We start from the raw sequence: 72,089 nt of genomic DNA on the forward strand, positions 1-72,089 counted from the left end.
AGAAAAAAGAGAGATCATGAGGAAAGGCTTAGGGAAATAAAAGATAGCCTAAGAAGGAAGAATTTACATATCATTGGGGTTCCAGAAGTGGCTAAGAGGGAGAGAGAACCACAAAGTATATTTGGACAAATCATAGCTGAAAACTTCCCTAATCTGGGGAAGGAAAGAGCCATTCAAATCCAAGAGATAGAGAGGACACCTCCCAAAAAAATTAATAAAAGCCATTCAACACTGTGACATTTAATAGTGAAACCTACAAATTCCAAAGGTAAAGAGAAAGTTCTTAAAGCAGTGAGAGACAAGAGATTCTTAATTTATATGGGGAGAAATTAACAGCAGACCTCTCCACAGAGACCTGGCAGGCCAGAAAGGACTGGCATGATATATTCAGGGTACTAAAAGAAAAGAACATGCAGCCAAGGACACTTTATCCAGCAAAGCTGTCGTTCAGAATAGATGGAAAGATAAAGAGCTTCCAGGATAGGCAGAAACTGAAAGACTATGTGACAAACAAACCAGCTCTGCAAGAAATATTAAGGAGGACCCTGTAAAAGAAAGAGGAATCCCAGAGAAACAATCCACAGAAACAGTGACTGAATAGGTAATATGATGACACTAAATTCATACCTTTCATGGTTACTCTGAACATGAATGGGCTAAATGATCCTATCAAAATGCAGGGTTTCAGACTGGATAAAAAAGTAAGACCCATCCATATGCTGTCTACAAGAGACTCATTTTAGACCTAAGGACACCTCCAGCCTGAGAATGAAAGGTTGGAGAACCATTTACCATTAAAATGGTCCTCAAAAGAAAGCAGGGGGAGCAATTTTCACATCAGATCAATTAACGTTTATACCAAAGACTGTAGTAAGAGATGAAAAGGGACGCTGTATTTTACTTAAAGTTCTATCCAACAAGAAGAGCTTACAATAATGAATATTTATCCCCCTAATGTGGGAGCTGCAAACTATATCAATCAACTAATAAAGTAAAGAGATACTTAGATAATAATACACTAATAGTAGGAGACTTCAACACGGCACTTTCAGCAAATGACAGATGTTCTAAGCAGAATATCACCAAAGAAACAAGAGCTTTAAATGATGTACTGGACCAGATGGCTTTCACAGATGTTTACAGAACTTTACATCCAAACGCAACTGAATACACATTCTTCTCAAGGGCACATGCAACTTTCTCCAGTGTAGACCACATAATGGGTCACAAATCAGGTCTCAACCAATACCAAAAGATTGGGATTGTCCCCTGCATATTTTCAGACCACAATGCGTTGAAACTAGAACTCAATCACAATAAGAAATTTGGAAGAAAGTCAAACACATAGAGGTTAAATACTATCCTACTAAAAGATAAATAGGTTAACCAGGAAATTAGAGAGGAATTAAAAAGATTCATAGAAACTAATGAAAATGAAGATACAACAGTTCAAAATCTTTGGTATATAGCAAAAGGAGTCCTAAGAGGGAAATACATTGCAATACAAGCCTCCCTCAAAAAATTGGAGAAAACTCAAATACACAAGCTAACCTCGCACCTAAAGGAACTGGAGAAAGAACAGCAAGTAAAGCCCACACCAAGCAGAATAAGAGCAATAATAAAGATTCTAGCAAAACTCAATGAAACACAGACCAGAAGAACTATAGTACAGATCAAGAAAACCAGGAGTTGGTTCTTCAAAAGAATAAATAAGATAAACCCCTAGCCAGCCTTGTGAAAAAAAAAAAGATAAAAGACTCAAATTAACAAAAATCACAAATGAAAGAGAGGAGAACACAATGAATAATAAGGACATACAAATGATTTTAAAAATATATTATGAGCAGATATATGCCAACAAATGAGGCAATCTAGAAGAAATGGATGCCTTCTTAGAAAACCACAAATTACCAAAACTGGAACAGGAGGAAATAAAAAACCTGAACAGGCCAATAACCTGGGAGGGAATTGAAGCAGTAATCAAAGTCTCCCAAGACACAAAAGTCGAGGGCCAGGTGGCTTCCCAGGGGAATCTATCAAATGTTTAAAGAAGAAATAATACCTATTGTACTAAAGCTGTTCAGAAGAATAGAAAGGGACAGAATACTTCCAAACTTGTTTTATGAGACCAGCATCACCTTGATTTCTAAACCAGACAAAGACTCCACCAAAAAGGAGAATTATAGACCAATATCCCTGATGAACACAGATGTAAAACTTCTCAACAAGATACTAACCAATAGGATCCACTGTACAGTAAAGATTATTCACCATGACCAAGTGGGATTTATCCCTGGGATGCAAGGCTGGTTCAACACTTGTAAAATAATCAACGTGACAGATCATATCAACAAGAGATAAAACAAGAACCATATGATTCTCTCAATAGATGCAGAGAAAGCATTTGACAAAATACAGCATCCATTCCTGATCAAAACTCTTCTGAGTGTAGGGATAGAGGGAACATTCCTCAGCATTTTAAAAGCCATTGGAAAAGCCCACAGGAAATATCATTCTCAATGGAGAAAAACTGAGAGCATTTACCCTAAGATCAGGAACATGACAGGGATGTCCTCTCCCACCACTGCTATTCAACATAGTCCTAGAAGTCCTAGCCTCAGCAATCAGACAACAAAAAAAATAAAAGGCATTCAAATTGGAAAGAAGAAGTCCAAATCTCCATCTTTGGAGATGACATGATACTGTACATAGAAAACCCAAAAGACTCCACCCCAAGATTGCTAGAACTCATACAGCAATTTGGTAGCATGGCAGGATACAAAATCAATGCCCAGAAATCAATGGCATTTCTATACACTAACATTGAGACTGAAGAAAGAGAAATTAAGGAATAAATTCCATTTACAATTGCACCCCAAAGCATAAGATACCTAGGAATAAACCTAACCAAAGAGGTAAAGGATCTATACCCATTAAAACTACAGAACACTTCTGAAAGAAATTGAGGAAGACACAAAGAGATGGAAAAATATTCCATGCTTACGGATTGGAAGAATTAATATTATGAAAATATCTATGCTACCCAGTGCAATTAAAATGTTCAATTCAATCCTGCTCAAAATACCATGAACTTTCTTCAGAGAGTTGGAACAAATCATCTTAAGATTTGTATGGAATCAGAAAAGACCCTAATATCCAGGGGAATTTTGAAAAAGACAACCAGAGCTGGGGGCATCACAATGCCAGATTTCAAGTTGTACTACAAAGCTGTGATCATCAAGACCATGTGGTACTGGCACCAAAACCGACACATAGATCAATGGAACAGAATAATGAACCCAGAAATGGGCCCTCAACTCTCTGGTCAACTAATACTCAACAAAGTAGGAAAGACCATCCACTGGAAAAAGGACAGTCTATTCAATAAATGATGTTGGGAAAATTGGACAGCCACATGCAGAAGAATGAAACTAGATCATTCTCTTACACCAGACACACAAAAAAACACGCAAAAAGTTTGAAAGATCTAAATGTGAGACAAGAATCCATCAATATCCTAGAGGAGAACATAGGCAACACCATTTTTGAACTTGGCCACAGCAACTTCTTGCAAGATACATCTATGAAGGCAAGGGAAACAAAAGATAAAATGAACTATGGGGACTTAATCAAGATAAAAAGCTCCTGTACAGCAAAAGAAACAGTCAACAAAACTAAAAGAATAACCTACAGGGCAGCCTCGGTGGCTCAGTGGTTTAGCACCACCTTCATCCCAAGGCCTGATCCTGGAGACTCAGGGTTGAGTCCCACGTCAGGCTCTCTGCATGGAACCTGCTTTTTCCTCTGCCTCTGTCTCTGCCTCTCTCTCTCTCTCTCTCTCTCTCTCTCTCTCTCTCTCTGTCTCTCATGAATAAATAATAAAACAAAATGTTTTAAAAAATTAAAAAAATAAAAAACCTACAAAATGGGAGAAGATATTTGAAAATGACATATCAGATGAAGGGTTAATATCCAATATTTATAAAGAACTTATCAAATTTCAAGAAAGAAACAATCCAATCATGAAATGAGCAAAAGACATGAACATAAATTTCAAAGAGGAAGACACAGACATGGCCAACAAGCACTTGAGAAAATGCTCTGCATAACTTGCCATCAGGGAAATACAAATCAAAACCACAATGTGATACCACCTCACACCAGTGAGAATGGTGAAAATTAACAAGACAGGAAACAACAAATGTTGGAGAGGATGTGGAGAAAGGGGAACCCTCTTGCACTGTTTGTAGGAATATGAACTTGTGCAGCCACTCTGGAAAACTGTGTGGAAGTTCCTCAAGAAGTTAAAAATAGAAATTCCCTACAACCCAGCAATTTTTAATGGGTATTTACCCCAAAGATACAGATGTAGTGAATCGCTAGGTCACCTGCACCCCAAAGTTCACAGGAGCTACATCCACAATAGCCAAACTGTGGAAGGAGCCTTGATGTCCTTTGACAGATGAATGGATAAAGAACATATGGTCTATATATACAATGGAATATTACTCAGCCATTAGAAAGGATGAATATCCCCCATTTGCTTCAACGTGGTTGGAACTGAGGTTAGTATTGAGTGAAGTAAGTCAATCAGAGAAGGACAATCATCATATCGTTTCATTCATATGGGGAATATAAGAAATAATGAAAGGGATCAAAGGGGAAAGGAGAGAAAATGAGTGGGAAAAATTAGAGAGGGAGACAAACCATGAGAGGCTCCTAACTCTGGGAAATGAACAAAGGGTTGCAGAAGGCGAGGTGGTGGGAGGATGCAGTAAGTGGGTGACAGGCACTGAGGAGGGCACTTGATGGGATGAGCACTGGGTGTTATACTATATGTTGCCAAATGGAACTTCAATTAAAAAAATAATAATAAAATAAAAATAGAAAAAAAATCCAAATCCCTATTTTTCCATTTGGAAAATATGCCTAATAGCATTAACTTCCAGAGGAAAATGAATGAGTTAATATATATATAAGAAGACATTCCATGAAACATACCAAGATAGCAAAATTTTAGCTAGTTTATTATTACTGATCAATCCCCAAATTTTCTTCCCTTGACCTTTATGACACCTTTTCTTGAAGATGTCTGGGTTACTCTCAGGTTTTCTTTCCTTGTCTTCCCAGACTCTTTTTGGACATGCTCAAAAATGTCATAGCTTCAATTCCATCTATATGCTAATGATTTTCAAATCAAGAATGCGCTCTGTTTCAATGGAGAAATAAAGAATTGAGAAACTGTTTTTTTCCAACATAGAGCATTTAACTGGTTGCCTAAGGTTGTATCTATATATTGAAGTGTGTAATACATTTTCTTTTTTTTAAATATTTTATTTATTTATTTATTTATTTATTTATTTATTTATTTATGAAAAATAGAGACAGAGAGAGAGGCAGAGACACAGGCAGAGGGAGAAGTAGGCTCCCTGCAGGGAGCCCAATGTAGGACTGGATCCCAGGACTCCGGGATCACATCCTGAGCCAAAGGCAGATGTTCAACTGCTGAGCCACCCAGGCGTCTCATAATACATTTTCATTTTGTATCCAAATAACACATATATCATTGGAATAGAAAAAGATGGAGCTTATAATAAAAGAAGAGCTATCCCTTTCTACTTCTGCCCAAGCCTGCCACTTCTGCTATTCCTCAATTCATCAATTTAAGTCATTATATATTGACTTCCTGCCCTGATGAATGAAGATTTAGCCATATAGGGCATCCCATTTCTTCTCATTCTGCCTCCTCATATAGAGTTTTGTAGTTACCATTAATTAAATAATCCATATTTACATCATCTTCACTATATAGATATTGTTTATAGTAACATCTAGTAGTGTTTTCTGACTACGTTCCTTACGATTATTTTGGTTGGGTTTGACAGCAGTTTGCTTATTGTCTGGCAGTTCTATTGAGGTATATTTATTGAGAGATATTGACATATCACACTATGTAAGGTTAAGGTGTACAACATAATGATATGGTATGCAATATATTGCAAAATGATTATGACAATAAGGTCAGTTAAGACATCTGTCAACTCACCTGGTTAGTTGCCTTTCATTGCCTGATCTTAGAACTTGTTTGAATTGTTCAGTGTCTCAAGAATAGTACAAAGTTTCCTGAGTCACATTTTTCCTGGATCTGTCTCTGCTAGAGCCACTTGTCTCCCTGCACTGTCCTGGACTAATTAATTGCTCTATTAGGCATACTGTACAGTCACCACTTTGGCATTTATGTTTATTTATTTTTAAAGATTTTACTTATTCATGTGAGACACAGAGAGAGGCAGAGACACAGGCAGAGGGCAAAGCAGGTTCCCTGCAGGGAGCCTGATGTGGGACTCCATCCCAGGACCCCAGGATCATGACCTGAGTCAAAGGCAGACACTCAACCACTGAGCACGGAGGTGCCAGGTGCCCCAGCATTTACATTTAAATATTTTAAAGTATGTTTAAATACTTCAGAAAGCCACAGTCTTAGCCTAGGAATTCCTTCCTCTCCACACTCCCCCCCTCTGCTCCTGCTCAGGATATATGATGCTTCTTTTTCATGGTATGTTCCTTCATTTTGTTGCAGTAACCTCCTAATAAAGATTGATGTAACATGCATTTTCCACATCCTCGTATGTCTGAAAATATTTTATTTTAAGGTTCTGCTCTTTTTTTTCCCTCACATCCAGTGTTGAGATTGAGACATGTAATGCCAACCTAATGCTATCTTCCATTGTTAAGAAGCCAGTCATTTCCCCCCTCTGGAAGCTTTTAATACATCCTTGGTGTTCTGAAATTTCACAATGATGTACAATAGTTCTGGGTATATATTTTTATTTTTCTTCTTCACATTGAAGATTTACTTAAATATCTTATAAGCCTTGATTTCCATTCATATGTTAAATGAGGTAATAACCCCTCAATGCCAAGATCATGGTTTCTGATACTATTCTCCAATAAAAGGTACCAGGGCTCCTTGGAGACCTGGCCTGACGAAGCTGGTACAGAGAACATACAAGATAAGCATCTTATAGTGCCAGGGAGTGAGGAAATGCTCAAAAAATAATCACAACAATGGGTGCCTGCCAAAGAGATGTAGGAGCCAACTGAAAGAACTCTCAGTGGCCCAAAGCTGAGCCATTTTGACATATCAATGGGACCATTTTGAGCAACAAAATAAAATAAGTCAGTAGTGGATTAAAACCTAAAATATAAAATAAATATCCATAAGTCTATACTGATATAAAATAAATGGATAGATGATAGATAGATGATAGATAGATAGATAGACAGACAGATTCATCTCTCATGTAGAATTCAAAATAATTCACATACCTGCTTTACCTCAAGGAATAGGGACACAACTCAACACCCTTGAGTGTGGGCTGTGCACGGTGACTTCTTCCAAAGAGGACAGTAAGAGGGGAAAAAAGAGTAACTTTATACTGGTGAAATCTGAGAGACACTACCTCAGCCATGTGATCGAGGTTAACATCATCACTGATAAGTCATGTCTATAGCATATATTCTTGGTATACTGTGATAAGAATGGCACGTTTTTGTGATCTTTCTCCAAACACACAACTTCAATCTAGTCACAAGAACCACATCTGAAAATCTCATTTGAAGAGCATTGTACAAATATTCAAACTGACAAAATAACCAGTATTGGATATTATCAAGGTCATTAAATGCAAGGAAAGTCTGAGAAACTGTCCCAGCCAGGATGAACCTAAGAAGACATGACAACTAAATGTAAGGTGGTAATCTGGGTACAATTCTGGAACACAAAAAGGACATTAGGTAAAAACTAAAGAATACGAATAAATGATGGACTTTAGTTAACAAGAATGTATAGATTTACAGATGTTGGTTTATTAGTTGTAACACATGCACCATACTAATGTAAGATGTTAATAAAAGAGGAAACTGGGTGTGGGATAAAAGGGATTTCCCTAGACTAACTGCTACTTTTTTTCCTAAAATAATACATATTGTAAAATAAAAAACAGGGTTTTTTTTAGAGGCAATATAAAGCAGTATTGAAACTATGTGTCCATGAACACAGCACATGGGGGATCTTTACTCCAGGGAGAGTGAACAAGGAAGTCTTTTTTGAAGGACCATTTAAAACCTTTTGAAAATACTTCTTCCACTTTTTGATTGAGGGCAGGCGTCAGTTTGTCAGTTTTCTTGAGTGATGATAAGGGAAAGTGATGGAAGGATGGGTGTTCTTTATATACATTTTCAAATATCATTCCTATTTCACACCAAACTTTCACAGTTATCTTTAACATTTTGAAGTTCAAAGCATCTCTGGGTTTCTGTGAGGAATATCAAGTCACACTTCTGCAATTTTCCTGATGGTGCTTACACAGGCTGTGAACTTCTCCAGCTTCTGTATTGCTTCTCTATCAGTTCTCTATCTTCTAGAGGTTTTATTATTTCTACATGCTTTACCTCCTGATGAATCTTCATCCTTTGTTGTGTGTATCTCCTTTCTCATTGTTTATTACTGTTTTAGAGGAGGAGGTGATGAACTTGGTGTTCTTTATTACACCTTGCCTCTACCTGACTTAGAGACCTGGAATTGTTTCTCTCAAATGGAGTACCTGTTTTCTTCAATAAATCTTATTGTTGTTGTCATTGCAAATTTATGATTACATCGGAAAGTCTTCACAGAAAAGGAAGCAGCTTTACACTGGGAATACTTCGTGATTTTCTCTGCTGTGGGTAATGGCCAAATTGACTGTTAATGTTGAGCATCAAGATACTCGCTCATTCTCACCCTAAAGAAAGAGGGTAGTCAGTTATGAGTTCTATATGCACCATTATTTGTCTACCCTTTAATCAATGGGCCCAGCCCCTTATCTAAATCCACTCACCTCCTTCAGGGGATAAATACAGCAAATATTGGCTTCTCACAGACATTTTCTAATTTTTCCCACTTTAGGGAATAGGAAGAGAAGTTGGCACACTTCTAGTTAGATAGATAAGGTTTCTGTTCTGCCAGCATGAATCAGGAAAGTTACTCTTTTGAAATTTACGTAATGAGTGAGGTTTTTTCTGCCCTTTATTTTAGAACATGGGTGATATGAGTCTAAGCATAGATAGTGATTCTTAATGAAGAGGTAGGCAGTTCTTCACCCCTACTTTCAAGAGGCTTCAAAACACTTGAATGACATTTATTAAATTACACATCTCTTTCACTGAAATGTTTATATATTTCCTTGAGAGTACATCTCTCTCTTCCTACCCTGGGAAATAATCACTTTCTTTTTGTGAGCCATGCTTACTGGTGGTGAATGGTATCCTTCAGATGATATACCCATGAGCAGTTGATGTACACAAGTTGCTCTAGAGTGATAATCACTGTGATTATATACCAAAAAATAGTACTATAACTATTATGTAAAATACTTATTTTCTTTTTCAGTAAAATAGGACTCATAATGTGTAATATAGGATTACTGTGTTAACCGATACACTGAATATAGAGTGTCTGGCATGTAAATGATCAATTCACATAAGCTACTATTACTAATTTTTTAAGGAAAAAAGATGGGAACCCACAAATATAAACAGAACATTGGGATGTATCATATATTTTAGTTCAATAAATTTTTACCAAGTAACATCCATATCTGAAGGATACAAGGTAAATAAGATATTTCTTTCTCAAAATCTTTGCAATCTGTGGAAGACAGCCTTGCATGGAAGGATGGTCATAATTTGGTATTACATAGTACATGGGTTGATAGATGGGTGCATAGGATGATTTAACAGCAAAGAATAGAGGAGAATAATTTAGCTGGGGGAGGACCGTGGGTTAAACGATTAAACGAAAGATTTCTTGTGGAGATAATGACTACATTTGGTGTCGCATGCAGATTGGGTGCTGAATACTGGGGGACAGAGTATGAACATAGCATTGAAATGAGACAAAATGGGCATGTACACACTACCATTGCATTGTTTTGTTTTGTTTTGTTTTAAACTTGTGAAAGACATGGAAGATCATATGAAGAACTATTTTAACTGGAGAAGGAAAAATCTGAGCTTCAAGAACCAAGTGTGATGGCTTTCTTAGTCTTTTTTTCACATTTAGTATCTTAAAAACATCAGTTTCTTAGACATTGAGTTATCATCCTCAGTCATTTAGGGGAAACTCCTTTGAGAAACTTAAATTTCAACACCTTTTGAATCTTTTGAAACTACTTATTCAAGTTATTGAATTATTCAAATTAGTGAATTTCCACTATTTCTTCTCTGAATTCATCTTTCTTTTTTTTTCTTTTTTTTTTAAATCTGTGCTTTCATCTTCCCCTCTCGATTCCATCCTAATATTGCCAGCCCAATAACCCCTGTTCCAATTTCATTTGTCTCTCTTCCTCCTCTGGATCGCATATGAGCTGTGTACTCACTGACAGTGTACAGCCCTCTACTCTGTAACACTGTTAATTTTCTCATTACTTCTCCACAACTTTCTACTGTGTATTCATTGCCAGTTATCAACCTTCTATAATATCTACTGCCTGTTTCCTTTGATGCTAGAAGTCAAGGCATTGATGGTCAAAGGGATTAAACTATCCATTAGGTTTGCCACAGATGCATTGTGTGTTCCATTATATTCTGGATATTTAGTCCTGCCCATGGTAAATTTTGACTTTTCTACTTATCCTATTTTCCTGAAGGTTATTGCTTTTTATTACTAGTTGGAAACCCAGCAAAATGTTTCTTAGTGAAAGCTGGCAAAATCATTGCATATATGTTCACTCTCTTAACTTTAAGCCTGTGTTAAATATACAGCCATTTTGTCTGGTTCTTCTCCACTTGCTGACCCTTATCCTTGACTACTTTCCACATGCATATATAAGTATGTTCAATATCTTTTATCTTGAACACAGACTACTGTATATCCCCCCATCATACTCAAACCTTCCCCAATTGTTTTGAATCTTCCAGCCTTTTCTCATGCTTCTCCTTTTTCTAGAAACACAATCTTCTTCCTCATCTGAATATTATTTTGTTAATCTTTAAAATAAACTCAAAGATGCTATTTCTTAGTGAAGAATATTTTTCTCCTTATTATTGTCAAAGTCAGATTTTTTTCATTAATTTCTCCCATAACTCATTGGTATTACTTCCATGTATCCTTCAGTCTCCAAGCTGCCCCTCAGCAAAACAGTGATTGCTATCCATCACTACATTCCCAGGAAATAAAACAGCCTGAGCCTTAGCATGTCTTCAGCATGGTGAAGGAGTGATTGAATGCATAAATTAATGAACCAGAAGGCTGCTTAAATGTGCGCTTTTTCCCCCAATCTAAGGACCTGTGTTGTCTATTGAAAGCCCCAGATGGTAGTACCAAGAGGAGCAGTCCTTTGGCATAGACTCTGGCGCAAATATTTCTCCAACAGAGGTTCTATCATTTTGACTGCTGTGGTTAGTCTCACATAGCCATCTTATTCTTAGCTCTGATCCATGACATATTAGCTACAGTTGATGTGGAAAACACAGAGTTGCTAAATCAGAAAAGACTTTCAATATGCTTAATTGCTACCAGTGATTTAAGAGAAGATTGCCTTCTTACCAGTAACTTATAGTTTTAATAATAACAAAAATTCATTTTATATGTTTGAGTGGTGCAAATCCATGGTTATTGTACATCAAGGTGGCTTTAGCTCTACCTTATAGCCATTTGGTGAGAGGATTAAAAGCCTTAATAATTAATTCTCAGATAATATCACAGTTGGGAGGCATTCACCTTCTTACCTAAGACCTCAGTGGCAAAGTGGACTTTGGTGAGATTGTATACTTTTCCAGGAAAAATGAAGTAATGCTTAACCTAGAAAAAACTGTATTCTAAAACACCTTGAGAATCAAAGTACCCAATAGGGATACTCACTAGAAGAGAGTATCTTGAGAAGCAGTTATGTTGCTTATAAAATAGAAAAGCCTGAATGACAGCATACAATAAGTTATAGAGTAAGCTTATAATTTTTAGGGCAATAAAAAGCTAATGTAATTTCAGTTTGCACATGCCCTTTGTTTCATAGATCAGTGAGGTAATATCATCTTACCACAAAGAATTAATAAGAACATGGCAAAAAAAGAAAAAAAAATCTACATCAGAGGACACTAGAGGTCCAGGGATCTATAACAAAAAGGGAGAGATGATTTGAAACAAGAATACAAATTAAAAAAGAAGAAAGCACAACTACATTGGGCAGTTAAATACTCAAGGCTTATGTAATTTTTTTTTCAGTATTTAGTGCCAGAAAAAATCTTCACAGAGATCAGTGGAGAATTTTAGCCATGAAAATTTATATATATATCATACAAAATCATAAAAATTATATATCTATATGTGTGTGTGTGTGTGTGTTTGTGTGTGTGTGTGTGTGTGTGTGTGTATTTACTTGATATAAGTCCTTCAGGCTTTTAAATAATGGGAATTAGTAATATAAGTAAGCAATGATACATTTCTAACCATTCTTTTATAATATATATTTTCTGGGGATATATATATATATTCAGAATATATATATATATATATTCTGGGTGGCAGAGCGGTTTGGCGCCTGCCTTTGGCCCAGGGCGCGATCCTGGAGATCCAGGATCGAATCCCACATTGGACTCCCGGTGCATGGAGCCTGCTTCTCCCTTTGCCTGTGTCTCTGCCTCTCTCTCTCTCTCTCTCTCTGTGACTATCATAAATAAATAAAAATTAAAAAAAATAAATATATATTTTCTGTTATTATATGAACAACATGCAGGAAAAAAAGAAAGTGAGAAATAAAGCAGTCATTTTGGGTATGACATAAGCTTGGAAGTCATCATTCCCTTCCTCACAGCAAAAGAAAGCTAAATTGAGAATCAACAACTCTTTTCAGATCTTTCATAAAATTGAGGACACAAGGTAGACAAGGTTTCTAGACACAAGGCTCCTAGAATGGGAGAGGCAGATAATCAAGGAGAATCCTAGCCTGTTGAAGTAGAAGCCCTCTGCTGGAGCCAGTACCAGGGGTGGAAAGAACTGATTGATGAGTTGCTGGGGACTCAATGTGAACAAGCTTGAGACTTAAAAACTCCAGGGGCCAGTCTTCTGGGAGCTCTCCCACTTCAGGAGTTCTCCTAGGTTTCAGTGAGGATTGGAGAAAAATTCCCTTGTACTTCAGGCCAGGAGTCATGGTGGGTGGCCATTTTGAAATAAGTCAAGGGAATTCTGTTCTCAGCAAGGCCTGAACTCAAAAGAAATTATTTCACCAAAGCCTGACTGAGTGGGGTTTTAATGGAGCCTAAACAAACTGGGGGAAAGGAAATAACCAACTATAGTCCACTTTAGCCTTTGATACAGGGATGAGAAATCCCAGATGTTCAGAGTGAGGACCAGAGAAAAATCTCCTTGTTCTTACAGTGAGGGTGGGGATAAAGGTTGGACTCATGAAGGGTCGAAGTTGGGGGAATATAGAAAATAACCATTTAAAAATGAACTCCACCATTGGGAAATACAAATCAGAACCACAATAAGATACTACCTCATACCGATCAAAATGGCTAAAATTAACAAGTTAGGAAACAAAAGATGTTGGCCAAGATGCAGAGAAAGGGGAACCCTCTTACCATGGCAAGCTGGTACAGCCACTCTGGAAAACAGTGTAGAGTTTCCTCAAAAAGTTAAAAATAGAGTTATTCTATGACCCAGCAATTGCACTTCTAGGTATTTATCCAAAGAACACAAAAATAGTGATCTGAAGGGGCACCTGCACCCCAATGTTTATAGCAGCAATGTCCACAAATGCCAAAATATATAGCAAGAGCCCAGATGTCCTTCAACAGATGACTGGATAAAGACAATGTGGATGTATATGATAGAATACTACTCAGCTATCAGAATAATGAAATTTTACATTTTGCAATGACCTGGATGGAACTAGAAGGTATTAGGCTAAGCAGAATAAGTTAAACAGAAAATCAATTATCATATGATTTCACTCATAGACAGAATTTAAGAAACAAAACAGAGGATCATAGGAGAAGGGAAGGGGAAATAAAATAAGACAAAATCAGAGAGAGAGACATACCATAAGATACTGAACTCTAGGAAACAAACTGAGGGTTGCTGGAGGGGAGGTGGGTGAGGGATGAGATAACTGGGGGTTGGGCCCTAAGGGGGGGGGGCACATGATGTGATGAACACTGGGTGTTATATAAGACTGATGAATCACTGAACTCTACCTCTGAAACTTAAAAAAAATATTTTAAAAAACCCAGTTCTGTTCTCCATAACAAAAATATGCCTTCAAAGGAAAAACATATTTTTCCAGAGCCTAACAACCTTGAGCTTTACCAGAGCCTAGCTGAACAGGGAAATACCCAAGATCAGTCACCCTTAGTCTTTTTGTCTCCTCAAGTAGGGGAGGGGTACTGAGGAGCACCAGTGAAAGTCACAGGGGAACAAGCTTACTGAAAGACTGAGACCAAATCATAGATTTATAGAATGCTTAGCCTCCCATTATAAACTCACCACCACCTCAGTAGGGCTCCTGTAAGTAACAGGAGATTTCAATCCAAAAACCAGCATTGCTCAGTCTTAGATGACGTCTCTAGGGAAAATCAAACACAACACAAGAGACAAAACAAGGACACCAAAAGAAAATGTAGCCTCTGACGCCTACAACTATAGCACATCATAAGCACAGCCTAAGTCCTAGCCAGATAAACATAAAGTCTCATTTTAAATGCCTATTCACCTCAGTTTCTTCTACCCAGTATGATATATCTGGCTTTAAAAAATTAGAAGGCATACTGCTATGATCTGAATGCCTGTGTTCTCCTCAAATTCCTATGTAGAAATCTTAATACCCAATTTGATGGAATTAGGTGGGGCCTTTGGGAGGTGATCTGATCATAAGTGTGGAGCCCTCATGAGTGGGATTAGGGCCCTTTTAAAAGAAACCCCACAGGGCTCCCCTGCCTTTTCTACCTTGTGAGGACACAGTGAGAAGTTGACAGTCCAAAATCCAGATGAGGGCATTTATTGGAATGTAACCATGCTGGTATCCGGATCTTGAGCTTCCTGTCTCCAGAACTGCAGAAGATAGTAATTTGCTGTTTCTAAGACTTCCAGTCTGTAGTATTTTGTGTGAGGCGAATGTGATAACCCTTACACTACGGAAACGCCTTAGTCTGTAGTATTTTGTTACAGCAGCCTGATGGACTGAGACACTTACAAAAGGCAGAGTGTGTTTGACATAGTTTGAAGATAAAACAAGCAGCAGAACTAGACTCAAATACAAGAGAGATATTGAAACTATAGAACTGAGAATTTAAAGTAAGTATAATTAATATGCTATGGGCTCCAACAGACAACTTGCAAAATCAGATTATACAGAGATGGAAATTCTAAGAAAGGATATTCTAAGAAAGAATAAAAGGAAATGGTAGCAATAGTAATAAATAGTAAATAAATAATAATTTTTAAGACTGTAACATAGAAGAGAATGCCTTTGATGGGCTAATAGGTAGTTGGGACACAGTCAAGGAAAGAATAAGTGAGCTTGAAGATATGTCAATAGAAACTTTCCAAAATGAAATGCAAAGAGAAAAAAAGAAAGAAGAAAACAAATAGAATACCCAAGAGAATGGCTGGGCAATGACAAAAGGCATAACATTTCCATAAAGGATATACCAGGAGGAAAAGAAAGAGAAAAGAACTGGGGATATATGAAAGGCACTGATGGCAGACTTTTCCAAAATTAATGACAGATTACAAAGCCACAGATCCAGGAAGCTCAGAGAAAACTAAATTAACACTATGCAACTACACCAGAGCATATCACATTCAAATTGTAGAATATCATACACAATGAGAAAATCTAGAAAGAAGCTGGGAGTGGTCAGGAAATGCCTTACCTACAGAGGATCAAGAATGAAAATTACATTGGGGGCCTTTTCATCAAAAGAGTGGGATAAAATAAACAAAAGCGATACTTCATTGCTGACTTATACACTATAAGAACTGTTAGTTTTCTTGGTGAATTTTATTATGTAACGCTGTGTTTTACCCTGGGTAATTTTCTTTTTCTGAATTCACCTTAGTTTGAAATGAATACTGACATGAATACTGAAATAACACTCCAGTGTTTTTTTTTTTTTTTTATTAGTGTTAGCACAGGAGATCTTTCTCCATTCCTTTATGGTAACCTATTTGAGTCTTTATATTTAAAGTGAGTTTTGGGAGGACACATACGATTAACTCATTTTTATCCACTCTGACAATTTCTGTCTTTTCACTGGAACATTTAGATCGCTGAGATTTAAAGTGATTATTGATGTAATAGAATTAGAATCTACTATACTTTAAAAGTTTTCAATTTGATGCATTGTTCTTTGTTTTGTTTTATTGCCTTCTTTCTTTGCCTTTTCTGGCTTTGATTAAACATGAATATTTTTCCATTTTATGTCTTTTAACATGCCTATTATACTTTTAAAAAATAGTTGTTGTCTTAGAGTTTCAAATATACATTATAAAGTAATCTATGTCTACCTGAAACAACACTATACCATTTTACTTGTAATACCAGTATCTTATAAGAGTATTTCCAATTTTCCCTCCCATCTCTTATCATATTATTGTCATTTTTCACTTATTAATATTCTATAATTACCAAATACATCATTTCTTTTATTACTTTGAAAAACTTCTCTTAACATTTCTTGCAGGGCAATCCCTTGGTTTTCATTCGGCAAAAAAGTATTTCTCCTTCAATTTTGAAGAATAATTATGTTTTTATAGAAATGTAAGAGATATTTTTAATATTAAAATATTTAAATTGAATATTTGATTGCATGTTTATCTTGCTTGCATGGTTCCTGATGGGAGGTCTGATCCTAGTCCACTATCAGTAAGAAGCTTTCTCTTCCTTCTTCAAGATTTTCTGTCTTTGGTTTTCTGCAGTTTGATAGGATATGCTCAGGTATAGCCTTTTTGGTATTTATCCTGCTCCTTTTGGTTTGAGTTTTCTGGATCTGTGGTTTAATGTCTGATGCTAAGTTAGGAAAATTATTTATTTTCTTTCTCTTAAAGTAGAGCTGACATACAATGTTATGTTACTTTCAAGTGTAAGGTTAGGACAAGTCTCCATTATTACTTTTGATATTTCATGTTCTCCATTCTCTCTCTTCTTTGTGGTATTCCAATTATGTGTATGCTGTACAACCACAGTTTTTGGGTGCTTTGTTCTGTTTTTATTCGTTCTCTTTTCCCTTTGCATCTCAGTTTGGAATGTTTCTTTTGACCCATCTTCAAGCTTACTGATGATTTCATCAGTTGTGTTCAGGCTAAATATTAAAGACAATCTTTAGAGGTGCCTGGGTGACTCAGTTGATTAAGTCTCTAACTCTTAATTTCAGTTTAGATTACTATCTCAGGATCCTGGGATTGGCCCCTAGTCAGGCCCTGTGCTCAACAGGGAGTCTGCTTGAGAATTCTCTCTCCCTCTCTCTCTCTCTCCACCCCACTTGCATATGCTGTCTCTTTAAAACAAATAAAAAAGTCTTAAAAAAAGAAAAAGACAGTCTCCATTTCTGCTGCAGCACCTTTTATTTTATTCAGCATTTCCTTTTTCTTCTTTTTTTTTTTTTTAAGAATGAGAGAGAGAGAAAGAGAATGGGGGGATTGGAAGGGGCAGTGGCAGAGGGAGAGGGAGTGAGAAAATCTTAAACAGGTTCCGCTCTCAGCCAGGAGTCAGAAGTAGGGCTTGATCTCACTACCCTGAGATCATGACCTGAGCTGAAACCGAGTTGGATGTTTAACTCACTGAGCCACAGAGGTGCACCTGATTCTCTTTCTAAATTTTATTCTTTCAGGATGCCTGGGTGGCTCAGTGGTTGAGCGTCTGCCTTTGTTCAAGGTATGATCCTGGAGTTCTGGGATTGAGTCCCACATCAGGCTCCCTGTATGGACCCTGCTTCTCCCTCTGCCTATGTCTCTGCCTCTTTCTTTCTGTGTCTCTCATGAATAAATAAATTTTTAAAAATCTCTAAAGAAATAAAAAAGAAAAATAAATAAAATTTCCTTCTCTTTACTTATATAATCCATCTATTTTACATGTTGCCTACATTTTCCATTAGAGTCCTTAATGTTTTAATCATAGTTATTTTAAATTTCCTGTATGGTAACTTCATGATTTTTTTCATATTTTGAGTCTGGTTCTGATCTTGTTTGTCTCTTCAGACTGTGCTTTTTCCTGACTTTTGGCATAATTTGTAATTTTTTGTCATTATTGAAAGCTAGGAATTATATATCAGGTAATAGAATCTTTAGTAAATAGGCCTCCGTTATGAGATTCAGTGTAAACCTGGCTAGCAGTTGCAGTAGCTCTGGGTGTCAGAGGCTTTATATTCTTCTAGTGTCCTTGTTTGTGTGTCCATGTTATCCTAGGTCTTTCCTAGGAAATCTTTCTTAATAAGGTCTGCATCTTGTAGCTCTTTCAGCTGCCATCTGCTATTAGTGTTTTTGAGTCCTGTTGTATGGAAAGAACATGTGGGAAATGAGAAGCATTTATAACTTTGTGGCTAAATCTCAGTTTTTAGTGGTCCTGCGACCTTTGCAAGTTTTTCTTAACCTTTTTTCTCCCTAGATCATACAGGATGTGTAAAGGGGGCTGGAATGAAGGAAATCTGTTTTCCAAGTGGAATGAGAAACTGTTAAGTTCTTTTCTCCTTGAGAATAGTTTTTATTATGGAGAATTCACTAATTTTATTTTGCAATATTGGAGAGATAAGAAGGAATCTGTCTTAACTATTCATTGTGAGAAATTTGATGTTTGGCTACACTATAAAATGATCAACATGGTAAGTCTACTTACAATTCATCACCATACAAATTTATGAAATTTTTTCTTGTGATGAGAACTTTTAAGATCTACTTTCTTGGCAACTTTTAAATATGCAGTAAAATAAATAAATAAATAAATAAATAAATAAATAAACAAGCAAGCAATAAAATATTATTGACTATAGTAACCATGCTGTACACTACATCCCCATTACTTATTTTATAAAGGGAAGTTTGTACTTCTTGATTTCCTTCATTCATTTTGCACAACACACAAACAGCCTTTCCGCTGGCAACCACCATTTTGTTCTCTGTATATGAGTTTTACTTTATTTTGTTTGTTCATTTGTTCTGTTTTTAGATTTCACATGCAAGTGAGATCATATGGTCTTTGTCTTTCTCTGTCTGACTTATTTCACTTAGTATAATACCTTCTAGGCCCATCCTTGTTGTCTCAAACTGCAAAATTTCATTCTTATGACTGAATAGTATTCCATTCATTGATAGATACTCAAGTTGTTTCCATATCTTGGTTATATATAATGTTGCAATGAATATAGGGATGCATATGTCTTTTTGAATTAGTGTTTTTGGCTGCATCAACTTATATTATCCCCAGTAGTGCATAAAGTTCCCTTTTCTCCACATCCTTTCCAACATTTATTTCTTGTCTTTTTAATAATAGCCATTCTGACATGTGTGAGGTGATATCTCATTTTGGTTTTGATTTGCATTTCCCTGATGATTAGTGACATTGAGCATCTCTTCATGTGTCTGTTGGCCATGTGTATGTCTTCTCTGGAAAACTGTCTATTCAGATCCTCTGCTCATTTTTTAAAAATATTTTTTCTTTATTTATTTATGATAGTCACACGCACAGAGAGAGAGAGAGGCAGAGACACAGGCAGAGGGAGAAGCAGGCTCCATGAACCGGGAGCCCGATGTGGGATTCGATCCCGGGTCTCCAGGATCGCGCCCTGGGCCAAAGGCAGGCGCCAAACCACTGAGCCACCCAGGGATCCCCTCCTCTGCTCATTTTTAAATATGTTTGTTTGCTTTTTTGCTATTGACTTATATGAATTCTTTACATATTTTAGATATTGAAACCTTATCAGAAATAAAATATGATTTGCAAATATTTTATCCCATTCAGTATGTTGCCTTCTAATTTTGTTAATGGTTTCCTTTGCTGAGCAGAAGCTTTCAGTATCATGTGGTCCCACTTGCTTATTTTTGCTTTTGTTGCCTTTGCTTTTGGTGTCAGATCCAAAAAATCATTGCTAAGACTAATGTCAAAGAGCCCACTGCCTGTGTTTTCTTCTGGGAGTCTAATGGTTTCAAGACTTACATTCAAGTCTTTAATCCATTTTGAGTTAATTTTTGTGCATGGTGTGAGATAGTACTCTATCTCACATGCGATTGTCCAGTTTTTCAAACACCACTTATTAGAGGCCGTCCCTTCTTCATTATATATTCTTGTCTAATCTGTTATAAATTAATTGACATATATATGTGGGTTTATTTTGGGACTTTCTATTCTTTTCATCGATCTGTGTCTGTTTTTTTTTCCCAATATAATACTACTGTTTTGATTACTATAACTTTGTAATATAGGTTGCAATGAAAACAAAACCTGACACTACCAAGAGCTTAGAAGATTGTGGAACTACAGGAACTCTCATTCACTGTTGCAGGGAATGTAAAATGATACAGTGACTTTGGAAAACACTGATGATTTCTTACAAAAGTGAATATACTCTTCTTACTATATAATACTGCAATGGCATTTCTTGGTATTTAGTCAAATGAGTCAAAAATTTCTGTCCATGCACATCTGTTCTGAACTTGAATGTTTATTGCAGCTTTATTCATAATTGGCAAAAACTGGAAGGCTACATACTACACACTAACTATATGACATCTGGAAAAGAGAAAGCTATAGAGACAATAAAAAGTTCAGTGATTGCCAGGGTTTGGGGAAGGAGAGCAGGAGGAAAATATAGAGTGAAGGGTATTTTTAGGACAGTGAAATTGTTCTGTATGATACTGTAAATGACAGACTATTATTATGCATTTGCCAACACCCACAGAACATAAAACATAAAGAGTGAACTCCAATGTAAACTATGGACCTAATTAAAAGGGTATCAATATTTATTCATAAATTGGAACAAAGTATCTCATGAATGGAAAAATATTAAAAATAGGGGAGTTGTATGCAAATGCATGAGTATAAATGAAATTTTTTGTTTACTTTTGTAAGTGAAAGAAACTCTACAGTAGCCTTACTGTAGTTTGAATGATTGTGAAAGCATCACATAACTTGCAAGTCTTTGATACTGACTGAGAAAACTAGAATGTGTCCCTGTAAAGATTTTAAATTATTGTTATTGGTATATTTTTCTGAAAATGTTCAACAGTAATGTCATTTTTCACATCAAAAAAGGGTCTTATTAAAACAGACAAACAAACAAACAAACTACTCTGGGAGAACCTGAACTGGGAAAATTGGTCTTGCCTAGGATATCAAAGAACAATCATTGTGAATAGGACTTAAAGCCTCCACCATGTTCCCTTCTGCTAGCTGGATGCAGAAGATGAGCAGTGTAGCCATTACCTGGGCATAGCCAGAATGCCAGGAGGAGAAAGAGCTGCTTACCAGAGTCATCAGCCTGTCCGTGTTAGATACATGAGAAATGAAATTCTATTGCATTTGAGCCATTTGCATTTTGGGCCTGTTTATCAGAACTGTATAGTTTATACTAACTAATAAAAGTTACATGGAGGGGTCCAGTTTCCATTGCTCAAGGGATAGAGAGGTGGAGGATAAGAGAGTGTGTTTGTGGGGAAGAGTGACATTTTCTGTTGAATTGGTGAACAGATGTTAAACATTGGATATTTTCTGGGACTTATGACCATGTCACATTTGAAAAAGTTTCTATTCAGCAAAAGTTTGTGTTGAGACTTTGGAATAAGCAATAGTTACTAAACTGGTCCACTGCAATGGACACTGCTCTGAGACATTATGTCCCAAACATTGGCTTAGTTTTCAATTATCTCTCCCACACAGAAGCTTACCCTTCTCTCTTTGCCCAAACTTCCCATCAAAGAGCACTTGCCTTACTTCAATTCTCCTAATTAATGTCATCTCAGAGTTTCCCCTGGGTAGCTTGGTCTATTGCTGAAATATTCTTTTCTTTTTACTGAAATAAGTTAACCTAAGGAGATTAAAGGTCAAAGCCAGTGGTCACACAGCCATGTGATTGAGCAGCTGTTTCCTGCCCTGAGAAACTAATACAAGATTGGACTGGAGTAGAACTTAGACGAAAGACCACCTGTCTGTGGGACTTCTGTAAATGCTTTGCTTCCATAGGCATGTTGTTTGAGATTTTCTTCTATTCTTTCCTTTGCCCTACACTAGGTGAATTTAATGCATTTCCTGGTGGGGATTTGTTTGCCATCTCTCATAGGTTTACATATTTAGATTAACAAGTAAAAAATTGTATAGAGAGCTTTTTGCTTTTAAAAAATCTAGTAAACTGAATAACATTTTTATTCAAATAGTTGAAATGTTCCAAAGCATATACAGCAGAAAATGTAAGACTTTAACTTTTGATAGAAATGGGTTCATGCAGAACTATTAAGAGGTGTTTCCAAAATAATCAATGAGCTGCACTGATTTCATGAATACAGCGCTCCTAATAATCTCCTGAAGAATAAGATTAGGTCTTCTTTTTACTGTCATAAGTTTTTTTTGTTGTTGTTGTTTTTGTTTTTTTTGTTGTTGTTGTTGTTGTTTTTTAGAGAATGTCAATCCACCTTTATTGGAGGAAGCCCTGCACTGCCACTGCTTACTGTCATAAGTTTTATTTAGGTAATAAGAGTAATTATTCTGGCTATCACTAGATATCATTATATTTATTCTAATATTTTTGTTAATTTATTGAAATATTGAAAAATGCTCAAGAAATAATTCAGAGAAGGGTAAAAACATCTTTGATATATATGCTGCCTATCAGTCACCAAATATTTAATGAGGGAGCCTATTATGAAATGAATAGGATGGGGATATTTCAAGACCTCTGGGGTGGGTAAAATAGCTATGTAGGCAGAGAGAGATTTAATATATAAATTGGATGCTTGTGAAATAGTTGAAATAGTGAAAGCATAAGGTTCCAGATTGAGACTGAGCCTGCAAAATTAACTAACAGAATAATATCCCAAAACTGCCCTTCCAACTGAACCTCTACCTCTGCTACAAATAGGAATCTGGGGATCAGGAAAACTGCTGTGGCAATTACTATCTCCAGGATTACCCCACCTTTGCTCCAATCCCAGAATGATTGCAGGGCTGGTTGTACTGCTACTGATCAACCATGGGTGTCTCCTATCATAACACTTGTTATATAGACACACACACACACACACACACACACACAAGAGAGAGAGAAGAGAGAGAAAGAGAGAGAGAGAGAGAGTAAGAGAGTGCATGGCAGTGCCATTAACTGAAATAGGAATAATGAGTTTATAATGTTTATGGGACATCCAAGTAGATATCTAAGGAGAAGTGGAATAGAAGCTCAAAAGAATATTTTGGAATGGACATAGAGATTCAGGAACAAACGTCATATAAATGGCAGCTGTATCAATGGAAATGGATGAAATTGTGTAGGAGAGAATGCAGAATAAGAAAAGAGCCTATGTTCAACGTGGATGGAACTGAAGGGTATTATGCTGAGTGAAATAAGTCAATTGGAGAAGGACAAACATTATTATGGTCTCATTCATTTGGGGAATATAAAAAATAGTGAAAGGGAATAAAGGGGAAAGGAGAAAAAATAAGTGGGAAATATCAGAAAGGGAGACAGGACGTGAAAGACTCCTAACTCTGGGAAATGAACTAGGGGTGGTGGAAGGGGAGGTGGACCGGGGGTGGGGGTGACTGGGTGGCGGGCACTGAGGTGGGCACTTGACGGGATGAGCACTGGGTGTTATTCTGTATGTTGAAAAATTGAACACCAATAAAAAAATAAATTTATTTAAAAAAGAAATCTAATGGCAAAATTAGACAGTATGTAAGAATAGACAGGTAATATAAGCACAGATAGAAATCCTAAGACAAGATCAAGAGGAAATGCTAGAAATTAAAGAAGAAAGGCTTGAAAATAGGTTAATAGGAAAATTCCAAAATGAGATGCAAAGAGAAAAAAGAATGAATAAAAATAGAGAAAGCATCCAAGACTGTGGGATACTTTCAAAAAGTCTAACAAATACATGATTACACTACCAGAAAAGCATGAAAGTAAGCATAAAAGAGAAAAATGCTTGAAGTAACAATGGCCAAAAATTTTCCAAATCAATAACAGACTCTAAACCAGAGATCCAAGAATCATAAACAGCAAGGAAGATAAACACCAAGAAAAAGGGATGGAAAGTAGATAGAATGGGATTTCTGGATATGGCAATGAAACAGACTACAAGGGAAGCCCAGACATGACATAAAGGTTGTAGGACAGGACAGGCATGGATCCAGGTGCCTTGCTTGGTGTTGAAAAGTTCAGGTAGTATCAATCTAAATTCTTCTCCTCCTCCCACCATACCCCTTTCTCCCTTACTTCCTCCTCTCTCCTTCTCCCCGCTCCTCCTCCACCCACCTTGACCCCAGCCTTGCCTTTCTCCACCTTAGCATGGATCCATCCCCTCACAGTATTTATTCATTCTTCTAATACCACACATTTTGCAGGATCTAGTTTCCTGTATGTTTTTTGAGAACAAAATAGAATATAAAAATAAGCAAATACATAAATAAATCAATAATATATGTAATTTATGGTAATAATTTTCTCTTACCTCTTATTCACCTCTCCTTACATAAGTGTGGTGGTATGTATAAAGTAATAATCTATGCAGGCATGTGAAATATCACTTTATTTTCTGTTACTTGCCCTGTAGCCAAATGGAAAGGGACCAATGTAGTAAAGATCAGAGAAAAAAGACCCACATTTAGATTTAGTGTCTAATTTCAAAATAGGACCTAGTGTGGGTTAGAATAGATTTGAAACAATGCAAGCATGTAAAACAGACATCCCCCTAAGGATACCTACACACAAAGAAAAACCATGTCTACCACTAAATAATACATACTGGAAAGGAAAGGAGAGCATTTGGGGGAGAGGAATAGGGTTGGAAGCACTAGGGGCCAGGTAGTCTCCTCCCACACCTGTATCTTGAGAGGTCAGCAGCAACACAGAATGCTCCTTGGTATTTTGGAGAATGCAGGTGTGCAGGGGACTTGTAATCCACTTTGAAGGCAGCAGGATCACAAATGCCATACTCCATGTCACCAAGGTACTGAGCAGAAGCCAAAGTCCCTGAGCCTGCCCTGGCTCCCTGTTGGAATGAGAGAACTGGAAATTACCATGGAACCTCAGCAGAGCCCTTGACGTCAGCAGAGAGATAAGTGTCTTAGGAGGTCACCTGGTAGGAACACGAGAAGCTGTGATATGAATAACCACTCGGGATGCAGGAGAAAAACCTACCGCACCTTGAAGTATAAGTAATGCCAGGGAAAAAAAGTGGGGGTGGTTGGGATTGGACACCCTGCCAAGCTCTGATGGAAGGAGTCTAGCCTGGAGAGTCTCGACACGGGGAGCCCTGCAGGGCACCCAGAAGGGAGAACAGACCACCTTTCCCTAGTCTGGATGGGACAGGGTTGAAGTAACAACTGCAAGTTTAGAGACAATCCAAGAAGGAAGGGATAGAGGGGACATTTCTCTTTGTCTTTTTTTCTTTTTCCCTTCTTTCTCCTGTCTCTTTCCTTCTCTCTTTCTCACTTTCCTTCCTTACTTCCCTACCACACTTTTTTTTTTTTTTTAAACAGACAAATGTCTAAACTATAGACTTGAATTGGCTGAGGGATGCCTGGATTGTAATGAGGATAAACACAAAGTTGACTAAGTTGTCTGTCTAGGTTAATGCCTAGAGCTAAAACCTCAATTGAGTTAACATAAAATTATGACTTACTTTGAACACTTCTGTTTTCGGGACTTGTGCCTATATAATTCATACCCACTAAATAGAATTCTTGACAGTAAGCACCATGTACAACTTTACTTTTTTCTTAACATTTTATTCTTAAAATTTTCAGACATCTACAATAAAGTTGGAAAAAGTTTGCAGTGAAGGGAAATGCCTACCATCCAGATTCTATGACTAACATTTTAACGTAATCACTTTATTATGTATCTGTGTATTTATTTATTCCTCTGTCCATCTACATCTTACTTTTTAAATCACTTCAAAGTAAATTGCACACATTAATATAAATTTCCTAAGTATTTCCTTCAACATCCATATTATTATTAACTAGAATCTAAAGTTTGTTTTAGTTTTTCTTTTTGATGTAAAATACACATAAAATGAAATGCCAAGTTCTTAGGTGAACAATTTCTGAGTTTTGAAAATGTATACACTGGAGTAACTCAAGCCCAAGTCATGATGGATAAAGAGTAGGCATTCTTTTCCTGTAAAAGTCCAGAAAGTATATATTTTAAGTTTTATAGGCCACATACAGACCCTGTCACATATTCTTTTTTTGTTTACAAACTTTTAAAAATGTGAAAAAAGTTCTTTTCTCGTGGGTATACAAAGTAGGTTCTCTGGGGCTCCATTTCTTATTGGGGACTGCACCTGATAGTCTACAATGTTTCTTCTACCTCTGCATTCAGTACAACTTATTTTTTGTTAGTCTGTCATATTTGGTTATTGTATTTGGTTGAAAATGTTTTCTTCATGCTTTTATTCTTTCTTTCTGGATTGGTTCACAGTGACCAACTCTAATTTGGAAAAGTAATCTATTTCAGGTCCCAGAAGATAAGTAATTAGTGAAATGTAAATGTAATTAGATGCAATGGGTTATTTGCCAAAGAACAATAATACTGATAACTCTGTACCTTTGCATAAACATATTGACTTTCCTAATTTAAACTATAGTAAAATAAGAAAAAGTAAATAACTTATTTGGTTGCCATAGTTGCCATTTGTATTAGTTATCTATTGCTCTAACAGATTACCACAAACTGAATGGCTTAATAACAACACATGCCCAGGGTACCTGGCTGGCTCAGTCAGTAGAGCATGTGACTCTTGATGGTGAATTCAAGCCTCAGATTGGGTGTAGAGCCTATTTAACAAAAAATAAAAACAAAAACTAGAAAACTATACCCCCTTTGACTCATGATTTCTATGGGTCAGAAATCTGGGTGTGGCTCAGTTGAATTCTCTGCTTCAGGATCTCTCATGAGGCTACATGCTGCTACCAAAATGATGGTCAGGGCTGGTGTCTTTTATGAAGACTCAACTGGACAAGGATCCGTTTCCAAACTCGCTTACATGATTGCTGGCAGCATCCAGTTCCTTTTATGCTGGTTGATCTAGGGTCACAATTCCTTGTGAGCGGTTGGCCAGAAGTCACCCTCAGTTGCTAGCCACTTGGACTTCCCAAACATGGTGACTTACTCCTTCAAAACCAACAAGGGGGACAGAGTCTGCTAGCAAGATGAAGATCACTCTTGTAATCTGATCATGGAAAACCTCCTCAACACTGAGACTGTATGAGCTAAAAGCAAGGTACTCAAGAAGGGGTGTTACAAAAGGCAGTCGTATCAAGAGGATGGTTCTGTGGTACCATCTGAGGAGCTGCACAGCACACCATTTGTCTCTGTATTTCAAATGGATCCAGTGTAAGTTTGTAAATCACTGCATAGTGGAATCAAAGTGATCCTTAATTAGTTGTGTTTATACACTAGCCACAGCATAAATATATGCCTTTAATGTTTAAATAGGTAGTGTCATTCTCAGGAATTACAAACAGATATTGAGTGCAGGTCCTTCTCTTTCCCCTGCGGGCTTACCACAGTACTGAGAAGCAACTGGAGCCTATTGTGCTTATGTCAGGATGTTTCAAGAAAATAGATAAAGGACCCAGCAAAAATCTTGCTTTCCTTTTCCTTAATAGGCAACTCTTCCCCTGGAAAGTATTTTAGCATTTCATAGCTCTTAAAGTTTCCTTGAAAGTCTACATTTAACTGAACTGATTTCTTCTCTCCTGTCTTTATGCAGCCAGTTTCTAAATCAACACACTATGTGATAATTAATGACTACATAAAACCACAACCTGAGTGGGAATTTGTCTGAAAGTATTGCTTTGAAGTGACTGTTGACAAAATCAGAATTAGCCTCCAAAACAGCTAAGAGGAAGATTGGATGAGCAGTCAGCAATGTTATCCTTGCCTAGCAGGTAAAAACACCCTGTATTTCTGGAAAGGTGACTCTCTTATTAATTCTCTGATTTTGAATGAACTACAACTCTCATTCCCTTTCTTCTGTTTATTCTTGCAGCTTTTGTTCTACTGAGAACATGCTTTTATTCATTTGCTTACATCTTCTAGTCCTTGGCATGTAACAGGTACACATTTGTTGTATGAACAATTAATGAATCTGCCTATTGATGGCAGAACCTTTTAACATTTTATATGTAATCAAATACTTACCACTTTATTTCACTTTATAACAAATGCTTTCTATTTTTTTGTTGCAGTACTTTGATTTATAAAATCAGGTAAACACTGATCAATTATCTGTATTCTAGCTGCCCGTGTGTTACCTGGTTATTCAGTCAAATCTGTTGACTTGTTAGTTATACAGACTAACCTGACATGGTTTATGCACAGTAGCTTGCTGTTACATGATTTTTTCATATTCTGCTGAGGGCTTGCAGTTGTGTTTGCTAGTATTTTTTATATTGCCCCTGAATTTCTGGACTGGTTAACTCTATAAATGTGAGGTATAAATGCTATTAATTTTTTTAAAGATTTTTTTTATTTATTCATGAAAGACGGAGAGAGAGGCAGAGACATAGGCAGAGGGAGAAGCAGGCTCCCTGCAGGGAGCCTGATGTGGGACTCGATCCCAGGACCCCAGGATTAAAACCTGAGCCAAAGGCAGACAATCACTTAGCCACCCAGGTGTCTCTAGATGCTATTAATTTCAAGTCATAAAACTTATGCATTTAATAACATAACTTTATTTTTCTATTCTGAAAAGTAACTGCTGTCTTAAACTGCGAGGCTACAAGATGACAGACAACCTAATCTAGCTCTTTCCAGGTAATCCAATCATTTTAGAATTTGAATTCAGGAGATTCAAGGTTTGCCATCCCAGCCCTGGAAGAGGAGGTTTCCAGAGTTTGGTCACATGCAGTCTGCTCCTGACACTTACCAGGTGTCTTTCTCCTGTTTTTTCGTTGCAGTAACTGGCATCTATTCTCATTCTCATGGGCTGTCAAGGTCTGCAGCCCCAGCATGGCCTCAGATTGTCAGCATCTTTCATGTCCCTTACCTCCCTCTGCCCTCCTGGGTCCCCCACTGGGGATCAAGAACTCTAAGCCACCTTGCTCATACAGAGCTGGGGTACACAGAATCTCAGCCCCTCCACATTGCCAACTGTCATTCATTGCTATCCACTGCTTCAACCCACATTGGCTACAAGGTTCCTTTGAGACATCTGCCATTTCCCTAATTCATAGTCTAGAAGAAATCTGCAGACATGGGGTTCTGCCACAAGGTTACTAGGGGGTGTAGGTTGCTCCAGGTACCCCAGACCTTAGCATGGGGAAGAGCACATGAGACGATCTTTTCTAAGAACCCTCCCCCAAAGAGTGGTTGTCATTTCTCCCATCTCATCACTGAGGGAAAATAAATTCTTCATGGTCTTCAAGCTTTCTTTTTAAAAAAAAAAAAAAAAATTAATTTAAATGAGAACAAATTTTCATGCAACGAATGCACCTATTTTAAGTATGTAATTTAATGAATTTTGACAAACACACACCTGTGTAACCATAACAACAGTTAAGACACACAATATTATCATCTTCCTGAGGCATTCCTTTGTGTCTCTGGTAGTGCATCACTCTGTACCCTGCCCCAGGTAATGACTAATTTTTTTTGTTTTGTTTTTTGGCACTACAGATTAGTTAGCATTTTCTAGAAATTCATTTAAATGGAATTATACATAATCTCTCTCCCTTTTTTCTTCTCTGTCTTCTTTCACTCCGTGATAGTTTTAAGCCCTATCCATGTTATGCATATCACAGTTTTTCATTTGTTTTATTATTGGTGTCTATTATTGCATTATATGGAGGTACCAATATTTGCTTATGTATTCACCTTTGATGGATCCAGTGTTGATTGCTAGTAGTGTTGACTATTACAAATAAAACAGTTATGCAAGCAAGATTTTTGTGGATGTGTTTTAATTTGTTTTGGGGTATATACCTAGAAGTCAAATTGTAAGAAACTGCCTGTGCAGAATAATGCACTCCCAATGATCTTCATGCCCTAATCCCCAGAACCAGTGAATATGTGACCCTAGAGACCAAAAGAGATTTTGCAGATGTGATTAAATTAATGATTTTTAGGTTGAGAGATTATTCTGGGTTAATCAGGTAAGCCCAATCTGACCATAAGAGTCCTTTCCAAGAAGGAAGTAAATGGGTCAGAGTCAAATAGAGATATGATGACAGAAGCAGAGATCAGAGTGATGCCAGCCAGGAATCTGGTTGTGTAAGCAACCTCTAGAAGCTGGAACGACAAGAGAATGTCCTCCCCTAGTTTCTCTAGAGGGATGCAGCCCTGCCAATATTTTGATTTTAGCCCAGTGATACCTGTAGACCTACGATCTCCTGAAAGTGAGATAGTAAATTTGTGGTTTTTTAAGCCACCAAGTTTGTGATAATTTGCTGCATCAGTAATAGGAAACAAATACACTGCCAAACTGTTTTCTAAAATGATTGTACCCTTTGCATTCCCATCAGCAATGAATGAGAGTTCCAACTGCTTGAATCCTAGACTATTATCATACCTTCTAATTGTAATCATCATACAGAGAGTGCACTGGTAACTCATTGTGGTTTTAAATGACATTTCTCTTATGACTAAACCATATTGAACATCTTTTCATGTGGCTTTTGGATATCCATGTATCTCTTGTCAAATGTCTGTTAAATTTTTGTCTATTTTTATAGAGTAATTTGTCTTCTTGCTATTTATGTAGATTCAGTTACTCTCTGGTATCATTTCCCTTCAGCCTGAAATATCTTCCTGTAGCATGATTCATAATGCAGATCTGCTGACAATAAACTGCCTACATTTTTGCTTATATGAAAATATCTCTCTTTTGTCTTCATGTCTGAAGGATAATTTACTGGGTAAAGACATAGAATTTTTGATTATATCCCTATAGGGTTAATGTAAAAATTTTTTTCTAGCACCTCAAATGTATCATTTGTATGCATCTTGGACTCCATTTTTTCTTATGAGAAATCAGTCACTAATCATATAATTATTCCAACATTTGTAACATATAATTTTTCATCAGTGCTTTTAAGACTATCTCTTTATTTTTGACTTTCAGCAATTGAACTGTGATTGCCTAGGAGTGGATTACTCTATTCTGCTTGGGATTTGTTAAGTTTTTAAATTTCCAAGTCTTTTTTTAACCAATTTGGTGGATTTCTTGCCATCTTGTCTTCAGATTTTATTTTTGCCCTTTTCCTACCAGCTTTTTCTGGATCTCCAGTTACACTTGTATTGGACTGCTTCACATAATCCCATGTTTTCACTTTTTTCTGTGACCTTCTTTTCTCTGGCCTTTTGTCTGGATTGGGTCATTTCTGTTTATTATTTTCAAGTTTCCCAATTCTTTCCTCTGTCATGTTCAATCTTTGTTGAGCATTTTTAGTTACTTTTATATAGTTACTACATTTTTCACGTTTAGAATTTTTAAATTTCACTTCCAGTTTTTCTATTGAGATTTCCTATATGTGTTAACTCATTGTAACCATTTTTATTTTGATTATTTGAAACATATTTATAATCTCTGTTTTGGAAACTTAGGCTGATAAATTTTCACTACATCTGCCCTTACTAAGACTCAGTTTTTATTGACTATAATTTGTTCCTGAATATAGGTTATATTTTCCTGTTTGTCTGCATGTCTAGTGTTGTTTGGTTGAAAACTGGATACTGTAGAGAATACATTTTAGTGACTCTAGATTTTTTTAATCTGAGTATTGCTGCATCATTGTTTAGGTAACCAATTACCTTGCCTGAATTCAAATATCAAGCTCTGTCCCTCCAATACACAGTAACTATACTGAGTGCATATGGTTTCTAGCTTCTGCCTCTTTTTAGTCTGGTCCCCTTTACATTTCTGTTTTGCATGGATTTTTGAAATCACTTCATAATATAGAAAACTCACAAATCTCTATATCAAAGGTATATGTCCCTATGGTCTTTATGTACCTTTCCAGTGAATCCCCTGGGGTCTTCCCATGCATGTATATTTTCCCAATCAAGTGGGGATTTGGGTGAAGTTTATACTCACATTTTGGACCTCACCACTTCTGTGGTTACCTTGTCTCCAGGATTTTCCATAAAGTTTCTAACTGGATTTTTCCAGCCCTGATTTTGTCCTCTGCCACCTCAAGCTGATAATGGTGTGGTTTTCCACAACTATGGTCATGGGGATTATAGAATGCCCAAAGGTAAAAATGATAAAAACCACTATTCTTATCTTTTGCAGTGACAATTTTTCAAAAGTAATGTTTCCTTCAGATTCTGAATTTTCACGTGTCTCATCAATTGTTCTTCATATTTCATCTACATTTTCTAATAATTATCTGTAGGAGGTCGTACCCACCCACTCTGGCACCATTACTAGAAGAGCCTCCGACTACCCACAAGGAATTTTTAATCTTCCCTTGGTAAGATATGTGTATGGGTGGAGGAGAAGGTATTTGCACAAATGCACTTAAGGACATATAATGGTAATTACCTTCAAAAAGTATTTTTTAAAAAAACTATTCATGAAGAATACTTAGGCTTTGAGTCTTGATATTTAAAAAAATTAAAACTCAAAATTCCTCTTCTCTCTCAAATAATAGGCTTTTAATATTATGGTTCTGCTAGAATTTTTTTGAAAATTATATTTAAAAGTTAGTTGACATCATTGCTTCTCCTTGTTTCAATTGTATTTTCCCATCTGGCAAATGAATGCCTGCTGAGTCAAGGATGTTACTGAATCCAAGACAGAAGGAAGACCATTATAGCAAAAGAAATAAGGGGGGCTTAAGTTAGTATTTCCAGATTCTGTCCTGTTACAGATTGTATTCATATTACAGTGCTTGTATAACTTACTTTCACATGCTCCTCTGAAGCACCTGATGCCATTCTGGAACATTGATCTGCTTTAAAATATTTTTCTTTTGGATGCACTTAGGTATTTACCCCTCTTTCATGCAGATGGTGGCTGTGTCTTCTTTTTAGACCCAGCTTCTCTCAGACAGCTCCTTCTGTGGTATCTGTTTCCTTAGGCAACGAGGACATCTGGGAGCTGATAAGCTGCCACTTTCCTTGACCCTTCAGCCAGAATAGGGGGCAGGCTCTTGCTGCTAACAATCTCAAAGATTCCTTGTTATTGCCTCTTCATGCTTATAGCTATCTCATCACCAATTTCCTATTTAAACTCTTCCTGGAATCCATAAAGTTCATGCTTTCTTGATTGGCCCTCGAAAGACATTCCCCTAAATAAATCACTCTGTTGGAATGGAAATAAGCATGCAGGCATAGATAAGTAAATTAAACAAAAGGATTGCTCTGGGAGAGCCTACATATAAGTGATTCTCAGTAAGTGATGTCCTCTCTGACTCATAGCAAGCAGCACAAGAGTAGGAATTAAACCAGCTGGGGTTTCTGTTCCATCTTCTGTCCACACGTTTGCGGACACGATTCACAGCCTTCTCTCATCGTATCATCCTCACCAATAATGGGTGTGTTGAGACTGAAAGTGGCTGACCTTTATCTTGTGAAAAATGCATCACAGGGACTTGCTAATCAGCTTGTTACTGTGACATTTCTGAGCACTGAGTGTGGAATTGTTTAGACAGATTTACCTACCATTTAATCCATAATCTGACAATCTGGCTGACAAATTGTCATGTCTTACTCTTCAAAAGTTGTCTTTTCAGTCTTATGAAACTTGCTGATAGTTTGTTATTCAGATGAATAGCATATACTCTGGATGTCCTTCCCAGATACCTTCTGAACCAGTGTACCTATCTCTTGACTGCTGTGAGGATTGGGCGGTTAAGAGCAAATGACTCTTCTCTGGGTAACTGCCTTAAATTATGAAAGTTATCTCGCCCAGAAACACCTAAGAATTATCAAAACAGGACTTTGAAACCCTGGTATCCTTGCCTCAAGGCAGGACAACTCTATAATACTTTTTTAGGCTCCCGGGCTCCCTGTGGGATCCAGGTGAGACAAACTTCACTTAATCCCATATTTTTTTAATTTATTTTATTTTTTTATTATTATTTTTTTAACCCCATATTTTTACTTAGCTTCTTCTGCTGTTCTATCTTTCTATCTTCCTTTTATCACTTGCTTTACAAGTTCCTCATGAGAACTTTCTTTCAATAAATCATTAACAAGAACTCCTCTTTCAGGTTCAGAGTCTAAGGAAACTTACCTAAGTCAAGGTAATTATTCCCACTGCCAGTCAGCACTGTTCATATTGCATATGACTCAAAAATAGATTTTCTCTGCAAGATGTTGAAATACTAGCCATTTATTTGATTATAGCACTTTATATAAATGTAGCTTTGCCTGTGAAAAAACTCCAAAAATATATTTGGAGTACCAAATCTGTATGCTTATCTTGAGGCAACTTCAGTTTTCTCCTATGCAAGATGGAGATCATATCCCATTATAAATATTTGTGAAGAGTGAAGGAGATATTACAAATTGATCCCAAGTAGCAAACTGCTCAACAATAGTAGGTGCTAGTGGGTGTTTTTAACAGATATATGGGAATATCAGATTGAGATTTCCAGTTTGTGATAATATTATTGAATTTGGAATCAAAAAGCAGTGTAGTCCATTTTTAAAAAAAACTTTTTTCCTACATTAGGAATGATTTAGGACAGAAAAGTCACTAACTTTCAAGGTAAAAAATACATCTGCAACTACTTTTTTCTAGTGTGATTAAAACTCTAGGTAAGAATACAATGAGAAAAAATAATCACTTGGGACTTCAGAGCTCTGAAGGGGAATACTATTAAAGGATTTCTGACTTGCTCAAGAGAATGAGTATCCACCCATGTCAAGTGGGCTGGAGTATTTGACCTTGGACTTAAGGATTTGACAAATGAAGGTAGTCACCATTTTAGAATTTAGATTTGAGTCCCTGGAAAACCTTCTTTTTGCTCAGGCTTTAGAAGACTAGACTTTCCAGTCTCATCACATTTAGGAATGTTTTATTTGTATAACAGCTCTATTTGTCCATTCAAGTAGCACCTCTTGGCCGAAGTCCTGATGTCTTTCATGTCCAAGTTTCATATCATACAATCCGTGATCCAGAAAGTGAGGCCCTCAATAGTCTAACAATCAAATGTTGGTGTCTGGGTTTGTCTTACTGTGGTGGATTTGATATCAGCTCAGTCAAGAGTGGCCCTGTGGAATTCTGGGCCAGTCACCTAATGAGCAACACTAGTCCTACTGTGAAACCTAATACTGAAACTTAGGACTAAATACTATAAAGGTATCATAGTATTTCTCATCATAACATAACTTTATTAATAAGTAAGTAAAACTATTTAATAAGCAGTATTTTATCTAGAAAGAAATTTGAAGATTATTTCAGAGGCAAACATGCCTGGTTAATAAAGATAATATTCTGCCAACACATATGTATTATTAAAATAAGCTTAGAATGATTTTTGTGGTGATTTTACATTATTGTAATTAGAATATTTTTTGTAACTTCTTTTTTTCAATTGCTTGAGCCTCTTTACTGAGTAGCTCTAAATGAGTTAAGTTTCATTGTTACATATAGTTCTTTACATAGTTTTTAATTAGTTTTAATTTAGAAAAGGAACACTTTGGCATTCTGTGATGGAAACTGTCAAAATAATATGAATAAAGCATATACTTCATCTGTACACACATGGAAATTTATCATTACTCTCATTTAATTTGTCTCTTTTTCCCCTATTTTACTTTTTAATTATTTTACACAAAGTTTTAATCAAATTGGTAATAATATGACAGGTGACTTGAAAATTTATTTTACATCTCTACTGCATTTTCTGCAATGGGTCTTTCTTTCAATTGTGTTAATTTATTTTGAGTCACAAAAACATGTCAGCAGCTCTACCATATTCTAAAAATCTTACATTAGCTGGGAAGGCATTATATCATGTACATTATAAAAAGTGATAACCCAAAGATGTCTTTCCTTAGGAGTTACTGTTAAAGATCTGGGCATATCTTTGATCAAGGGGAATCTAGGCCAGGAGATGAAACTTCTTCACTCTTCCCACCAGAAAATCTTTCAGTGCAGAAGTTTGTAAGTTGTCTTGTAAGGTTGTCCCACAAGATCTAGCAATTATTTCTGATGAAACAGTGGTCAGCTCAATAGGTGTTCCCCCTCCTTCCTTGTCTCCCTCAGTTTTGCTGCCATTACAATTTCCCCATGATTACATTTCACATCATATTAGCACCATACACACTTTTATGCTTCCTAGGAAGACATGCTAGAAGAACCAGTATCAAGATTGGTCATAGAAAGCAAAACCTCAGGATGGGATTTTGAGGTTGTGGTATGTGATGGTGAATTTTACGTGTTAATTTGACTTGGAGGTGGAGTGCCCGAATATTTGGTGTAACGTTATTCTAAATGTGTTTATGAAGGTGTTTTTGCATTTTAATTGATAGACTGTGTAGGGCAGTGCCCTCTGCTATATATGTAGGTCTCATCTAACCCACTGAAAGTCAACTCTCCACTGAGGGAACTCCATCTCCCTGATGGTAGTGCTGGGATGTCAGATTTTCCTGCTGTTCGACTAGAAATGAAACATAGTGTTTATTATTATTATTATTATTTCAAGCCTGCCAACACTTACACTGAAAATACACCACCAGCTCTCCTGAATCTCCAGCTTTCTGACTACAGATTTTCAGATATATACTATATATATTTGTGGAATCTGACAAGTTCCATATATAAAACAAAATTTTAAGAATAAATTTTCTGAATTGGTTCTGGTGTTTCTGAATCTCTCTAATCCAATTAGGTTTAAAGACATTCATGACTCTATTTCCAGTAGTAAAGAGAGCACAGATAATCCATAGAATGATCTGGTAGTAGAGATACACAAAATATCACCATTAGATACTTCTAATCAAACACTAAAAATATAGTAAGAATTTCAGTGAACATGTATATGATACTTTTTAACATTTTTACCAAATTAAGAAGAATAATGAGATTGACTGTTTGCTCCTAATGGCACTGGACAAGTGAGAAAAGAAAGGGATGAGGTCAGGGATTTGAACATCCAGCTCAAGTACCATATAACTGACCTGAAAACTTCTGTTTACCCTGAAAGAGACCTTTATCTCCTCAAGATGCTGGGCTTAGATTCTTTTTTCTTTTCTTTCTTTTTTTTTTTTAGATTTTAATTCTTTATTTGAGAGAGAGAGAGAGAGAGAGAGAGAGAGAGAGAGAGAGAGAGAGAGCATGAGTTGGGGGAAAGGGAGTGACAGATGTAGAGGGAGAAGCAGATTCTCCATTGAGCAGGGAGCCCAATGCAGGACTTGATCCCAGGACTCTGGGATCATGACCCGAGCTGAAGGCAGAAGCTTAACTGACTGAGCCACCCAGGTACCCCTGGACTGGGATTTTTGACAATCAAACACAGAAGCTCATTCTGCAACTGGCTGAATTGCAAGGCACATTGAACTCTGACATCCCAGAGTGTACATTCTTAGAGAGGGGGTATTGACTGGAAGTTGGATTAAGTTGGATGTAAGGAAAGACCCTGATGGAGTTGGGAGCATTGAGCCCCTGAATTCTTATGAGTCTTCTTTGCCAGTAGAAGCAGTCTTTCCATACCCACTAGAAAAAATCTCCACCTCTATCTGAGGGGATTAACCCCATTGGCAGAGGAAACTGTACTGGCGCTTGCCTTGTAAGGCACTGATGATTCTTCTCAGAACCCATCCCATCACCACGCTTCACCTCTTGATCTATAAATAGCTCAAGTCCCAGCAGACCTTTAAAGGTGACATACAAAGTGTGATCCATGAAAAGGTGCACTGCATTCTCAAGCAACTGCTTGGGTTTTCTAATTTATGCAGCAAGAAATCTGGGGAAAATGTGTGGGAATGGATATTAAGGGTATGATATAACTACGGAAGGCACATAAAGTTGAATCAGGCTGATCTAATTGAAAAATGCTAAGATTCTGCAAATAATGCTTCTGCTTGGGATGTTAGAAAGAGCTCTTCGTTGGCTGAATCATAAACCAGAAGATGGCTCACAGTCCATGAATTGGAAATGCTCGGCATGCCTTGGTTTAAGATAAAGGAAGGGATTCAAAGGTTTTAAGATGATTGGGATGTTGGAGTGGATCTGTCACTTAAGACTTACTCATTCTAAGAGAGTCCTAAAAACATACCTTTTGTGAGACATGAATTTTGAAGGGAGTCCCAACATACTTACAAAGGTCTGTGATCACTCTTCTCCATAAGCCAGTCCTCATAGTGGGAACTGCTGTTACTGAACTGGGAAACCTAAATTCAATGTGAATAATTAGATCCTAGCATTAGAGGCCAAGTGGCAACAACCAAAGGAAAAGTGAGTGTCGTTTAGTTAAAGGACAGCAGAGCCAAACAACACTCAGAATAGCCTGACTTATCCAGACCTGTGGCGTTGGCTAGTTGATTATGGTGTCCCTAGAGGTAAAATAGATAAGAAGCCTACTAAATTCTTACTTGAGTTATACAAGCAGAAGAGCTATAGGTCAAATAAGCAAAAGTCTAATTTGAATTTTAAAAATAGAGAGTTATAGTCCCTTAATCAATTTCTTACTTGAGCCAGTTTACACTTTGAATGAAGAAAGAAGTTGGGTCTCACTGAGGAGAGACACTACTAAATATTTGCCAAGTATACTGTAATCTTTCTCCTGGCCTTCCCCAAAAGGACTTACAGTTTTTTTTTACCAGAATAACTGCATTGAGGAAAAGGAAACAGAACTTCTGGGGACTACTGAACCCTGACTCTCAACTGGCACTAATTCCAGAAGACCCAAAGCATCTCTGACCCATCCCTCTCAGAGTAGGGGCTTATGGAGGTCAGGTGATCAATGGAGTTTTAGCTCTAGCCCATCTCACAGTGGATCCAGCAGTTCCCTGAAACAATTCTGTAGTGAGTTTCCAGTTCTGGAATGCATAATTGGAATGGATACATTCTGAAGCTGGAAGAATCCCCACATTGGTTCGCAGACCTATTGACTGAGGGCTCTTGTGGAGGGAAAGGCCAGGTGGAAGCCACTAGAACTGCCAAGGAAAATAGCAAACCTAAAGCAATATCACATGCCTAGACAAATTACAGAGACTTATACCACCAAGAGGGACTTAAAAGTTTCGAGAGTAGTGATTTTCACCTTATTCCCATTCAGCTTGCCTATTTGGCCTATGCAGAAGACAGCTGAATCTTGGAGAATGATGGTGGATTATCATAAGCTTAATGAGGTAGTGACTCCAATTGCAGCTGCTGTACCAGCTGTGGTTTCATTGCTTGAGCAAACTAACACATCCCTTGGTATCTGGTATGCAGCTATTGGTCTGCCAAATGCTTTTTTCCCTCAATATCTTTTAATAAGACCCACCAGAAGTAGTCTGATTTTAGCTGGCCAGGTCAGCAACATGCCTTCACCTGAGGAGTACATCAACTCAGCAGTCCTAAGTCATAAGTTACTTCCCAGGGATCTTGATCACATATTCCTTCCACAAGATATCACACTTGTTCATTACATTAATAGCATTTTGATGATTCAATCTACTAAGGAAAAAAGGAACAACTTTCCTAGACTTATTAGCAAGACACTTGTATGTCAGAAGATGGGAAATAAATATGACAAAAACGCAGGGTCCTTTTACCTCAGTGGAATTTCTAGGAGTTAATTGATGTGGGCAAGCTGAGGTATTTCTTGTAAGGTGAAGGATAAATCATGTTTACCCCCTCCTACAATCAAAAAAGAGACACAGTGCTTGCTGTCCCTCTTCAAATTTCGGGTGTATTCCTCTGACTCATATATCAAGTGAACTAAAAAGTTGTTATAGTGTGACCCAGAACAAAAGAAGGCTCTGCAATAGGTCCAGGCTGCCATGAAAAGGCTCTGTCACTTGGGCCATCTGATGATCCAGTAGGTATAATGCATAAAGTGTCAGCAGCAAATAAGGATACTGTTTGAGTTTTTGACTCTCCCCATAGATGGGTTAGGTCATGGCACAAGCCTTGAGGATTTTGTAGAAAATCCCTGCCATTGTCTCTGGATGACTACTCTGGTTTTAAGAAATAGTTGTTGGCCAGCTATAGGACCTTAATAGAGACTGAATACTTAACAACCAGTAGCCAAGTTATCAATTAACCTGAATTTCCCATCATGAACTGAATGTTATTTGACTCACCTGGCCATAAAGTTGAGCATGCATCCCATCATAAAATGAAAGTGGTAAGGTACAAGTAAGTTACATGAGGAAGTGGTCCAAATGCCCACAGTCGAACTCTTGCTACAGGGCCTTTGCTCTCCCAGCCTGCAACTATGGCCTCACAGAGAGTTCCCTATGATTAGTTGACAAAGGAAGAGAAGACTTGGGCATGCTACACAGATGGCTCTGTAGGACATGCAAGCACCGCCTCGAAGTGAACGGCTGCATTATTACAGCTTCCTCTGGGATGAGGGGACATGATGAAGGGAAATCCTTTAAATTGGTAGAAATTTGAGCAATGCACTTGATTCCTCACTTTCCATGGGATGAGAAATGGCCAGGCGTGATTATATACCAATTCATGGGCTGTGACTAATGGTTTGGCCTGATGGTCAGGAACTTAGAAGACACAGGATTGGAAAATTAGTAACAAAGATATTTGGGGAAGAGGAATATGCATAGGCCTCTCCAAATAGGACAAAAAACACATAACGATATTAAAATACTGTATAAATGCTCACCAAAGGGAAATGCTCACCTCAGCAGAAAAGGATTTTAATAATCAAATGGATAGAATGACTTGTTCTGTAGGTGCCAGTCAACCTGTCTCCCCAGTGACTCCTGTCATTGTGCAATGGACTCATGAATAAAGTAACTATGAGTGGAGGGAAGGTCATTATTTGTGGTCTTAGCAATATGAACTTATATTCACCAAAACTTATCTGGTTAAGGCCACTGATGACTATTTAATTTGCCTCCAACAGAGACTAATAGAGTCCCCAATAAAGCATCATTCCTTGGGGTGGTCAGCCAGCTATCTGGTCACAAGTTGACTACATTGGACCACTTTCATCATGGAAAGTCTAGTATTTTATTCCTACTGGAAGAGACACAATCTGGATTTAAGGTTTTCTTTCCTGCATGCAATGCTTCTGCCCAAACTACTATCTGTGAACTTATAGATGTCTTACCTTATTCACTGACACCATTTCTTCTGCTCAGTAAACTCACTTCATGCAAATGAAGCGTGGCTATGGGCTCACAATGATGGAATTTATTCAACTTAACATGTTCCCTTCCATCCTGAAGCAGCTTGCTGGGTAGAATGGTAGAGGGCCTTTTAGAGACTCAGTTACAGCACCAGATGGGTGGCAATACCTTGCAGGGCTCTCCAGAAGAGTGAATATTCTCTGATTCAGCATCCAATATACCATAGTGTTTCTTCCATAGCCAGGATTCACAGGGTTAGGAATCAAAGGATAGAAATGGGAGTGACATTACTTCCTCACTATTACTAATAGTGAACCATTAACAAAATTGCTTATTCCTGTTTCTGGTAGTGCATATTCTGTTGTCCTAGATGTCTTAGCTCCAAAGAGAAAAATGCTTCCACCAGGAAATGCAATAAAGATTTCATTGAACTGGAAGGCAGGATGGCCGCCCAGCCTATTGAGTTCTTTATGCCTCTGAGTCACAGAAACAGACAGAAATTATGGTGGTGACTGGAACAGAGTTATGGTCTTGACAATGGGGGAGAAGTTAGACTACTATACCATGATGGAGGTGAGGAAGAATATGTCTGGAATACAGGAAATCCCTTAGGGTGCCTCTTGGTATTACCATGCTATGATTAATGACAATGGAAAACTACAACAACCTAATTCAGGCAGGATTACTAATATCTCAGACCCTCCAGGAATGAGGGTTTGGGTCACCTTGCCAGGTAAAGAATCGCAACTTCCTAAGGTGCTTGCTGGAGGCAGGGGGAATATTAAATGAGTAGTAAAAGAAATAATATTAAATATCATCTATGACTTTGTAACAGCTACAGAAATGAGAAATAAAGGCTTTCTCAGATTGTCATGAATATTTGCTCCTTATTTTGTTATAGAAATATTTGTATGTGCACATATATTACAAATATCTTTGTTTTCTTCTTTCTTACCCTCTTGTCATGTAATATAAGATGTATTGACTCTGTATTTAGTAGTTAAGTGTTGTTAACTTTATATCACAGTATTTAAGTTATGAGATATCAATAAGAAGAGTAATGTCACTCAAGGATTTTACCTCCTCTTCTGGGGAAGAGGTTAGTAAATTTTTTATGCATGCAGAAAGCTGTATCATGGTTGGCAGAATTATGACTCATTATTATCTTTAATGGAGATTAAATATTGTTTAAGGAGATATGTATTGTTGTCAAGTTGTCAAAGGGTGGATTTGTGATGGTTAATTTTATGTGGCAATTTGAATAGACCACAGGGTGCCCAGATACTTGGTCAACCATTATTTTGGCATTTCTATGAGGGTATTTTTAGATAAAATTGATGTTTTAGGTAAAATATGATGTTTCATAATAGGAGTGGGCCTCATATAATGAATTGAAGGATTGAACGGTACAAAAGCATGACCCAGCTCTGAGTATAAGATAATTCTTCCTGAAGCCCTTTAAACTGGAACATTGGCTTTTCCTATTTCTACTTCTCAGAAGAACTTTAATACAATATGCAAACCAAAGGCTGAGAGAAAATTTTGAAAGAAGGTAGAAGGAGGGAAAACACATTCCTTGGACATCTCATCATAAACCAAGCAAACAAGAAGTGAATGAAATAAAATGATTAAATTATTGGAAGAAAGACTCCCCCACACAAATCAAACTTGAATCGTATATCCAACAAAATGTCCTAGGAGGAGAAATATAATATTTCTCAGTCAAAAACATAGTTAATTCATTGAAAGCTGATCTGTCCTGCAAGAAATGTTAAAACAAGTCCGGGGGAAAAAGTTTTCCAGGGAAAGGAAAATGGCATTAAATGGAATAATGTAAAATGTTCAAGTAAAGCTAGAGAAGACAGAAAAAAAGGGAAGAAAGAAACAAAGAATACATGCATTGAATGGAAAATACAAACATGGTAGATAATAATCCAAGTATATCAATAATCAATTTAAGTGGGAATGGTCTAAATCAAATAAAAGTCAAAAACTGACATATGGACTTAAAAAAATAGAGCTATCTGTTGTCTATAAGTATCCGACTTTAAAGTAAAGACCAAGATAAATTAAAAGTAGAGGAATGGAGAGAGATACATCATGTTAACACTAATCAGAAGGAAGCTGAAAAGCCTATATTAGCATCAAATTAGATTTCAGAGCACATTAGAAAGAATAAAAAGGGCATAACATAATGATAAAGGAGTAAATTCTCAAAAAGAATATGATAATCTTTTTTTAATAATAAATTTATTTTTTATTGGTGTTCAATTTACCAACATACAGAATAACACCCAATGCTAGGATATGATAATCTTAGTCATATATGCACCTCACAACAAAGCACCAAATTATGATACAAAAAATGACAGAACTAAGGGGGAGAAATAGACAAATCCCCTATTATAGCTAGGGACTGCAATGCTCTTCATTCAGTATTTGATAGATCAAGCAGGCAGAAAATAAATAAGCTGACCTGAGAAGCCCTGCTAATGTTTTTGACATTTATAGATATTCCATCCAGCAACAAACACACATTTTTCTCAAGCTTGTATGAACCATTCACTAAATAGACCATATTATAGTCCATAAAAATACTTTAACAAACTTGAAAAATAAAAACTTTAAATATTATTTTCTCAAGGCACAGAAAATAAGCTAGAAACCAATAACAGAAAGAGATGGAAACCCCTCAAGTATTTAAAACTAACCATTACCCTTCTAAATAATATATGGGTCAAAGAGGTCTTAAGAGAAATTTTAAAATATATTGAACTAAAGGAAGATTAAAATGCACCTTATCAAAATGTGTAGAATGCAGTGAAAGCAGTGCATGAGAGAAATTTATAGCATGAAATGTATACATCAGAATAGTAAAAAGATCTAGAATCAAAACTCTACACTTATACCTTAGGAAATTAAAGAAAGAGAAGCAAATTAAGTCTAAATTATGCATAGTAAAGAAAATAATTGTTACACCAAAAATGAATAAATGCTTAAAAGGAAAACAAGAGATAATCAACAAAATTAAAAGCTGTACCTTTGAAAGATCAATAAAATCAATAAACCTCTGTCCAAGCTAACCAAGAAAGAATGGCTAAGATACAAATTATGACTATCAGAAATGGATGAAGTTTCATTACTACTGATCCTATAGTTAAAAGAATAATAAAGGAGGGGCACCTGGGTGGCTCAGTTGGTTGACCACCCAACCCTTGGTTTTGTCTCAGGTCGTGATCTCAGGATAATGGGATCGAGTCCTTGAGTTGAGTTTGCACTCAGCACAGAGTGTGCTTGAGATTCTCTTTCTTCATCTCCCTCTCCTTCGTCCCTCCCCCACTCTGCTCACACTGTCTTTCTCTCTCTCTCAAATAAATAAATAAATAAATAAATAAATAAATAAGTAAGTAAATAAATCTTTTAAAAATGAAAGAATAATAAAGGAATACTATAAGTAGCTCTATGCCCAGAAATTTTGTAACTTAAATGAAAGTGGGTCAAGTACTTGAAAAACACAAAGGACTAACATTTACACAAGGAGAAATGGATAATCTGAATGACTTGTTTTGTGCTGAATTGCATTCTCAGAAAGATATGTTGAAGTCCCAAACCCTGATATCTGGTCAACGTAAGCTTTTTGGAAATAGGATTTTTGCATATGTTATCAGGTTAAGTTGAGGTCACTAGAATGAGCTAATCCAATAGGACAGGTGTCCTTATAAAAAGGTAAATTTGTTTGTACACATAGAGAGATGAAAGTTATGTGAAGAAACAGAAAGAGAAGAAGCCCATAAGAAGTTGGAAATAGAGACTAGACTTAACACTGTCACAGTCAAGGAAAACCAGGCAATACCAGGACCTGGAAGTGGCAAGAGAGAATCCTGTCCTAGAATCTTCAGAGGGAGCACTGAGACACCGATGCCTTGATTTCAGACTTTTAGCCTCCATAAGAGGCTATATATTTCTTCTCCCTGAGATAGAGAATACATTTCTGTTTTTTAAGCCACCCTGTTGTGATACTTTGTTCTGGTGGCCCTAGGAAACTAATACATATCTTTATCTATTTTCAACATTTGATCCCTAACTAATAACCTTCCCAAAATAAACCCAGATGAATTCATGGCTGAATTTTACTAAACATTTAAAGAAGAGATCGTACAAAATCTCTGCAGACTTTTCCAGAGAATAGAAGTAAAGATAACTCTTGCTAATGCATTCTGTGAGTCTGTCATTACTCTAATATGAAAACCAGATAGGAACATAAGAGAGTAAAACTACAGATTAGACTCTCTTATAACATCAATGTATAATTTCTAAACAAATTATCACCAAATCTAATCTAATTATGTATAAAAAGAGTTATGCACCATAACCAAGGAGGATTCATTCCAGGTGCACAAGTCTTGTTTAGCATTTGAAAACCAATCATTTTAACCTACCACATCAACAGGCTAAAGAAAATAATTTCTGCGATCATATCAACTGGTACAGTAAAAGTTTTGACAAAATCCAATATGCATAAATGCCAAAAAAAAAAAACTTTGAAAACTAGGAATTGAGGAGGACTTGCTCAACTTGATAACATCTACAAAAAAACAACAATTGACATTGTACTTAATAGTAACAAACTGAGTACTTTACCCCTATGATTGGGTACAAGGAAAAGATGTCCTCTAATACCACTCATATTCAACGTATTACTATAAGTCCTGGCTAGTGCAGTAAGACAAGAAAATAAAATTTAAAATATTTCTAAGGGTCACATAGAAAGGCAAAAGACCTCAATTAGCCAGCAAAATAGTGAAGATGAACATATTTGAAATATTCACACCACTTGATTTCAGTACTTCTATAGAACTATATTAAACAATACAATATGGGCTGAGTGAAAAAATAGAAACAACGATCACTGGAACAGAATAGAAAGCCCAGAAATAGACCTATGCAAATATAGTCAATTGCTGTTTGACAGCTGAGCAAGGACAAATCAATGGGGAAAAAAAGCAGTCTTTTCAGCAAATGGTTATGGAAATATTGGACATCTATATGCAAAAACAAACAAATAAACAACTTACAGACCTTATTCCTCTCACAACTGTCAACTCAAAATAAATCATAGGCCTAAATGTGAAATGCAAAGCTGTCAAACTTCTAAAAGAAAGCATAGGGAAAAGTCTAGGTAGACTATGCTTTGCTAATAAATTTTAGGAATAACACAAAAAGAACAATCTAATTAAAATGGGTATGTTAAACTTTATTAATATTAAAATTGTCTGCTCTGTGAAAGATGCTATTTAAAAAAATGAAAAGGTAAGCCATACAGTGGGATAAAATATTTGGAAAACACATATCTGACAAAAGATTTATATCCAAAATATACCAAAAACCCTAAAGCTCAATAATAAGAAAACACACAATCTGATTTAAAAAATAGGTAAATCACTGAACACTTTTCCAAAGAAGTTATACAGATGGCATATAAACATGTGAAAAAAGTGTCCAATATTGTTTGTTACTAGGCAAATGGAAATTTGAGCAAAAATGTGATACCACAGCTATTAAAATATTAAGTATTAAGATACTATCAAAATGGATAAAACCTAGAAAAGTGACAATACAATTGGTGGAGAAGATAAAAAGTAACAGGAATTTTTATTCATTCCTGATGAGAATGCAGAACTGTAGAGCCATTTTAGTTTTGCAGATTCTTACAAAGCTAAATATAGTCTCATATTATCCTGCAATCATACTCCTAAGTATTTACCCAAGTGATTTAAAAATGTATGCTCACATAAAAACCTAAGCATAAATTTAGTTAGCAGCCTTATTCATAATCTCCCCAAACTTAAAAAAAAATGGTACTCTTTAATAGGTTATATATAAAGAAAGTATGGCACATCTATCCAATGGAATATTATACAGTGCTTAAAAATTAGCTATCAAGCCACAAAAAGACATGGATGAATATTAAGTGCATTATACTACAATTAAGAAGTCTGTCTGAAAATAGGTAAGCATAGGGATTTTATTTGGCATTGGAACTATTATGGATGGTACTGAATTGTTGGATTATGTATTTTTCAAAACCCAGAGCACTATAAAGTACAGAGAGTGAATGAACATCAATAAATTCAAATAAAAAATTGGGTCATTTAGGACTTTCAGGAGTGAATGCAGAATGTGACAAAACCATCTAGCTGTATTAAAAATATGGGAACTAACTTGAGTCAGGGGATAAGTGAAATACTTCTGACCTAAGAAACTTTGCAAATGAGTGGATTGTATAAAACATAAATAAGATAAACCGGACATAGTATGGTTTGTTTCCATGGGGTTTGGGTTAACAGTTCTGATACCACTATGCATGTGTACTAGAATCAAAGCAAATAAGCACATACATGACAGATGATGGGTTCCAAGTTTCTCACTGTTGGAGTGGCATGTCGCAGAAAAGCAAGTAGTGGTCTAGAATGATCCACACAGTAATGCATTAGAGTTGAAAACATCAGTTGAGTTCAGTTTAGCTTAACATAGATACACTTGATTACATACAGAAATAATTATAGATGATTCTGTATACTGAAGTTCTTTGCTCTTTCTGTTGAGAGGGTCTGGAAACACCAATATCCAAGTACTAATGAGCACATCTCCCACTCATACCTTGGTTTTTAATATCATTCTATAATAAAAACAAAATAAAACAAAGACCAAAAGAACAGTTTCTTAGAGAGAGAGAGGATTTCAGGACAAAGGCAAGAAACATACAAAATGAGCTTTGAACAGTTTTTAGCACTAAAAAGTGAAGAAATCCTTTAAAAATTTTAAATAATAAAATAAATAAAAGTCTAAATCCACAGTGATGAGGGTATACCAAAGAGATACAGGATCCAACTGAAAGAGCTCCAGGTGGTCAAAGCTGGAAAATTTTTTGCTCATAATATAGGGCTTATGTATTATAGCCCAAGTATAAAATAAATATCCATCTACGAGTCCATGTTAATATAATAATTGAGTGGAGGAAGAAAGAAAAAAGAAAGAAAGAAAGAAAGAAAGAAAGAAAGAAAGAAAGAAAGAAAGAAAGAAAAAGAAAAAGAAAGAAAGAAAGAAGAAGAAGAAAGAAAGAAAGAAAGAAAGAAAGAAAGAAAGAAAGAAAGAAAGAAAGAAAGAAAAAGAAAGATTGATGGATAAATAAGTAAATGGGGGAGAGATAAATTTTCCATGCAGAAGAAATACCAAATAATGTATGAAGATTCTCTGCCTTTAAGCCTTGGGTGTGGGCATAGTGACATTCTTTCAAATAGGACAGTATGGAAAGGGGGTGGGCAAAGAGTAAGTTTAGAGTAGTGCCTAATGTCAACATCAACAGTCATAAGTCATGTTGATAGTAGGTACACTTAAAATGACAATATGTGAATGGCAATTTACTTCTATCATCTTCTCCAAAAAACATATAACCCAATGTAGACATGAGAACAACACTTAACAAATCCCACTTGTGAGGCTCTCCGTGAAATACCTGACCAGTCCTCATCAAAACTGTCATGGTCTTCAATAACCAGGAAAATCCAACTGTCAAATTTAAGAGTTGCTTAAGGAGACAAGGTGACTAAACACAATATGATGTCCTGGATGCAATCCTGAGACAAAAAATGGACATTAGGTAAAAACTAAAATATAAGCTTTAGTTAATAATAGCACATCAACATTGGTTCATTGGTTGTAACAAATGTAACACACTCATGCAAGATGTAGGGAAACTGGGTGTGGATTCTGGGGATTCTTGGTGCAATTTTTGCAGTTTTCTGTAATTTTGTAAAATGCTTCTAAAAAGAAAACTTTATTTTAAAAATAACAAAAACTTTAGTCTTGATTGGAAGCCTTACTTCCTGCAGCAGATTTGAAGGGTGTGCATATTCAAAAAAGAACACAGAAAGGGTTCCACTGTTGTGGAAGCTGCAAATACTTTCTGGCCATTTGAGCTTTTCTTTCCATAGACCATCCCACTGTAAAAGAGTAACTTAACAGAGCTAGAGGAATGGGTGTGTAATAGAGGATCGAATGAATCATCATTTAGGTTTATACATTCTTACACTTTCTTCTGAAATTGGCCCCTTTTATAGTCCTCATTTCTGTAGTTCTTGCCTTTTTAAAGGATTACCAAATACTTGTTATAATTCCATTGTCTTCTATTAATTTGTTGGAAATCCATTATTTTACTATTATTTTCATGGTTGACTTTTTACAGTACAATATAAATATTTACCTTTACCTCTATGTCTGCATTGCAAGAAGTTCAGAACTTTTATTAATTAATTGATTGGTTAATTAATTAAGAGAGAGCAGGGGCAGGGAGGGGCAAGGAGGAGCTCAGAGCCTGAGGAGGGCCTCAATCCCGTGACTCAGATCATGGCCTGAGCCCAAACCAAGAGTTGGGTGCTTAACCAACAGCACCACCCAGGCACCTCTGAACCTTTAATTAATATCTGTACCTTTAATTAACATTTACCCCACTGTTGTCATACCATCTTTGTCAGGCATTTTAGTTTATGCATATTTTTTAGTTACATAAGATATTACTATTAGCCTGAAAAGTCAATATTAGTTATATTTACACATTTTTGCCCAGCATTATACTCCTTATTCTTTCTTGAGGGGTTGTGTTTTCAGAGAGAGAGAGGGAGAGAGGCAGAATGAGAGAAAGAATCTCAAGCAAACTCTCTGCTGAGTGCAGAGCCCAAAGTAGAACTCTTTCCCAGGACCCTGAGACCATGACCTGAGCTGAAATCAAGAGTCAGACACTTGGGGCACCTGAGTGGTTTAGTGGTTGAGCATCTGCCTTTGACTCAGGTTGTGATCCTGGGGTCCTGGGATCTAGTACTTCCCCTGTAGGGAGCCTATTTCTTCCTCTGCCTGTGTCTCTGCCTCTCTTTCTGTGTGTCTCATGAATAAATAAATAAAGTCTTAAAAAAAAGATTCAGGCACTTAACTGACTGAGCCACCCAGGTACCTCAATACTGTGTTCCTTGAATCTGATTGCTTTTTTTTCAGAATTTGACATTCTGACTTAAATGTACTAATTGTGTGTGTGTGCATGTGTGTTAATATTATGTTTCTTGGTGTTTGCCAAACTTAATGAATCTGTGAGCCAACATCTTTCATAATTTTCTGAAATTCTTAGTTATCATCTTCTGAATAATTATTTTTCTGCCTTCACTGTCCTCTCATGCTGAGACTTCTACATGTACATATGTTATACCTTTGGGATTTATTGCACATGGATTTAGGCTATATTCAGCTGTTTTTTCCAGTATTTATTTTCTTCAGTTTGGATATTCTCCATGATTCTTTCAGTTTACTGCTCCTGTAATCTATTATAGTCAATCTGCTATTGAATCAATCCACTGGATTCTTAATTTTGATTGTTACATATTTCTGGAATATCCTTTTGTTTCTTATGTTTTCTACTGCTTTGTAAAAATTCTTTCTCTTTTCATCTATATTGTCTAGTTTTCCTCCTTCATTTCTTTAATATATGAATCACAGTTTTTTAAAAATCTGTGGATGCTGCTTCATTATTTGGATCAATTGTACATTTGCTTTAACTATCTAGTTTTTTTCTTGATTCATGGTTATGTTTTATATGTCTCTAAATGTATTTTTACATTTTTCTGCCAGACATTGTACATATAAAATTACAGGGGAGCCTAATGATGTTGCCTACCAACAAAGAGGATCCCTCCTTTCTTAGTAAGCATAGAGAGTATGCTTACCTGATCAGTAATTGAGATAAACTGGAGCTGAGTTACAGCTTGAATTAGATTCAGTCATCCTCCAGTACCTCTGCTGAAAGGACTTTTGACTGAGTGAGGCTCTGGTACTTCTCTGTCTATGAAGCCCTAAAAGGCTGCAGGAGCTCCAACTCTTCCCTCTAGATACTCTCAGTGTAGCTCTTGGGTCTTCACTCTGCACAGCTTCACAAATTAGAAGATATATTCAGAGGTTTGAGCCATGTGTTTGAAGCAAGGCTTTCCTCTGGTTTGGCTTCTTTATCCTAATTTTACCAGGCCATGGAGGGTTTTATTCTGTCTTCCAGAAGTTTATTAATTTTCCAAGGCTGGTGTAACAAATTACAACCTTAGTAACTAATAACAATGGAAATTTACTATACTACAGTACTACAGCTTAGAAATCTGGCAGACCTATCTTGTTTCTATGCCTGGATCCCATAAGACCAAAATCAAGATATTGCCTAGCCAAGGGGATAATTTAATTGTGATCTCATTTACACTATTGGCAGAATTCAGCTCCTTCTGGTTTTAGGACTGAGGTATCCTTGCTGGTCTTTGACCAGGGGTTGTTCTCAGTTTCCAGAGGTTACCCACAGGCCCTGGCTAATGGGCCCCATTTCTCCATCTTCAAAGCCAACAACTGTGACTGAAGTCCTTCTCACACTTGAAATCCCTCTGACTTCCACTGATCTGCCTTTCTTCTTCTTCCATTGCTTTCCTCTTGCTTTTTGATCTTTCTGAGTGTTCAGGGAAGGATTATAGAATCACACCCTCAACTTTTTCTTTAGAACACACTTCCAGACAATGCATCTCTTAATTTTAGTATTTCCGTCATCTGAGAAAGCTAAGAATTTCCTAAATTGTCAAGTCCTGATGACATTTTTTGGATATTCCTTTTGTTTTCCTCTTCTTGCATTTTACTATAAGTGGCAAGAAGAAACCAGAGTGCCTCTACTATACTTTGTTGGAAATCCCCTCAGCTAAGCATCCAATTTCATCATTTACAAGTTCTGCTTTCTCTGTAACTGCAGGACATGATTCCTCCAAGCTTTCTGTTGGTATGTAACAAAGATCCCTGTTCCTTTAAAAGAATTTTTTTAAAAGATTTTATTCATTTATTTGAGAGAGAGAGGGGGAGAGAGGAAGGGAGGAGAGAGAGTATGAGCAAAGGGAGGGGCAAAGGGAGAAGGAGAAGCAGACTCACCACTGAGCAGGGAGCCTGATGTTGGGCTTGATCCCAGGATCCTGGGATCATGACCTGAGCTGAAGGCAGATGCTTAACCAACTGAGCCACCCAGGTGGCCCTAGATTCTTATTTCTCATAACTTATGCCTCATTTCCATTCAGCTCTTAATGAGGAGCATGTTTAATGTTCATATTTCTATATATTTCTATTTAAGACAATCTAGGCTTTGTTTATCTCAATCCTCAAGATTCATCCAGCCATTCCTGTGCCCAATTTCAAATCTACACCAACAGTTTTAGGCATTTGTTATAGCAGCACCCTACTTATGGCACCAAAATTTGTATTTAATTCCCATTGCAGTCATAAAAAATCATCACAAATTTAGCAGCTTAAAATAATACCCACTTACTGTCTCTCAGCTGTATAGATTGCAAGCCTAGGCCCAGCATGGCTCAGGTAGTTCCCAGCTTTGGGCTTCAAAAGGCCAAAATCAAGATGTTTGCTGACTTTGTTCCTTTTTGGAGGCTCTGGGGAAGAATTTATTTCCAAATACTTTCAAGTTGATGGCAGAATTCAGCCCTTTGGAGCTGTAGATCTGAGGTCTCTGTTTCTTGCTGGCTTTTGGGTAGGGGTTGCTGTCAGTTAGAGAAGGTACTGCACTCCTTGGCTTGTGGCTCTTTTCCTCCATCTTCAAAGACAGCAATGGTGGGCCAACTACTTTCATGTTTAGACACTTTCCTACCTTCCTTCTGCCTCACCTACCCTCTGCATTCCTATTTTGCCACATTTTTTTCTGATAGACTCTTCTGTCTTCCTTTTCTAATATTGTGGGTATAGGTGTTTGCATTTGGCTTATTTGCATCATCTAAGATAATCCCCCTTCTTTAAGGTAAATTTATGTATAACCTTAGGTACAAATACACAGTAGCACTCATATTGGGATTTGATTGAATATCGAAGGGATGGGATTTTTTTCATAATAAATTTATTTTTTATTGGTGTTCAATTTGCCAACATACAGAATAACACCCAGTGCTCATCCCGTCAAGTGCCCCCTCAGTGCCCGCCACACATTCACCCCTACTCCCGGCTCTCCTCCCCTTCCGCCACCCCTAGTTCGTTTCCCAGAGTTAGGAGTCTTTATGTTCTGTCTCCCTTTCTGATATTTCCCACACATTTCTTCTCCTTTCCCTTATATTCCCTTTCACTATTATTTATATTCCCCAAATGAATGAGAACATATAATGTCTGTCCTTCTCCGATTGACCTATTTCACTCAGCATAATACCCTCCAGTTCCATCCACATTGAAGCAAATGGTGGGTATTTGTCATTTCTAATGTCTGAGTAATATTCCATTGTATACATAAACCACATCTTCTTTATCCATTCATCTTTTGATGGACACCGAGGCTCCTTCCACAGTTTGGCTATTGTGGACATTGCTGCTAGAAACATCAGGGTGCAGGTGTCCCAGCGTTTCACTGCATCTGTATCTTTGGGGTAAATTCCCAGCAGTGCAATTGCTGGGTCGTAGGGCAGCTTTTCCCCTAAGATCAGGAACAAGACAGGGATGTCCACTCTCACCACTGCTATTCAACATAGTACTGGAAGTCCTAGCCTCAGCAATCAGACAACAAAAAGACATTAAAGGCATTCAAATTGGCAAAGAAGAATTCAAACTCTCCCTCTTCACCGATGACATGATACTCTACATAGAAAACCCAAAAGCCTCCACCCCAAGATTGCTAGAACTCATACAGCAATTTGGTAGCGTGGCAGGATACAAAATCAATGCCCAGAAATCAGTGGCATTTCTATACACTAACAATGATACTGAAGAAAGAGAAATTAAGGAGTCAATTCCATTTACAATGGTACCCAAAAGCATAAGATACCTAGGAATAAACCTAACCAAAGAGGTAAAGGATCTATACCCTAAAAACTATAGAACACTTCTGAAAGAAATTGAGGAAGACACAAAGAGATGGAAAAATATTCCATGCTCATGGATTGGCAGAATTAATATTGTGAAAATCTCAATGTTACCCAGGGCAATTTACACGTTTCATGCAATCCCTATCAAAATACCATGGACTTTCTTCAGAGAGTTAGAACAAATCATCTTAAGATTTGTGTGGAATCAGAAAAGACCCCTAATAGCCAGGGGAATTTTAAAAAAGAAAACCATAGCTGGGGGCATCACAATGCCAGATTTCAGGTTGTACTACAAAGCTGTGGTCATCAAGACAGTGTGGTACTGGCACAAAAACAGACACATAGATCAATGGAACAGAATAGAGAACCCAGAAGTGCACCCTGAACTTTATGGTCAACTAATATTCGATAAAGGAGGAAAGACTGTCCATTGGAAGAAAGACAGTCTCTTCAATAAATGGTGCTGGGAAAATTGGACATCCACATGCAGAAGAATGAAACTAGACCACTCTTGCACCATACACAAAGATAAATCAAAATGGATGAAAGATCTAAATGTGAGACAAGATTCCAAGGGATGGGATTTTGAGGTCACGGAAGACTTTGGAATTCTGCACACCCTGAGAGCCTCTACCTTCCATCTCTAGCTTCCAGGGCAGGCTTAGAATTCAGCAAGGGCTTCATGAATAAAATGAGACATGTATCAAGGTTGCTCAAATTTCCCCTTCTTACCCTCCATTCCCATTTGGCTACTCAAATCCTCTCCCTTCCTCCACCCTCCACCATCCCTCTTCTCTCCTCTCTCCCCCTCCTCTCTGCCCTAGGGATTTTGGAGGCTGAGCCCAATTCCTGCATCTCAGGCCCATAACTGACAAGTGGCCTGGGCAGGCAGAGAACTAGTAACATCTCACTCACAGATAACCTGGGAAGGATTCTTCTCTCTGGAATTATATTTCATTTAGTTTTTACTGATTCCCTAAGTATCTGAAGGCTTTAAAATTCGTTTTTGTACCTCTTGCACTGTTGGTGGGAATGTGAACTGGTACAGCCACTCTGGAAAATTGTGTGGAGGTTCCTCAAAGAGTTAAAAAAAAGAACTGCCCTACGACCCAGCAATTGCACTGCTGGGAATTTACCCCAAAGATACAGATGCAGTGAAACACTGGAACACCTGCACCCCAATGTTGATAGCAGCAATGTCCACAATAGCCAAACTGTGGAAGGAGTCTCAGTGTCCATGGAAAGAGGAATGGATAAAGAAGATGTGGTTATGTATACAATGGAATATTACTCAGCCATTAGAAACGACAAATACCCAACATTTGCTTCGATGTGGATGGAACTGGAGGGTATTATGCTGAGTGAAATAAGTCAATCGGAAAAGGACAAACATTATATGGTCTCATTCATTTGGGGAATATAAAAATTAGTGAAAGGGAACAAAGGGAAAGGAGAGAAAATGAGTGGGAAATATCAGAGAGAGTGACAGAACATGAGAGACACCTAACTCTGGGAAACAAACTAGGGGTAGTGGAAGGGGTGGTGGGCAGGGGGATGGGGTGACTGGGCGACGGGCACTGAGGGGAGCACTTGACGGGATGAGCACTGGGTGATATGCTATATGTTGGCAAATTGAACTCCAATAAAAAAATAATTTAAAAAAATAAATTAAAAAAGTAGTTTTTGTAAATTATCTGTTATTTTTTCCCTAAAGGTTACAAAAGGGACTTTGTCTGGTACAATCAACTCTATCTCACCCAGAACAATGATTTTTTTTCTTAAGCTAAATAGAACAGGTGCCTGAGTGCTGACTAGTCAAATAACTTCAGGGTACTATTAGCCTAGTTATGAAAGTTTTCCTCTAAATATAACTTTCTTTTAAGTATTAAGGGCACTCATAAATAATGTTTTTTATTACTAAAAATACTAATTAGGTTTACACTCATAGATCCTCTTTTTCTCTCTTTCTCTCCAACTTTGTATAGCTTCCATGTCAATTCAGGCTTTTTATCATAGAAAATATATATGAAATAATTTCCTTATTATCCTCTTGACAGCTTATGTTCATGTCTCCACAAATTTTCAAACACAGCTTTATTTTTCAGTGCAGCTGAAGAAACAAAGATTTATTAGGACACATGAAAAATAGAAAGATTTTACCTGTATATCCTCCAACATTTTAAGAAATTATTTTGGAGGCTGTTTTTGTACTTCTGAGTGCAAAATCTGAAGACTGATTGAAGGTAGTTATGCGAAATAAAATTTGTGGTAATCATCATCATTATCATCGGAACAGTTAAGAGAAAAGAGATTACCCAAAGGAAGAATTCATAAGAATCTGATTCTGCCACCAAGTAAAGTTTTGCACTCACTACTACTGGAATTGTCACCGGGGGTCAAATGTGTCCACATCACATATGTGGCTTTGACTAGCAACTTACACTAGCTAATAACTGGGAATCTTCCTAATTAATATTTTATGATTTAATTAAGCACAAGGTGGTGTTAAAGAAAGACAGAGGGTTATACCAATTGCAAGTGGGAAAGAAAGGAGCAGGAAGAAATAAAAGGCTCTTCAAAAGTGCAGAAATCTAGGGCACATGGTTCAATTGGTTAATCATCTGTCTTCAGCTCAGGTCATGATCCTGGGGTCCTGGGATAAAGCCCTGCATTGGGCTCCCTGCTCAGTGAGGAGTCTGCTTCTTCCTTTCCCTCTGTCCCTTCTCTGGCTTGTGCTAAGTAAATAAAATATTTTTTAAAATCCCAAAATGCAGAAGTCAGTTGAATATATATTTATACTCATAAATATATATTTAACATTTATTTAATATATATGCATATATATATATACACACACACACATATGCACATATATGCGTACTTTAAAATTTACTTATATGTGTAAAAGAGGTCAAAGTTTACATCTTATTCTGTAACCTGATTTTTCCAGTCAATATGCAGTGTTCTCATATTATCACATATTTCTCCATAACTTGATTTTAATAGCCATAAAATACTTTATTGAACTGAATTTTCCATAATTTATTAAGCAAAACTATTTTAACTGGATATATGGTTTATGCCTAACTTTTACTTTTTAAGGAAAGGTAAAAATCGATAGACTTTAAATAGATACCTTTATTCATCCAGAAAGTCTGTTATTATAGTATAGTACCATTTTCAAACTGTGTTGCCCAAGTGGATTATAATGGAGTGTTTTTCACAACCCACTACTAATTTTTAACAGATTTTTGAACAACAAATAATCCTTTTGAATAATATGTAAATGGAAGGCCCATGAGATCTGGCTCCCTTGAGACCTACTAGAGTGTGCACAGTGACCCATCTAAGGACAACAGCAGATCACTTCATGCCATCAGGCAATAGCCTTGGTGTTCCCTTGGGAGGAACTGATACTCACAAATGAAGTTTATTGCTATTTTTTTAGTATTTTATGTACTTAGCATTTACAAAAAGCATTTTCTGTATAAAAGGACTTTTATACATAAATTATTTCCACCTAATTTTCATGAAACTACATTATTACCAATGAAAACAGAGTTTCCTATTAAATTATTTTCTGCCTAATTTAACATCACATGGAAGTTTCTATGAGGAAAAGGCTAAAACTATTATTTGGTTTAATGCTTCCCTAGTGTCTACTTGAGGTTCAGCCTTTGTTAACACATACATTTGATCACATAACCCTCCAGAAGATTGACTGACAGAGCTAAAACAATTCTAAAGAAACTGAGAACTGAGACATAACTAAAATATAGAAACCCATTGTCTTACATCTAATTTCCAAAAAACAAACAAAACAAACAAACAAACAACAACAACAACAACAAAAACAGGGCCAGGATTTTTAAGTAATTTTAGAGAGGGAGAGCAAGGGAAACAAGATAGGAGAAAGTGAGTGAGAATGTTTTCAGCTAGTGATAAACTTCCAGCTCATTCTATTAAGGATACTACAAAATTGTTTCCAACTTGTCAAGGAATCTTTATATCCCCAAGTCAACGAATCATTGGCAAGTGGCTTCTTTAGGGGTGAGTGAGGAAACAATAGCATTGCCAGTGAGGAGGCTCCTATTCAGCAAATGATGATTCTCTGAAGAATACAGCTGCAGAATATTGGCAGCCAAAACTCAATAGCTTATCTGAGCAGAGCATCAACAGCAACTACCATGGTCCAAAATGTGCATCAATTAGATCCACCTTTTTCTTAGATTGAGTTTATTTCATCCAGTCCCTGCTTCTTTTAGGATTCCAATTAGTCATAATTTCTAGGAAATTTATAGGCCAAGTGTTACTGTGACAAACTACAAGCACCATTTCTGCATTCCTGAGACCATAATGGGTATCTTTATCAAACTCTTCTGCCACCCACCCTGGATTCCCCTTCTCTATGACTAGTTGATCAAATTGTCTTGCCTCATGGAGTGACCCAATCCTTTATTTCTGAGAGATCTGAGTTTGGGACATCCATGCCCTTATCAGTCATGGTTCTTGGTTTGCCCATTTACAGTTATAGCAGGATTTAGAATAATCAAAATATTATCTCCACTGTTACTGGGGAGCCCAGTTCTATCACAGTATCTCCTACCATACCAGCGTGCTTGTCCTATAGTGAATAATGGCAGCCCATTCATCTATATGGTTCTTATTGTCTTGGTACACAGAGTATCTCTGGGAATTATTTAGGAAGAAAATTATCTGTTAGGTTCTCTGGGCTTATATTATACATCCATTATAGCATGCTTACTGCTTGGAGTATTTTGGTGTCTCCCTCAAGTGTTTGCCACAGTCTCTATTTAATGTGGGACATTGCTTTTTCCAACCTTCTAAGTGCCATCCCAGTGGCATATGAAGTCGTTTACCTGGGGAACTTGCCAGGGCATTAAACCCTATGTCATAGTAAAGTGCCCCCATATCAACACACTTGTCATCTATGTTTACACTTATCCTTCACTGAAACAGTACCTATACCCAGGTACTGTCTCCTGGTTCCTTCTGGAACACGTTACCCAAGAACTACAGTGTCTTCGGTGTATGATTCCTTTCCTCCTTTAGCATTCAGACCAAACATTTAAAAAAGTTTTACTGAGACATAATTGACATTTTAAGAAATGCATATTTTTAAGGAGGACAATTCAATAGGTTTTGACACATAGATGAGAAGCTATCATCACAGTCAAGATAGTGAATATATCTATCACACTCAAAAGTATCCTCTTTCCTGATTGTAATACTACCCACACATGCCTTCCAGGCCACCCGATAACCACTATCTGTTTTTTGTGACTGTAGTTTGTATCCTGTACAGTTTTATATAAATAGAACCATATGATATGTGCTCTTTCATGTCTGAATTCTTTCACTCAGTATAGTTATTTTCAGAATCATCCATATCATTCCATGTATCAAAAGTTTATTCCTTTTTATTATTGAGTATTAAATGTCCCATTGTATATATAGAGAGACCATTCTTTATTTACACACTCACAAACAGGGTTGCTTATATTTGTCTCCAAATGTTGCACCTGTGCTACGTGTTGCTATTTGTATGTAATTCCATTAGATATTACATAAACCGATAGAATTTTATAAAATAAAAGAATCATTTTTGTATGAAAAACAAATTATAGTATCTTGGAAAGAATAAATAAGAGCTTTTTTTCAAAAAAAAAATTGCTTCTAAATGAGGAATGGACAGAGACAGATGTAGCATGAAGGGAATGAAGCTTAGCTTTTAGGGTCTCTCATCTGTGCAAGTTCCTTTCAAGTCCTGAGGGAGGCCCTAGCAATGTGATTTTGTAAAATCTGCAGAGGTAAAATATTTTAGTTTGAATTGGTTAAGACCTCTGTGTGTTCCACTCCTAGTTACCTTTTATTGTGCTTTACCTTTAAGTGTGTGGTGTTGGAATGGGGCAGATACTGAGTTCTAGCTAAGGGGTTGTTCAGTTGGGGTTACATTCATTTGGATTTCATCTGAAGTCAGATTTTGTTTGCACAAATGTGAAGTTATTGTTAACTACTGTACTTCAAGAATGCTTCCAAGAAGAGTGCTACAGTCCTTTGTACTGATTTACTGGACATCACAAAGGCATGGGAATTTGTCTTGTGGTGCTTGGCACCAGAAGTATGTGAGTAGATCTGAAATATATAAAGCCAGAAGCTGGTCTATAGAAAGTGTTCCAAATCCTTAGACCTGTAAACTCCTATAACCTCACAATAACAAAAGCATACTGAAAACTTGGTTTATGTGTATCATCAATTCATAGAGTATTTAAGATTAATCACTATTCCAGGGAATTCAAAATGTCCTATATAAATTTGATAATAATTCTAAATGTGTTTGTGTCATAACCAATAATGAGTTGTAAAGCTGAAAGCTCAAAAACAAAAAGAAAATTTCAACCAATAATTCTAGAGGAAAGATTAGTGATCTATTCTCTTTGCAAGTAGTGATATGATAAAAGTATTGTCATATGAAGAGGCAATCAAATTATGCATGCCAAAATATAGAATCAAATATAGATTTATGCCAAATAATTATTAAAAATTACTTTTGGACAATTTAGTAATTGTGTGGTATCTATCAGCTCTTTGAAAAAATTTGATTTTTTTTGTGATTATTTTTCTCCTTCTAAATATTCACTTTCTTACCGAATTTTGTTTTCACAAATTTATATTAGTTTTCATTTTTTAAAGAGTTTATTTATTTGAGAGACAGAGAGCAGGAGTGGGGGCAGGGGAAAGAGGGGGAGGGAAAAGAGAGAGAGAAGCAGACTCTCCACTGAGCAGGGGCCCCCAGTGTGGGGCTTCATATGGAGCTCGATCCCAGGGTCTTGGGATCATGACCTGAATCGAAGGCAGCTGCTTAACTGATTGAACTACCCAGGCACCCCGTAATAGTTTTCTTAAACAGATCTCACAATTATATGAGTTTCAAGACCCATAAAATTTGCATTTACTTTATAAACAAGACAACAGTAAGTGTTTGGGAAGAAAAATTATAACACTGTGAAGGAAGGCATCTATATTCAGGAAACTTCATAGGTCTTTAAAATTCTGATTCCATTTTAGGTCTATAAAATTTTGATCAAAAGTAACATTAAAAAATAAGCTTTGACTCTATAACACAAGATTCGCAAATAAATGTAAAGTAGTATCTTGATATACAATAAAATGTTTAAAGCTATGTTTGTATCAGTTTTAAAGATTCCTTGCTTTAAATAATTTTAATTTACTGATTGAACTGATGATCAATGTTACCCTAGATAGGGAGACATCTACTACAATACAACTATGGAGTTTTTACCATTAATAGATACTTCTCATCCTTTTGACACATTATCTCATATCATAGGAGGCCCATAGTGGCTTGGAATCCCCTTCTCTCCAATACCCATCTTTCTCAATAAACTCCCTAAATGATCCAAATAAATGTCATTTAAACACACATAGATTCACATCTACTTGTGGAGCATACTGTCTTTCTCAAGCTTCTGTTACATAGAATTTGGGAACTTCCATGGATTTCAATCTCTTTTTAGAAAGAAACTGAAACATTTGGGTTACCAAATAACTTGCCCAAACTCATGACAGAGAAAAGATAAATTGGAATCCAACTCCAGGTCTATTTGACCCCAAATAGACCAGCTACTCTGGAGTGTCTCATGGTTACCCCCTTCACCTCACTGACATCTTACCTTTCTACACCTGTTAAACATGATTAGATTCCATTCTTAAACAACCACTGGGTTTAGTTACTTTAGAATAGCCTTGTTTTAGTCAGTTCCAGCTGCCGTAACAAAGTACCACAGTCTCAGTGGCTTATAAACAATAGAAATGTATTTCTTACAGTTCTGGAGGCTAGAAGTCTGAGATCAGTGTTCCAGCCAACTTGGGTGCTGGGTAAGACCCCTTTCTAGGTTGCAGACTGATGACTTGTGTCCCTAAGTGGCAGAGAACAGCCAGAGGGATCCCATGACTTGTCAGTTAAAAAAAATAAGGGCTTTATCAAGGGGAGGTGGATGGGGGGAGAGGTGAAACAAGTGATGAGGGATTAAGAGTACACTTATCATGATGAGCACTGAGTGATATATAGAACTATTGAATCATTATATTGTACACTCGAAACTGATATAATCCTGTATGTTAATTGTACTGGTATTAAAATTTTTTAAATTAGTAAATAAAAATCAGAGCATTAATCCCTTTCATGAGGGTTCCACTCCTATGACCTAATTAACTATAAAGTCTCCACCTCCAAATACCATCACACTAGGGAACACAAAATTTCAATATGTAAATTTTGTAGGGACTCAAACATCCAGTCCATAAAAGCCTTAATACCAAAATTGGTAAGAATGGACTCAATGAAGTTATTTGGATAACTTTTGTTGATATTAAATTATTATATATGTAATCATGTTTTATACCCACACACCTGATTTATTCAGAGAGATCATCTACCTTAAACATTACTTGCAAATACAAATTAAATAGAAATAAGATGTTAGAATGGACAAAATACTATACCAATGGGCACATGTATTCATTAGACATTTCTTTGTACTTTCATTTAAAACACTTTTCCACTTATTGATAAAAATTGCTATCATTCATTTATAGAGTTCCTACTACATTAGAGATTCTACGCTATAGACTTCATGCAAATTGTCTCAGTTTTTAGTAAGTTAGTGATCTAGTTAATAACTAACAACTAGCATCAGGTTTTCTTTTTCTTTCTTTTTTTTTTTTTTGCATCAGGTTTTCTGATTCTAACCTTTAACCATTTTACAGCTCTGTAAATTGTAGATGACTGACAACAATGCAAATTCTGTCTATAGACATGCAAATTTTTTTTCTTTCCTTCCGCATTGTTCAAAAGCCAGTGTTGTATCTATTTGTAAATTTATTTCTACATTTACTCATTTCCCCTTATGATCCGCCTTATGATACAACCTTTGAACTGGATACCACATCTTATCAATTCCCACATTGTTGAGTTAAAGCAAATCTTTAAACACATTTTTTTTAATTTTTATTTATGAAAGTCACACACACACACACACACAGAGGCAGAGACATAGGCAGAAGGAGAAGCAGGCTCCATGCATCGGGAGCCCGATGTGGGATTCGATCCCGGGTCTCCAGGATCGCGCCCTGGGCCAAAGGCAGGCGCCAAACCGCTGCGCCACCCAGGGATCCCCCCAAATCAAATCTTTAATATGTGTTCATTTAATATGAGAGTTGTGACTTGATGGCTTCTTTTTGAGAATTATTCTTTAACAAAATACAATCTAGCCTGTTTTAAAAAGAAATTTTATGGGACACCTGGGTGGCTCAGCGGTTAAGCATCTGACTTCCGCTCAGGGCGTGATCCTGGTCCGGGATAGAATCCCTAAGGAGTCTGGAGTCCAGCATTGGGCTCCCTGCGGGAGGCCTACTTCTCCTTCTGCCTGTGTCTCTGCCTCTTTCTCTGTGTTTCTCATGAATAAATAAATAAAATCTTTAAAAATTAACAAATAAAAAGAAATTTTTAAAAATCCTATCTCTGATTTCTGAGTTCTCTCACTTCCTTTCACCACCCTGTATAATTTATCATTTCTGTCTCTGAACACAACCTTGTGTTCTCTCAATTCTGTTAGTGCTTGCTGTTTCTCCTTTATATTAAAGTCCATGAACTTGTGACACTTATCCTTCTTTTTGGAGAGGAGAATTTTTCAAATTTCCTTTGGTGTAAAGATTTGGGCTTTGTTATGCTTTACCTATTTATACGTAACATACATTTAATTACCCATGTTTTTCGTATTTAAAATTTCATATTGTTCCTTGAGAGAGGAGCCACCTATGTTATTTGAACACCTTGGAGAAGTCAGTGAAATCTGGGAACTTGATAGGTGTGTTTTGAGTCACAGCTTGCTGCATGACTGACGGGAATTGAATTGCAAAGCAAATTTTTGATAGGAAACAGTAAGAAAAGTGCAAATATAAGAGTTCGATTTGAGGAAATATCTGATCATATGTCTTTGTTAACAGGCTGGTAATTACTGAAACTGATTTCCTTCCAGTCTAACTTAAATAACTAATATGAAGATAGAAACCTGCACAAAGTGTTCTTTCCATAAAAGGACTAGGGTAGCAGCTAAAAAATCAATTCCAATCCTCCCCACAAACCCACCACATTTACATTTGTTAATTGCTAGGGAAGAGCCTTGATGTATATTAGCTAGAAGTACTATTTTTCCTGGTCAGTCCCTGTTGCTTTTAAGGGGATGCAAATGTTCCCCTTCTGCTCTTTCTTAGTTGTACAACAGAGTGGTTTAGCCCCTTGTCCCTACCCTGTCGCTACTTCAACAAGAAAGGTTAGGCAGGATTTTTTTTTAAAAAAAATAAGGTTCTAGAAAAGTTTCTTAATGAAGCAAGCACTCTAACAGAAATAGACTTTAATACCTTGAGGCTTTGAGCCAAGAAGAAATGGCGAGATGTATTTTCATGGCTGGTCGGTTTCATTTTTTTTTTTTTTTTTAAGTCAGTTGTACCAATAGGAAATTTAAAGTGTTCCTCTTGATGTAAAAGCCTAGAGCATAAGAAGCTATTCTTACCTTTTATGCAAGACATTTCTTTTTCTGAGAAGTCCATAAAATCAGGCTGATAATTCACTAAATGCCCTGTTTAAATTGAAATCTTCTCCTGCTTTAAAGTATATCATGTCCTGGAGTCTTCTTACTTTCTCTAAGTTAAATGGCAACCTCTCTTTTATCTCTGGGGTTTTTTGTTTGTTTGTTTGTTTGTTTTTTACCTCTAAAGTTGGTGTCTAAAGTGTCCAGCCAACTCTCTGAGAATCTGCCTTTTCCCCCTATGGAGGTGAGAAACAGTTCATTGATGGGTTAGCAGGTGAGGAAAAACAGCTGTTAGGAGAGGAAAAAGGACCTGAGTGGAACCAAACAGCTGGGGGCGGGGTGAGGGGGGGAATCATGGCTTATGCAGCGGAGGAAGAATGTTTATAGTAAATAAACACCCTGTGCATTGCCAGTGTAAATACAGTCATAAAATCAATCTTTGTTTCCCCTTACCGAAAAACACTGAAAGGTGATATTTTCCCATTTCCATGTCATCAAAAGCATCAAGAGATTTGATTCTTCAAAGGGAAGCTAAAATAAAGTACTTAAAGTCTATGACCATATTTCATGACTCTGGCTTGATTTGTTCTATTTCTAAAATAATGTATAAGACGCAAACCAGTTTTTGAAATATGAAAATAAATATTACCTCCATCTTGTGAATGGGCTGTTCAACAGAGTAAATCCATTAGAGTATTTCACTATAGACCATCATTACCCTGGAAAAAACAGGTCATATCAATATGAAGACATTTTCCACTTGAATACTGACATGTTAAATAGGTAAAGATAAAATTCTAGAAGGAAAAAAACTATAGCAAATTAGAAAATGATGCTTTTAACACCCTACTCCCCTGCAACACCCTGCAAGATATGTTCATAACTGCCTCAATAGTTGGCATGAGTCATAGCTTATCACATTTACTCTTGTTTCTGTTGTTGTTGCTTGTTTTGCATGGGAACACTACTTCAAGGACTTCCTTTGAATTTGAAGTACTGGATTTCCCTGTACTTTCAACTGTACTTGTATAAATACCAAATACTTTTCACTACATTTTATTGGCTCTTCTATGTATACCACACAGTAGAACTATTGAACCATTGCTTCAATTTCTTTTCCCCCAATGTCCACCCCTAAGAAAAGGAGTAAGTATATTTTCCTTTAATCATAGGGTTTTGTAAACTGAGTCAGCCAACTGCTTTAGAGGATGGGAAATAAGACAGTGTTTGAAATATGAGCATTTTCTCCTATTTTCTACTGAACCACATAGTGTTAGCTCAGATAGGGTTGTACCCAGTGGGCCTGAAACTGCCTCTTAATTTGCAGTTGTATGTGAATGTCAATTGTGTCCATCTCTTCCCAATCTATGTTCAGTGACTTTGAATTAGTAGCTTGAAATTGGCCATGGTGAAATTACTTTTACTACAGAAATGGACAAATACTATAAATTAGAGTTTTCCTTTCCCCAGTGAGTAACCAGCACAAATGGGCTACAACCAGCATTGTCTCTTAACTCAAGAACTATCTCAGGTGGAAATAGTCTATTTGATGCAAATAGGTTTCTATAACCCACAATAATTCCTTTAGTAAAATTCTCTCATTGCCTTCACCACAAGCACTACTTCTTGATTTCCCTTTTGTCCTTCTAGTCAGTTGGCTGTCTTTTCTTTTGGTTTCCTTTAATCTAAAATAACCTTGCCTTTTTAGACTTTAGCCATTTCTTTCCATTTAAAAAAAGTAAAAAAGCAAAGTTTCACACTAGTGAGAAACCAATATGTCATTTCAGAAACTGGGATAGGACTTGTCTTAATAGATCTGAAATACTCCTCCATCATTCTTAGCTCTTTCTATTCCTATTGTGGGAGTGGTGGTTGTATTGGTCAGGATTGTCCAGAGAAACAGAATTTATATATATATTGTTGGTGTGGAGAGAGAGATTTTTAGAACTGATTCATGCAATTGTAGGGGCTGATAAATCCAAAATTTAAAAAATACCTTCACAGCTAGACCAGTGTTTGACCAAATATTTTGATGTGGTCAAGTTTACATTAATAATTAACCATCACTGTTAGACTACAAAGAAATATGCTTTGCATTTTTAAATGAGGTAAAGTCTTTGTTAATTAAAAACATGTATGGGGCAGCCCAGGTGGCTCAGTGGTTTAGTGTTGTCTTCAGCCCAGGGCCTGATCCTGGAAACCCAGGATGGAGTCCCACATCAGGCTCCCTGCATGGAGCCTGCTTCTCTGCTTGTGTCTCTGGCTCTCTCTCTCTCTCTCTCTCTGTGTTTCTCATGAATAAATAATAACCTTTAAAAAAACCACAATATTTTAAAAAAAACATGTAAAACAATCTTGCTTTAGCTGCTCATGGGAAATGAATGATAAACTGTATTTTTAAGATATGGTGCTTTGGGATTTGGGTGTGTCTTCTAGTTTTGATCCTTCCCCTGACTTACTGTGGACTTTACACAAGTCACTTAACTTTTGTGTACCTGAGTTTGCTAATCACCAAAGTAGGTCTTGCCAACCATGGTTTGGGCAAAAATTGCTACTCAGGGTTAATGGAGTTCACTTATGTCTTTTTCACACTCCTTTGAAAAAATGGGCTGAAAGTATGAATGTGATTATTATAAGAGATTTAACACTTCCATTAAGACAAAAACAGATATCTCTTCTCTGGGCATTCAAATTAAAAGCATTTCTGAGCTGCTTGAAGTGCTGCATTGAGAATAATTACTAAAGTTTTTCTTTAGCCAGGCACTTCTATACTCTCATAATTACTATCATTTTCCTGGCAAACAATCACATCAGATGTTGAAAAAAATGTATAGGAAAAGATTTCTGATTAAGAAATAGTAAGCTTGACATCTGATTAAGAAATAGTAAGCTTGACATCTGATTAAGAAATAGTAAGCTTGACAAATGTTACAATTAAATGTGTCCTTGGGGGGAGGGGCAAGATGGCGGCAGAGTAGGGTCTCCAGGTCACCTGTCCTCAACAAATTACCTAGAAAACCATCCAATCATCCTGAAAATCTACGAATTCGGCCTGAGATTTAAAGAGAGACCAGCTGGAAGGCTGCAGTGAGAAGAGTTCGCGCTTCTATCAAGGTAGGAAGACGGGGAAAAAGAAATAAAGGAACAAAAGGCCTCAAAGGGGGAGGGGCCCCGAGGAGCCGGGCTGAGGCCGGGGCGAGTGTCCCCAGGACAGGAGAGCCCCGTCCCGGAGGAGCAGGAGCTGCACCAACCTTCCCGGGGGAAAGGCCTCCCGGGGAATTGGAGCAGGATCCCCAGAAAGGCGGGGATGCCCTCGGGCTCCCTGGGACAGTAACAGAGGAACCGCGCCCCGGGAGATGCGCCGAGCTCCCTAAGGGCTGCAGCGCTCGGTGGGACCCGGAGCAGCTCGGAGGGGCTCGGGCGGCGGCTCCGCGGAGGGGGCTGCGGGGCTCCGGGAGCAGCTCGGAAGGGCTCGGGCGGAGGAAGAAGCTCCGCGGAGGGGGCGGCGCGACTCCGGGAACAGGTCGGAGGGGCTCGGGCGGCGGCTCCGCGGAGGGGGCTGCAGGGCGGGAGCGCGAATCCAACAGCGCAGGCCCCGGAGCACAGGGCGCCGGGACACAGCCCAGGATCCGGCCTCCCCGGGACAGGCAGAGGCCGGGAGGGCCCAGGACAGCGAGGACGCTCCTGCCTGGAACTGATCAGATCAGCGGCCCCGCCCCCGAGCCTCCAGGCCCTGCAGACGGAGAGCCCCGGAGCTACTGCGGGAGCTGACTCCAGGGTCCCAGAGCTGCCCCCGCCACTGTGGCTTCCTCCCGGGGCCTCACGGGGTGAACAACCCCCACTGAGCCCTGCACCAGGCAGGGGCAGAGCAGCTCCCCCAAGTGCTAACACCTGAGAATCAGCACAGCAGGCCCCTCCCCCAGAAGACCAAGGAGACGGACCAGTTCCAAGGGAAGTCAAGGGACTTAAAGTATACAGAATCAGAAGATACTCCCCGTGGTTTTTGTTTTTGTTTTTGTTTTGTTTTGTGTTTTTTTTTGTTCTGTTTTGTGCTTTTTTTTTTTCTTTCTTCTTGATTTCTGATTGCTTCCCCCACCCCACCCCACCCCACCCCACCCTTTTTTTCTTTTTTCTCCTTTCTTTCTTTTTCTTCTCTTTTTCCCTTTTTTTTCTTCTTTCTCTTTTTTCTTTTTCTCTTTTCTTTCCTTCTCTCTCTTTTTCTCCTTTTCCCAATACAACTTGTTTTTGGCCACTCTGCACTGAGCAAAATGACTAGAAGGAAAACCTCACCTCAAAAAAAAGAATCAGAAACAGCCCTCTCTCCCACAGAGTTGCAAAATATGGATTACAATTCAATGTCAGAAAGCCAATTCAGAAGCACTATTTTACAGCTACTGGTGGCTCTAGAAAAAACCATAAAGGACTCAAGAGACTTCATGACTGCAGAATTTAGATCCAATCAGACAGAAATTAAAAATCAATTAAATGAGATGCAATCCAAGCTAGAAGTCCTAACGACAAGGGTTAACGAGGTGGAAGAACGAGGGAGTGACATAGAAGACAAGTTGATGGCAAAGAGGGAAACTGAGGAAAAAAGAGACAAGCAATTAAAAGACCATGAGGATAGATTAAGGGAAATAAATGACAGCCTGAGGAAGAAAAACCTACGTTTAATTGGGGTTCCCGAGGGCACCGAAAGGGACAGAGGGCCAGAATATGTATTTGAACAAATCCTAGCTGAAAACTTTCCGAATCTGGGAAGGGAAACAGGCATTCAGATCCAGGAAATAGAGAGATCCCCCCCCTAAAATCAACAAAAACCGTTCAACACCTCGACATTTAATAGTGAAGCTTGCAAATTCCAAAGATAAGGAGAAGATCCTTAAAGCAGCAAGAGAAAAAAAGTCCCTGACTTTTATGGGGAGGAATATTAGGGTAACAGCAGACCTCTCCACAGAGACCTGGCAGGCCAGAAAGGGCTGGCAGGATATATTCAGGGTCCTAAATGAAAAGAACATGCAACCAAGAATACTTTATCCAGCAAGGCTTTCATTCAAAATGGAAGGAGAGATAAAGAGCTTCCAAGACAGGCAGCAACTGAAAGAATATGTAACCTCCAAACCAGCTCTGCAAGAAATTTTAAGGGGGACTCTTAAAATTCCCCTTTAAGAAGAAGTTCAGTGGAACAATCCACAAAAACAAGGACTGAATAGATATGATGACACTAAACTCATATCTATCAATAGTAACTCTGAACGTGAACGGGCTTAATGACCCCATCAAAAGGTGCAGGGTTTCAGACTGGATAAAAAAGCAGGACCCATCTATTTGCTGTCTACAAGAGACTCATTTTAGACAGAAGGACACCTACAACCTGAAAATAAAAGGTTGGAGAACCATTTACCATTCAAATGGTCCTCAAAAGAAAGCAGGGGTTGCCATCCTTATATCAGATAAATTAAAATTTACCCCAAAGACTATAGTGAGAGATGAAGAGGGACACTATCTCATACTCAAAGGATCTATCCAACAAGAGGACTTAACAATCCTCAATATATATGCCCTGAATGTGGGAGCTGCCTAATATTTAAACCAATTAATAACCAAACTCAAGAAATACCTTGATAATAATACACTTATACTTGGTAACTTCAATCTAGCTCTTTCTACCCTGGATAGGTCTTCTAAGCACAACATCTCCAAAGAAACAAGAGCTTTAAATGATGCACTGGACCAGGTGGATTTCACAGATATCTACAGAACTTTACATCCAAACTCAACTGAATACACATTCTTCTCAAGTGCACATGGAACTTTCTCCAGAATAGACCACATACTGGGTCACAAATCGGGTCTGAACCGATACCAAAAGATCGGGATTGTCCCCTGTATATTCTCAGACCATAATGCCTTGAAATTAGAACTTAATCACAACAAGAAGTATGGAAGGACCACAAACACGTGGAGGTTAAGGACCATCCTGCTAAAAGATGAAAAGGTCAACCAGGAAATTAAGGAAGAATTAAAAAGATTCATGGAAACTAATGAGAATGAAGATACAACCGTACAAAATCTTTGGGATGCAGCAAAAGCAGTCCTGAGGGGGAAATACATCGCAATACAAGCATCCATTCAAAAACTGGAAAGATCTCAAATTCAAAAGCTCACCTTACACATAAAGGAACTAGAGAAAAAGCAACAAATAGACCCCACCCCCAGCAGAAGAAGACAGTTAATTAAAATTCGAGCAGAACTCAATGATATCGAGACCAAAAGAACTGTGGAACAGATCAACAGAACCAGGAGTTGGTTCTTTGAAAGAATTAATAAGATAGATAAACCATTAGCCAACCTTATTAAAAAGAAGAGAGAGAAGACTCAAATTAATAAAATCATGAATGAGAAAGGAGAGATCACTACCAACACCAAGGAAATACAAATGATTTTAAAAACATATTATGAACAGCTGTACGCCAATAAATTAGGAAATCTAGAAGAAATGGACGCATTCCTGGAAAGCCACAAACTACCAAAACTGGAGCAGGAAGAAATAGAAAACCTGAACAGGCCAATAACCAGGGAGGAAATTGAAGCAGTCATCAAAAACCTCCCAAGACACAAGAGTCCAGGGCCAGATGGCTTCCCAGGGGAATTCTATCAAACGTTTAAAGAAGAAATCATACCTATTCTACTAAAGCTGTTTGGAAAGATAGAAAGAGATGGAGTACTTCCAAATTCGTTCTATGAGGCCAGCATCACCTTAATTCCGAAACCAGACAAAGACCCCACCAAAAAGGAGAATTACAGACCAATATCCCTGATGAACATGGATGCAAAAATTCTCAACAAGATACTAGCCAATAGGATCCAACAACACATTAAGAAAATTATTCACCATGACCAAGTAGGATTTATCCCCGGGACACAAGGCTGCTTCAACACTCGTAAAACCATCAATGTGATTCATCATAGCAGCAAGAGAAAAACCAAGAACCATATGATACTCTCATTAGATGCAGAGAAAGCATTTGACAAAATACAGCATCCATTCCTGATCAAAACCCTTCAGAGTGTTGGGATAGAGGGAACTTTCCTCGACATC

The sequence above is a fragment of the Vulpes vulpes genome, chromosome 16, assembly GCF_048418805.1.
Source record: "Vulpes vulpes isolate BD-2025 chromosome 16, VulVul3, whole genome shotgun sequence".
NCBI lineage: Eukaryota > Metazoa > Chordata > Mammalia > Carnivora > Canidae > Vulpes > Vulpes vulpes.